The 72,089-nt window shown below is 36.1% G+C and overlaps 4 protein-coding genes across 8 annotated transcripts in view; all 4 read right to left on the bottom strand.

The window, feature by feature from the left end:
- Positions 1–25,338: 25,338 nt before the first annotated feature.
- Positions 25,339–43,557, bottom strand: LOC114082890 (killer cell lectin-like receptor 2). 5 transcript variants are annotated; one of them, XM_027923998.2, is made up of 8 exons: positions 43,458–43,557; positions 38,136–38,210; positions 35,592–35,706; positions 34,106–34,195; positions 32,971–33,195; positions 31,550–31,692; positions 29,945–30,051; positions 25,339–26,791 (listed from the first exon to the last, which is right to left on the bottom strand). In XM_027923998.2, exons 2-8 carry the CDS (start codon positions 38,148–38,150, stop codon positions 26,674–26,676), a joined length of 813 nt encoding a protein of 270 aa, XP_027779799.1. In that variant the 5' UTR covers positions 38,151–38,210; positions 43,458–43,557; the 3' UTR covers positions 25,339–26,673. The 5 variants fall into 5 exon arrangements, with proteins under 5 accessions (XP_027779799.1, XP_027779802.1, XP_027779801.1 ...); XM_027924001.2 differs by lacking the exon at positions 43,458–43,557 and adding an exon at positions 37,337–37,438 and having other exon boundaries at positions 35,592–35,763; positions 38,136–38,475; XM_027924000.2 differs by lacking the exon at positions 43,458–43,557 and adding an exon at positions 37,337–37,438 and having other exon boundaries at positions 38,136–38,475.
- A 1,348-nt stretch (positions 43,558–44,905) lies between these two features.
- Magohb (mago homolog B, exon junction complex subunit) lies at positions 44,906–53,998 on the bottom strand. The gene is made up of 5 exons (XM_027923995.2): positions 53,851–53,998; positions 51,885–51,943; positions 51,140–51,250; positions 48,391–48,473; positions 44,906–46,808 (listed from the first exon to the last, which is right to left on the bottom strand). Exons 1-5 carry the CDS (start codon positions 53,942–53,944, stop codon positions 46,709–46,711), a joined length of 447 nt encoding a protein of 148 aa, XP_027779796.1. The 5' UTR covers positions 53,945–53,998; the 3' UTR covers positions 44,906–46,708.
- Positions 53,999–57,769: 3,771 nt separating this feature from the next.
- Positions 57,770–58,232, bottom strand: LOC114082889 (small ribosomal subunit protein eS25). Its single transcript, XM_027923997.2, has one exon. The coding sequence runs from the start codon at positions 58,190–58,192 to the stop codon at positions 57,815–57,817; it is 378 nt and encodes a 125-aa protein (XP_027779798.1). The 5' UTR covers positions 58,193–58,232; the 3' UTR covers positions 57,770–57,814.
- A 3,714-nt stretch (positions 58,233–61,946) lies between these two features.
- Positions 61,947–72,089, bottom strand: part of Styk1 (serine/threonine/tyrosine kinase 1) — a 15,457-nt gene continuing 5,314 nt past the window's right edge. Inside the window, exons 5-9 of the mRNA XM_027924009.2 lie at positions 70,166–70,249; positions 67,081–67,289; positions 64,590–64,630; positions 63,864–63,960; positions 61,947–62,212 (exon numbers count right to left, since the gene is read on the bottom strand). Of these exons, the coding sequence (XP_027779810.2) occupies positions 62,008–62,212; positions 63,864–63,960; positions 64,590–64,630; positions 67,081–67,289; positions 70,166–70,249 (636 nt within the window). The 3' untranslated portion in view covers positions 61,947–62,007. The remainder of the gene's footprint in view (positions 62,213–63,863; positions 63,961–64,589; positions 64,631–67,080; positions 67,290–70,165; positions 70,250–72,089) is intronic.

Raw genomic sequence — 72,089 nt, 5'->3', positions numbered from 1 at the left:
TCACTTACAGGAGTTCCTTTGAAAGCCTTTTCTAAGTCAAGTTGGCGTTTCCCACCATCTGTGGTTTTCTATAGGCCTGAGCAATTCTGTTGTGTTAGTGATGAATATAAAAATAGTTTGATCTCATGGGGACAAAACTATAAGATATTATCATTTCAAAGAAACTCTCCTACTATGATCAGGAAAAAAAATAATTAAAGTAACAGCTTGCAATACCTTCCTGAAGGCTCTCAGAAAGAGAACAGACCAAAACTGCAGTAGCTTTGATTACCTGAGAGATTTAAGACTGTTAATTCCTCAATCACAAATCACAATGGTTTCCTGTTTTGTTTGTTTTGTTTTGTTTTGTTTTGCTTTGTTTTGTGTTTGTTTTTAGTCTTAAACCATCTTGCTTTTTAGCACAGTACACTCTATACTGTGATGCCATAAGGTAAGAACAAAACTTAGAGCTACTGTGATAATAAATCCAAAATTGTTCTGATGTCCCCATTCTACTTTTCCTATAAGTCTGTTCCTCCCTGTCAGACAATCTGCTTGTAATTTAATTCAGTGTGAGTCTTCTCTTCTGCATGATAAGGGACACATTAAAACTGATAACAGCTATGGATAGGTTGCTAATGTGTCCAACTAGAAAAATGCATTCTCTTCTTCCAAACTCCACTGAATGGATGTCTTTAAAAAAGTCATCCCTAGTAACATTCTGTACCTCAGTATGGTCAACTCCAAGAGAACATCTTACTAGTAAAATTACTGATGTCTTCACCACTTTGCATTTCAATTATTTATAGTTATATCTGCCTTCTTTGAACTCCCTCAGGGCAATGTCTGAGAATCACTTAACTTTATAATGTCAGTACCAAGTATAATGCCTCTCTCATAGCAATAGCTAAATACTGTTGAATAAAGGAATAAAGGAGTAAATGAAATGTTCTATTCAAGGAGACGATTATGGACAAGGAAAACTAAAAGAAGCAATTAATTCTGTTTTAAGGTATTGATGAAAGCATTATTAGATTTCCTTGAATGATTTTGTTCCTAAACTAAAATACAAAGTGTTTATCTTTTGAAAGTTTTTAACTTATAAAGAAAAAAATCTCATACCATAGATTACTTGTTTGCCCCCAGAAAATAAAAACATCTCTATCTAGTTTACTTTAAACTAAGAACAAAGGCTAAATTGAAAAAATAACACAAAATATTCAACTAAATAATATTATTTCTATTGAAAGGAAAAGGTAAACATACTTGCTTCACTTTTCTCATTGTGTAATTTGTTTTATTCAGTTGCAAAAGAAAGAAATATTGAATAGTCCAGAATTATTCTCTAACCATAACTTTCAAAATTTAACTTGGTTCTACTGAAAATATTCTAACCAAAGGGATTCAGTTCTCTCCCCTAAAGTTCTAGTGTTCTGAGTTTACTCTATTGCTCCTTGACTTCAAATCAATACCCACCAGATACAATTAAGGATTCATTCACTCTCCAGAATCAGTAGCCTAGGACTCCTTTGTCCTTACCTGAAAGATCCACAAACAATTTGTTCAGAAACAGAGTTGAGATTGGCTTGCTTTTCCTGATCAATGTTGAACAGGAAGAAAGTATATGATACCCAGAACAGCAGCAATATTCTCCAGTATCTAAAATATTTAAGGAGATACTGATGTTTCGCAGGTATTCTGAGAGTTGCTAGTCTGGTCAGAATTCTTACAAATATTTACTTATTATTTTAAGGACATTTTTCCTCTATTTTCCTAGAGAATGGAGCCAAACAAGTACTTCTGAACTAAATATATTTGATTGATAGATGGTGGGAAAGTTGCTATAAATAAGTAGATAAAGAAAAGAAGGAGATTCTGCTCTCTAGGTTCTGTGGTATGTAAAACAGAGAGAAAAGTGAAAAAAAGGTAAGAAGAAAAGAGAAAGAGGGAAGTGAGAAATAACTGTAGTATGGAAGTATGTATAAACGTGGATGTATAACCAATGTGATCTTGCAATCTGTACACATGGTAAAAATAAGAATTCATAACCCACTTGAATAAAATGTATGAAATATGATATGTCAAGATCATTGTAATCTTTTGAGCAACCAATAAAAAATAAAAATAAAAATTAATCTGAAAAAAAAACCTGTAAATGAGTTAGCTCAGAATCTCTGCAATCACTTTACATGTAGTTTCCACATAAAGATCTTATCTTTTCTCAATTTTGCATGAGGACAGGAAATCCCAGCCCCACCCATAACTCAAAGGAGATCAGAGTGTCATGGCAACACCTCCCACTCTGTGGCAGACAAGAGTTAAAGGAGAAAATGCAAAAGAGAAAACTCTGCTTCAGAAACATTACAAATTCGAACTATGGGGAGTGTTGGGAAAACATATAACGGCAGCAGCACCCCAGAGAAAAACCCCAACATGGTGCCTAACGATCCTCATTCTCCTCTTTTTTACTTTCACTGGTGCGAAACGTTCCTGCCGGCACCAATGTTCAAATCCTGCTGGTGGGAAGCCTTAGCACCAATAAGAATTAACTTCTTGGGCTCTGGAACTGACATATGGAAGAGCTTGCCAATAAACGGGAGACCCGTTATCTACCTCAGCCCTGCTATCTCTCCTTAGACCTATATAAACACACAGCCTTTTGTAATAAAGCGGAACCTCTTCAGTGATCTGTGTCGTGTGGTGTCTCCCATTCGTAGTGCGGTCTGGCGTCTTCCAGTCTTACAGTGGTGCCAAAAACCCGGGAGACGGTGTACTCGACAAACCAAGCCCCGTCTCCGCCATCGCCATCACCAACGACACATTTCGCCCTGTCTGTCTTTTGGGGCACTGGCTCCCTGCACTCACCACTGATCGGGTTTAGGTAAGTTCCCCCTCCCCGGCTCACCAACTCCCTTTGGCCTGCCAGCAGGGGACGCGACCGTGATCGTCCAGCACGCTCCTGACGCCCAATAGGGAGGAGGGAATGCACCCCACTAAGACCTTCACCGGTCGCAGTGGACCCTCTGGCGACCCGCTTCCCTTTGGGGCGTGAGGCTTCTGGGTTTACACGAGAGAGGCTCCCTGGTCTCTTCTTCCTCCGCGGAAGCTGCGTCCCACGGGAGCTGCGTCCCACGGGAGCTGCATCCTGCGGGAGCTGCGTCCCGCCAGAGCCGCACCTCGCTGGAGCTGTGTTCAGCCCGGAGCTGAACTTCCGGCTCAGAGCTGCATTCTGCTGGGGCTCTGTTCCTTCCTTCCTTGACTCTCTCTCGTTCCGGTGGGAAAATTTTCCTGACATCAGGTTGCCCGCGGCCTTGACCTTATAGGGTCACACAGACTGCATTTTGTTGGTGATGACCGAGCTGTGCCCTCTGTGCCTATTCGCAGTGGACTGGTCACTTCGGGGACGCCCACGTGACCCTCCATCAGCTCTACGCTTCCAGGAAGCCCCTACGGCCTGGGTTAATTCTTTTTCTCCCTTTGCTGTCCCTTCCTCCACTCTTTAACCATGGGTGCCTCCTCGTCTATATCCGAAAACTCACCACTCAAGTGTCTCCTTAAGAATTTGGCTACTCTCTCTCTTTCCCCAGATCTCAAGCCCAAAATTCTTATCAGATTCTGTACCCAAGATTGGCCCGCATATCCGTTAGATAATGAGAATCATTGGCCTCCAGAAGGCTCGTTAGATCCAAACCTTCTTCAGGATCTTCTTAACTACTGCCTGCGCCTAAAAAAATGGAGAGAAGTCCCATATGTTGAAGGTTTTAGCCTTCTCGCCCAACACCCTGCCCTCTGCACTTCCTGCTCTCCCTCTCAGGTCCTCCTTGCTTGTAAACCCCTCCCTTCCCCTACTTCTTCCCCTGACTGTGCAGATTCTTCCTCATTTGACCCAGCAGATGAACCTCCACCTTATCCCCCAGCCCCATCCGCCCCTCCTCTCCCACTACACCCTCCGCTTCTTCCGCCTGATTCCACCGATCCTCAGCCTTCTGTTTCATCCCCCTCCCCACCCGCTCTCTTCCGCCGGTTCCATCTCCTCCTCCGCTGAGACATCCCCTTCCCCTCCCTCTACTTCCTGTCCGCCGCCGACTGCCTCTTTCAGTCCTCCTGTCACCAGGTCTAAGGGACCCCCTCCTACTCCCATGACAATTGCACCGCTTCCTGAGGTAGCTGGTCCTGAGGGTGTTATAGAGTACATGTGCCTTTCTCCATGTTGGACATTACTCAGAGAGGAAGTTAGGCTCATTCATCACTTATCCCACCACTTACATTCGGGAGTTCCAGTGGGTCCTGCAGGCATACAGCCTTACCCATCACGACATCTACATGCTCCTGGCCAATACACTTCTCCCTGAGGAAAGGCAACGGGTCTGGGAGCTAGCCCAAGCCCATGCTGATGAAAATCATAGGACCAATCCCAACCACCCCACAGGCTTTCATGCTGTCCCAGAGCAGGATCCTCTATGGGATTACAATACCCCTGGAGGCTTACAGTCTCATGACCTTTTTGCATCCTGCCTCTTGGCGGGCCTAAAAAAGGTCACCCACAAGGCCGTTAATTTTCAAAAGGTGCAGGAGGTCATTCAAAAGAAGGAAGAAACACCTTCAGAATTCCTGGATAGACTAACCAAGGCCCTCCAGCAGCACACAAACCTCGACCCAGAAAGCCCTGATGGCCGTCATGTCTTAATGATATATTTCCTGGCCCAAAGCTACCCTGACATTAAAGCCAAGCTTAAGAAGCTTGAACAGGGCCCTGCTACTCCTCAGACTGAAATCCTCGTGGTCGCTTTCAAGGTGTTCCATAGTAGAGAGGATGAAAGCGAACGTCGTAGGCAGAGGGCTGAAAACGCCAAATTCCAAATGTCGACCCAGGTCATTCAGAGAAAGTCATCACCACGCCATCCTAATAAGACACCCCCTGGAGCTTGCTTCAAATGTGGTAAGGAGGGACATTGGGCCAGGGATTGTCCTTCGCCAAGGATATCCTCCACCCCCTGCCCAAAATGCCACCAAAGGGGACACTGGGGGGTAGACTGCCCAACAACCTGGAGGGGAGGTTGGTCAGCCACCCCACAACCCCAGCCTCTCCTGGGTTTGGCAGAGGAGGATTGACAGAGCCCTGGGCCTTCTCTCCCGACTATTACCATCAAGAAGCAAGAGCCTAGGGTCACATTTCTAGTGGATTGACGCTTCATTACCTTCCTCTTAAGACACTGGTGCCACATTTTCGGTCTTGAGGGAGTATTGGGGTCCTACCACATCCTCAAAAACTATTGTCAAGGTAGGAGGTAAACAGATTTTCCCTTGAAAAACACCCCCCTTATCATGTTATATGCAGGGATCCCTTTTGTCCTTCACACACTCCTTTCTCGTTATGAGCCACTGCCCCATTCCCCTTCTGGGAAGGGACATACTCTCATTATTGAAGGTCACCATTCACATATCACCCCACACCTCCCCCACCTCCCATTTCCTCATGATGTTCCTAGGGGCAGATACACCTCCTTCATGCACTCTCCCACAACTATCTAAACCAGTTAATCCTGAGGTTTGGGATACAACTACACCCTCTATGGCTAAATGCAGTCCTATTCATATTGTCTTATGGGACCCTTCAAGATATATTAGTCAACCACAATATCCACTTACAACCACAGCCCTCCTTGGATTAGAACCCATCATCCAGGATTTATTACGGAAGGGGTATCTTAGGCCTACACACTCTCCTTTCAACACCCCCATTCTGGCAGTTAAGAAACCTAACGGTCCCACAGGCTAGTTCAAGAACTTTGCTTCGTCAACTCCTCTGTGGTCCCCATCCACCTGCTAGTGCCCAACCCCTACACCCTCCTCTCTCAGATCCCTGCTACTACCACCCACTTCTCAGTCCTAGATTTAAAAGATGCTTTCTTTTCTATTCCCTTGTCCTCAGAATCTCAGGATATCTTTGCTTTTACGTGGACTGACCCTCACACCCGCCATTCTCGTCAGCTTACCTGGACCATCCTCCTGCAGGGATTCAGGGACAGTCCCCATCTCTTTGGCCATGTTCTTGCCCAGGACCTCACATCCTTTCACCCCACCTGCCCTGACTCTACTCTCCTTCAATATGTTGATGACCTTCTTCTATGTAGTCCCTCTTGGGAACACTCTCAATCCCACACCGCCCAGCTTCTCAATTTCTTAGCGAATAAGGGATATAGGGTGTCTCCCCACAAGGCCCAGGTTTCCCAGTCTTCTGTCACCTACCTTGGTTTTCACCTTGCACTGGGAAAAAAGGAAATAACATTGGATAGGAGGCAACTCCTCTCTAATCTTCTGGTGCCTCATACGAAAGCCAAAATACTATCATTCCTAGGACTAGCAGGTTATTTTAGGGCCTGGATCCCAAATCACTCTCTTCTAGCCAAACCCCTGTATGACCTAGCAAAGAGACCCCCTGGTGAATCTCTTGCCTCCTCCCCCCGCTATCACTTTTGCAGACTTCAGCAACTCCTCTTAAAGGCACCCACGCTTCACCTTCCCGATCTTTCAAGACCATTTCATCTATATGTCCATGAAAAAGGGGGGCAAGAACTTGGGGTCTTGGGTCAAAATTATGGGTCTACATTTGCACCTGTGGCATATTTGTCCAAACAATTAGACCCTACCATCCGTGGGTGGGCCTCTTGCTTAAGAGCTCTGGCTGCTGGACAAATTTTACACAAAGAAGCCTCTAAGCTGACTTTGGGGGCCCCTTTAACTATCCACTCCCCACATCACTTGAAGGATCTCTTAGCTTATAAGGGCCTTCAAACCCTTCCTCCATCCAGAGTCCTGTCGCTCCTCACTTCATTTCTGGAAAACCCTAATATTATGTTCCTCCCCTGCTCTGCACTGAACTCTGCCTCACCACTCCCAACGACCCCCACATCTGACACACCAGCTCATAATTGCTTGGAAACCTTGGATGATTCCTCCTCTGTCATTCTTCCATTTCTAAGGGACAACTCATCAAGCCTGACCTTATCTGGTTCACTGACGGCAGTTCCTTTAGGCAGAACGGCACTCATTACTCTGGATATGCCATAGTTTCGGCCACTGAGATTATAGGGGCCAAAGCTCTGCCTTCAGAAACTACCAACCAGCAGGCCGAACTTGTAGCAGCCACTCGTGCCTGCCTTCTTGCGCAGGGCAAATCCCTCACCCTTTATACTGACTCAAAATATGTCTTCCATATTCTATTATCCCATGCTGCAATATGGAAGGAGCGAGGCCTACTTACCACTAAAGGTAATGCAATCACTAATTCGGCTCTTATAACCAATTTGATAGAGGCCTCCCACTTACCCACCCAGTTGGGAGATGTCCATTGTAGGTCCCATCAGAAGGACGGCTCTCTTATCATTGAGGGCAATGCGAAAGCTGACCAGGCGGCACGAATGGCTGCTATCACTTCCAATTATGACCTCCCTGGGGGACATATAATGGCCACTTTAGACTGTCCATCTGAAGCCCCTACTTCTTCCAGTAAGAACAAGGATCTTTTTGAGTTCCTCCATACTCTATTCCATTCCAATTCTCAGTCTTTTACCCTCTTTTTTACAGAGCTTCTTCTACCTCACCCCCTCTGACAAAGCCATTCTACAGAATATAGCCTCTAATTGTCAGGTCTGTCAGTGGACCAACCCTCATACTCCTTTAAGGCCTAAACCATTTCCCTCCCACCAAGCCTGGGGACACATTCCTGCTGCTGACTGGCAGGTAGACTTCACCAACATGCCTGCAGTATGGTGCACTAAATACCTCCTTGTCTTTGTGGACACTTTCTCTGGTTGGGTTGAGGCATTTCCCACTTCCAAAAAAAGGCTTTCACTGTAGCTTAAATCTTACTGACAGACATCATCCCCAGGTTTGGTATGCCCACTTCCCTACAATCTGACAATGGCCCTGAGCTTATTTCTAGGATCACACAAAAGGTCTCTCAAGCCCTCTCCTTCAAGTGGCATTTCCACTGTCCATATAGCCCCCAGGCTTCAGGGAAAGTGGAAAGGGTAAATCGGACTCTGAAGGAAGTCCTTACCAAATTAACAATGGAATTAAACTTAGACTGTGTCAAACTCCTTCCCTTGGCTTTGCTTCGGATCAGAGCTCTCCCTAAGAAACCATCTTTACTGTCTCCCTTTGAGATAATGCATGGAAGACCTCTTACACCCCCTGGGTTGGTCATTTCACAAGGACCTCTCACACGAGATTTGTCTTTACCTCTCTTGTTTCATCTCCGCTCAGAACTCTAGAAATATCGAGACTGGCTTCTTCCGGACCCAGACTCCTCTCCAAACACTCTTCCCTTAACACCTGGGAGTTTAGCCTATTATAACACCCCAGAGGAGAAAGGGCCTCTTGCCCCAAAATGGGAAGGCCCATATCCTGTCATTCTCTGTACCCCCACCGCCGCCAAACTTTCCTTACCAGGCAACCGTCTCACCCCCTGGATTCACATTTCTAGGTTGAAGCCATATTACTAGGAGGCCCCATCTGCTGACGAAAAGACTACCCCAGAGGAGCCTCAAGAGTCACCTCCTAGACCTCCCCTTTACTCCTGCTCTCCACATCCTAACTATCCTCTAAAGCTTCGCCTGTCTCGCATAACCGCCCATACTCCACCATGACTCCCACTCTTCTAAGTGGTATTTTCACAGTCATCACCCTTCTCCCAGGGACATCATCATCCTCCGCTTATACTTGGAGATTCAAAGTCAGAGAGACATATGTCCAAGGCAGCACTCGTTACACTCGCCTAGTTTCTTCGGTTGATTGTGCCCCTACGGGATGTAATGCATCTATCTTCCTTCCCCTCTCCTCCCAGAATTCTGAACTTTTAAAAACAACCACTAGGCCTTACCTTTGCTTCTTATATGATCAGACAGAGGATTACTGCAAATGGTGGCCCGAAACCTATGGGGGGTGCCCCTACTGGTCATGCAACGTTCATAACCCACGTGCATGCATCGGGGATTCCTGCGTTGGAAATTTCAGATTGATCTCAAGGGGCTATCAATTGGCTATCACTGACCCTAACCATCCACGCTGGACCTCTAGGGTAAATGCTTCCTTCTACTGTGACATATCCTCTCCCACCCCCTGTGGCTCCATCTCCATCTCCCGAGAGCTTCAACCCTCCCAGCCCTCAGTAGCTATAATCTCTACTGACATGAAGCATTCCGAACAGCAGTTGTTAGACTCCATACAGGATCCATATGAGCCTAATGTCGGGAGTTCACCACAGTATTCATGACTACGACTACTTACTGAAACTGTAACCTTCTTAAATCTAACCCTCCCCGCCATTACACCAACTGATTGCTACTTATCCACCTCTCTGACTCGACCTTTGCTTGCAGCGGTTCCCTTGAACTTCTCAGCTTCTGACCTCTCAAATTTCTCCACTCCATCTGCCCGCCATTCTCTCCAAACCCTTTTACCCGACGCTCCATTATGGGAGCCCGAGGAGTCTAACCATACTGTGATTCCCCGGCGCTGCCTCCTGGGCTTGGGTGTCTCTCAGTCAAAGTTTTGCCACTCTAACATCACCTTTAACTTCACCCTCTATGCACCACCTGGCTCATTCTTCTGGTGTAATGGTTCTCTCATCACTATCTTATTCACCAACACCTCTACCCCATGTATACTGGTGACGCTTGTCCCACTATTGACTCTCTATACCCCAGCTGAAGTGCAGGCCCTCTTGTCTCCCCCAGTGAGGAATAAGCAGGCTGCTTTCCTTCCAATACTGGTGGGTCTCTCACTGGTTGCATCTGCGGTGGGAGCAGGAATTTTTGGTGGAGCTCTAGGACACTCCTTATGGGCTGTACAGGACTTAAGTTCTAAACTTGAACAAGCGCTCACTTCTACGGCAGAATCTCTGGCATCTTTACAAAGGCAGGTCACATCCTTTGCTCAAGTTACTCTTCAAAATCAACGAGCTATAGACTTACTCACAGCCAAAAAAGGTGGAACCTGTCTTTTCTTGAGGGAAGAATGCTGTTACTACATCAATGAATCAGGCCTTGTGGAAACTAATGTAGTCAAGCTCACCGACTTGGCTACCTCTTTGAAAAATCCACCAAACCAAATCCCATTTGCCACCTTCTTTTTAGTCCACTTCCAATCGTGGCTGTTGCCTCTTTTAGGGCCCATATGTCTCCTTTTCCTGATGTGTCTGTTCCTGCCCTGTCTGCTTCACTTCCTACAGGGCCAATTATGGAAGATGTCTAACCAAACTTTCAACCAGCTTCTGCTTTGGTACTATCTGATGACCTATGAACCCCCAACATCTTAAAGAGAACAGCTCACTCATTGCTGAAGCTCACTACCAGGCGCGATGGAAGGCAATGGACATCGGACAGTGGGAGACAATGAGCCCGGAGAACCTCTTAATCTGCCATCCTGGATTCTTGAGCCTTTATGTCCTTTTAAGCCTCCTCATGGCCCTTGGCCTCTTCTCTGTCAGTCCCCCGACATGGAACTTCTGCCAAAAACTAACATTTGCTTTAATTTTTATCTTCATCCTGTTTTTGTTCGCTCTGATTTTCTTCAGGTGCAGGTGATGTTATGTCAAGGCAACGCTTCCAGTATTTCCTAGAGTCTCTGCTACAGGATCAGTGGCTGATACCAACTATCTCCTCCATCCAGGACTGGTTCGATGCCATCGACGACTTGTGGTTTCAGGGAACTTTCATAGACTTCACCCCTACGGAAGTAGCTGTCTATAGCCACTGGGTTTTATTTCTGGATGCCACGATATCCCCAGACCTGCCCCCCGAACATTCCTCCACTTCCCATTCTAGGCCCTACGCCGCCCCCGCACAGCCGGAAGCAGCCAGATCTGACCAACGACGCCCCAATTCCTAAGAAAACAAAAAGGGAGGAATGTTGGGAAAACACATAATGGCAGCAGCACCCCAGAGAAAAACCCCAACATGACGCCTAATGACCCTCTTTCTCCTCTTTTTCTTTCATTGGCATGAAACGTTCCCACCGGCGCCAATGTTCAAATCCTGCTTGTGGGAAGCCTTAGCACCAATAAGAATTAACTTCTTGGGCTCCGGAACTGACATATGGAAGAGCTTGCCAATAAACGGGAGACCCGTTATCTACCTCAGCCCTGCTACCTCTCCTTAGACCTATATAAACACACAGCCTTTTGTAATAAAGCGGAACCTCTTCAGTGATCTGTGTTGTGTGGTGTCTCCCATTCGTAGTGCGGTGCGGCGTCTTCCAGTCTTACAGGGAGAAAGAAAAATTATATCTTCATTAGCCAAAAAAAAATTATAAATACTAAAAATTAACTTGGTAAGTAGCACTGTTCTTAGGCTTTACTTTGCTAAATTATCCAAAAGAAAATAGCACAACTTTCTTCTCTTTCACTGAAAGAAAAAAAAGATAATGGCCAAAATATGTAAATTATATAGGATGTGTTACATTATATGTACAACTTGACCAACAAGTTTGGAAACATAAAGTTATACAATAACATTTGTATAACAGGATGGTGTTGCATGATCTATTCAAAGTATTAACCCTCATTAACAATGTGTTATGCACAATAGGAATAGCGACTGCACATGAATGCAATATTTCTATCAATTTCTGCACATGCTTTTGAATTGTCTCCAAAAATTTTCACAGTATAAACCTGCACATTCCAGAAGTAATTAATCCCTAAAAAGTAAAAGAAAAACATTACCTATACTTCCCAACTTGTATTTGTATATTCTGTATACTATCAGCCTCTCCCTAATTAGAGTATTCATTCCTCATTAAGAAGTAATTTGCTGTCATAGATTCTTGTTTTTTAATTAATACTTTTGTCTTTGCCAAGTTCCCTGATTTTAGGCTGTGACTATGTCATACTCATTTTTAATTTCCAGTGTTTACCATAGCTTCCTATACACAGCAACTGCTAAATAAATATTTCTTGAATAAAAATAAACTTTTAAGTATGTCTTTATAATTTATCTTTGAAGTGCATTTTGAATATATGACACCCACGGCTTTATTTTCTCCAACAGTTTTTTTTTTAATAATAATTACCTTGAAAGATTCCTCAAATGAAATCTCACAGCATTCCTCTGCTTATATTTTTCACCACTGTTCTTCTGGGTTGTCTGATAAAAGTCACTAATGGGTTTTGTTTCATATTACTTTACTTACAAAAGACAAACTACAAATACTAATTATGTTTGAAATTTATAAAAATTATGAAATTGTGTGAAGAAATACTTTTCAGTGCAGTTCAAATGACAAACATTTATGCAATGTAATCCAAATTACCATGATAAAAGACAAAGTTCTATAGAGCAGAAAAATGAGGTGTTTATTCCCACTGGGCTGAAATATAAGCAACTATACGAGGATGTGCCATTTAAGTTGATTCTTGAGAGAAAAACCATTTTAGCTATACAAATGGGAAAAGGAAAGCCATTTTTTTTAGCTGCTAGGAAGGAACTTTTAGGGGAACACCTATGCTTTCAGAGAACCAGGGAGAGGGGTGTCTTGCCCCTTTAAAAGGCTGTGAACTCTCCCTCAAGTTGTTCTTTTGTTTCAGATAAGGCTCTCCACAGAATACACAAGCAACTTGCCAAACATCACTGAGTCACTCTGATGAGTTTTTTTTTTCTATTGGTTCTTCTTAGTTATACATGATGGTAGAATCTATTTTGACAAAATTATACAAGCATAAGCTATATTTTATCCTAATTAGGAACCCATTCTTGTGGGTAGGCACAATGGTGGGGTTCACTTAGGTAATTTCATATGTGTACATAGGAAAAGTTATATTAGATTTATTCTACTGTCTTTCTTATCCCTATCCCCCCTCCCTTTCTTTTGTTCCCCTTTGCCTAATCTATTAAACTTCTCTTCTTTCCCTCCCCTCCCCACTTTATTGTGATTTAGCTTCCACATATCAGAAAAAAAAATTGACTTTTGGTTTTTTGGGATTGGCTTATTTCACTTACCATTTACTGGTAAATGTCATAAAGTCATTCCTCTTTATGGCTGTGTATTATTCCATTGTGTATATATACCAGAATTTCTTTAACTCTGATGAATTCATTTAGGTGATCTAACGTAAATTTTGCTCAATTTAATACTAAATTCTCTACCCAGGAGGTATTCCTGGCTGCCATTTTTGAACATGTAATGAATGAAGCAGCATGGAATGTACCTGCCTCTACATGTGACAGTCTTTCCAATACTAACATACATAGTTCCTGCAATAAAAGCCCCTTGTTTTCCTTATTTGGAGAGATACACTGCTTTGGGAATTATCCCCAGTGCTTTCCTTACTTGTATTAATAATAAACTTCACTCTTCTATCTCCTGATTATGGTGAATGACTTTGCACTCAGAAAAGGGCTGAGTTAGTCAGTTTTTCATCACTGTGGTCAAAAATACCCTACAAGAATAACTTAGAGATGAAAACATTTATTTTGGGCTCACAATTTCCGAGGTCTCAGTTCATATTAGGTTGACTCCCTTTCTTTGGTCCTAAGGTGAGGCAGAACATCCTGGTGGAAGGACACAGCAGAGGAAAGCTGCTCAGCTCATGGCTGCACGGAAGCAGTGAAAGAGGAGGAGGCCAGGGACGAGATGAACCCTTTTAGGTCACAGCTCCAGTGCCCTACTTCCTCCAGCTAGATTCCACCTACCAGAAATGCATACAGCTATTAAATGGATTAATCAACTGATCAGATGGATTAATCCACTGATAAACTCAGAACCCTTATGATCCAATCATTGCCTAAAAGCCCCACCTCTGAATATTGCTGCTTTGACAATCCTTTCTACATATGAGCTCTTGAGAGACATTCTGCATCTAAATCATAACATACATACTCTAAGTCTCCGTTTTCTCATGTATAAAATGGGGATGGTGATACTCTTTCATAGCAATGTTGTAATTATATGATGAGGAAATATATCCATATTTGTCCAGATTAGCAAGGAAAACAGAAATCTCTCTATTTCCTGTAATCAGAGGGAATTTAATTCAAGGAATTGATGAAGCAGGTGACAAAGATGCTAAGAAACAACCTAGGAATCAATAAGAAAACTCAGTTTAGGAATGTCAGGGAGACTATCACCCCTAAATTAGAAGCAAGGAAGGAAGACAGTGGTGTTTCCAGCACCAGGATTACCTGCTGGAGCTAGAGCCACACAGATTCAACCAATGCAAGGTAAGACAAGAGGATGTAGCTAGCATGTCACTGGGAGAGGCGGAGGAGAGAGAGGAAGAAAAGGATTAGGAGGAGAAAATATTGAAGTTTATATCTTCATCTTAACCAAAAGATCAAAAAACAATATTTTATATCTTCTAGACACTTGATAGCTATTCGTAACAACAGCTTTCCATGTGTATATGATAGTCACATATTACTAGCATTTTTACATTCAAAAAACTGTCTTAAGTAATAATTTTTAATCACACATGATTAAATTCAAACCCCCTGAATGATTTGACAACACAATAGTAGTGGTACAAGTAATTGCATATTTTGTGGGGTAGAGATTCGAGTTCTCATTTCCAAAGCAGGCTTACGATAGCCTGTGGCCAGCTATTCCTATACTTCCTCTCCAGATGTGGTTTGGATCCCGATGAAAGGACTGAAAGTAACAGAGACTTCTCCCTCCTGTTATATTGTAAATATACTTTTTCCTCACTGGCTACTGGTGACTATGCTTATATTGAGAGGCATTATAGGATGCAGACTAACCTTCATCACAACTTCCCCTGGATGCTTTAAGACTGCTTTCATTAGACAGCACCATCTTAGCCCAGATTTCCTTGGAGAACAATGTCTGAAGCAACTATTATGTGAAACACCTAATGAGGGAGGGGTGAGATCCAAAGAAAGCAACAGTGGGAGGGTAAAGGAAAGGGAAATGAAGGGAAAAAAAGAAAAGTGATTATGAGTGGACATTTTCAGGCTGGCCACAGTTCAAAAGAAATTTTTTACTTGTTTACTTTGAACATCTGACAAACACTGCATCTTTAGATAGTCGTGTTGCAATTCACTGGCAGCCACTTCCTTGTCTCTTGTTTTTCACAAGTGAAAGTCTGCCATATGGCAAATTGCTGCATACTTTTCTGCATTTCCAGATTGTGTTACCTGAACACTTCAGGCAGCCTCTGGAAAGTCAAAACTGTGAGAGATCTGCTCAACCTGAGCACTGGGTCTGCAATGGTTCCTGCCAAGGTAGACATACTGGAGGCCATGCTAAAGCCTGGCCTTCATACAGGTTGTAAGAACCTAGTTTTATAACCCTGGGCACAGAATGGGCGTTGCTGGAGCTACTCTGGCCAGGAAGCTGGGCAAGCATGCAAATAAGTGAGGGCTGAGCAGATCAGAGAAATCATGTAAATTAGACCTGATATACTTTCCAGTGATAAAGGGACACCTGCCTTCTAGTTTTTTGTTATCCTAAATCCATGGTGTTTGCTAAGCACCAAAAAAACCCAAATAACCCAATCAACAAATGGGCCAAGGACCTGAACAGACACTTTTTAGGAGAGGATATACAATCAATAAACAAATATATGAAAAAATGTTCATCATCTCTAGCACTTAGAGAAATGCAAATCAAAACTACTCTAAGATATCATCTCATTCCAGTCAGAATGGCAGCTATTATGAAGACAAACAACAATAAGTGTTGGCGAGGATGTGGGGGAAAAGGTGCACTCATACATTGCTGGTGGGACTGCAAATTGGTGCAGCCAATAAGGAAAGCAGTATGGAGATTTCTTGGAAATCTGGGAATGGAACCACCATTTGACCCAGGTATCCCTCTCCTTGGACTCTACCCAAAGGACTTTAAAACAGCATACAACAGGGACACAGCCACATCAATGTTTATAGCAGCACAATTCACAATAGCTAAACTGTGGAGCCAACCTAGATGCCCTTCAGTGGATGAATGGATAAAAAAAAATGTAGTATATATACACAATGAAATTTTACTCAGCAATAAAAGAGATTAAAATCATGGCATTTGCAGGTAAATGGATGTCATTGGAGAAGATAATGCTAAGTGAAGTTAGCCAATCCTAAAAAAAACAAATGCTGAATGTTGTCTCTGATATAAAGAGGCTGACTCATAGTGGGGTAGAAAGGGGGAGCATGGGAGGAATAGATGAGTTCTAGATAGGGAAGAGGGGTGGGAGGGAAATGGAGGAGGCAGGGGACTAGCAAGGATGGTGATTGTGATAGACAGCATTATCTAAAGTACATGTATGAAGACACCAATTAGGTGTCAAAATACTTTATATACAGAGATATGAAAAATTGTGGTATATATGTGTAATAAGAATTTTAATGTATTCTGCTTCATTTTTTAAAAAATCAATAAAAAATAATAAAATTTAGAATAGAAAATTAAAAAATAATAATTCAAAGGATATCACTACATACCTATCAAAAGAGATAACATAAAATAAAAACGACAACCCAAAATGATCACCAGTATTTAGAGAAAATGGGTCATTCACATGTTATTGTTGTATGGAAAATATTACAGCCTCTTTGGAAAATAGTTTGGTGCCTTCCTATAAATAAAAAACTTGTATCTTCCATAGAACCCAGAAATTGGGGTCACATATTGTATAATTTCCTTTTCATAAAAAAAACTATTGGAACAACCAAAATGTCCTTCTATAGGTGAATGGTTAATCAAATGAACTTTTGGACATTTATTTCAAGGAAGTGAAATGTAATATATGCACACTAAATTTGTTATACCTGTTTAAAGCAGCTTTATTTGTAATCACAAAGAGAAAAAAATGAAAAAAAAAAACTACTGGAAACAGCATACTACAGGGACACAGCCATATCAATGTTTATAGCAGCACAATTCACATAGCAAAATTGTGGAACCAACCCAGATCCCTTTCAGTAGATGAATGGATAGGGAAACTTTGGTATATATACACAATGGAACTTTACTCAGCATTAATAGAGAATCAAATCATGGCATTTGCAGGTAAATGGGTGGAGTTGGAGAATATAATGTTAAGTGAAGTGAGCCAATCCCAAAAAACCAAAGGCTGAATGTTTTCTTTGATATAAGGATGCAGACTCCTAATGGCGATGGAGGTGGGGGCATGGGAGGAATGGAGGAACTTTAAATAGGGCAAAGGGGAGGAGAGGGAGGGGAGGGGAGAGGAGGGAGGGGAAGGGAGGGGGCAAGGGGGTGGGAATTGACGATGCAATGAATTAGACATCATTACCCTAAGTACATGTATGAAGACACAAATGGTGTGAAAGTAATTTGTGTACAATCAGTGACTTGAAAAATTGTGCTCTATATGTGTAATATGAAATGAATTGCATTCTGACATGGTGTATAACAAATTAGAATAAATAAATAATTTAATTAAAAAAGAAAAGTGGAATTTAAGGCCAAATGATAAAAATTATTGTATTTATTGAAAAATTTTAAATTAAAAATCAATTGTAATTCAAATTATAAAAGTAATACAAACCTGGTATAAAAAAATTAAAATGTATAAAATAGAAAAAAAAAACTATTGGAACAACCAAAATGTCCTTCTATAGGTGAATGGTTAATGAAACTGTGTGGTGTATCCATTTCAAGGAATACTACTCAGCAGTAAAAAGGATCAAAATGTTGATACCTCCAGGGAATTATGGTGAGGTCACATATTGTATATTTCCTTTGCATAACAGTCTTGATGAAATTATAGAAGCAGAGCCTGAGTGAGGAATCATTGGACTTAGGGCCTGTCATTGATCATTATGTATTCTTGGGCTATTCTCTGCATTCCCTTGTTGCATGACCATAACCAGCTTCAGCAACCAAGCCACTATTCCAGTTTTTCTCTTTCACATTTTTAAGCCAATTATGTTGTTTCGATCTTTCCTGCTTCATGCTGAGATGAGATTATCATCGTGTCCTATCTTTTTATCCAAATAAGAAAATCAAACACTGAATTACAAATTTATAAATATCTCTATTAATTATAGATACTAAAAAGAAACTATTCCCTATTATTATAGACTGAGTGCTAATATTACTCCCAAATTTATTATGAAATATAATTCCCCATGTGATACTATTGGAGATGGAGACTTTGGGAGGTAATCAGCTCATGAGGGCAAATCCCTTGTGAATGGAATTTGTATTCTAGAAACTCTATAGAGATTTTCCTCACTCCTTCCTCCACGAAAGAACTCATCAAGAACAGCCAAATATAAATCAGACTCTCAACCAAACACTGAATTTGTTGGCGCTTTGACCTTGGATTATCCTCTAGACTGTGAAAAACAAATTCCTGCATTTTAAAAATGACCAGTTTATGATATTTTGTTATAATAGCCCAAACAGTCAAAAACAATTCCATACCAAGAAATTATTTCCATGCCCAGGACCATACCATGAATATAATTCATTTGTTCATTCATCAAATATTTATTTAGTATCTACTAAGAGATAGACCCTTTATGGCACTGTGGATATAACTAAGGAAAACAAAGATAATTTTTAAGTTTAATAGTGTATGAGACAGAATAAAACCTTAAAATACTTGAAGCCCAAATAAACACAAGACAAGTACAGAAGTCACAGACACATTTGAATACTTCAAAGCAATTTTTTTTAAAAAATTGATAATTAGACCAAAAAATCATCTGGGCAATAGAAGATCTACACTAAGCTACCAATCAAGACAAACTGACATTTGTAGAACACTTCATTCCAGGATTGGAGATATAGCTCACTTGGTAGAGTGCTTGTCTCTCGTGCACAAGGCCCTGGGTTTGATCCCCAGCATCACAAAAAAAATAAATAAATAAAACCACTTCATTCCAAAATAACAAAATGTACACTGCTTCCAGTACATATGGAATATTCATCATGATAGGCCATGTACTAAGACATACATTTACAAATTTTAAAGTATTGAAACCATAGAGTATATTCTGACCACACAAAAAAATTAAGTTAGAAATCAGTTCCATAATATATCTGGAAAATCCCTAAACATACTTTTAAGATATGGATCAAATAAAAATATGTAACAAAGTTTGTGGAATGCAGGATAATAGTTCTTGGAGAAAATATATAGCTTTAAAATAGTTTTGTATGAAAAAGGGGGAGATAAAATGTAAGCCAGAAAAATGAAAGCAGTTAATAAAAGTAACAAAAAGAAGAAAACTGAAGTAATAAAGACAAAAGATAATACAGAAAGTGAACAAATAATAGAAAAAAATAATGAAACAAAAAGCTGTTCATCAATAAAATTTATACAAATAGCTAGACTGATAAAGAAAAAAATACAACTACATCAATATGAGAAAAGAAAAAAATGTAACAGGCAGTATACTGTCCTATAGACAGTCAATGCATATATACTGAAGGAATATTACTGTTATGAGTTGACACACAAAAAAAGAGATATTTGACTCCAAACATCCATACCTATGAATGCAACTTTCTTTGAAAATATGGTCTTTGCAGATGTAATCAAGTAAAGATGAACCCATTAGGGTAGGCCCTAATCCAGTATGATAGCCTTTATAAGAAGAAGAAACCACATGTGAACACAGAGAAACAGGGAGAATTCCACATGGTGACAGAGGAAGAAATTGATACAGCTTCAAGACAACACCACCAGTGACTGATGGTCAACACCAGAATCTAGGAAGTGGCAAGGAAAGATTCTCCCAAGTGTCAGAATAATTGTACCCAACTGACACCATAATTGTGGACATTGGACCTGCAGAACAGTGACAGAATAAGTATTGTTTTAAACTACCAAGTTTGTGATCTTTGTTTGAGCAACCCAGAAAACTAACATAATTATTTGAAAAACAATATGACAATAAATTTGACAATTTAGACAAAAAATTTTCAAAAGACAAAACTTACCATAATTGACAGAAATACAATGTCCAGTATTTTATCTATTAAATACTGGTATTTAATCTATTAAATACTGGTATTTCTAATTAAATATCTTCTCCCAAGGGAAACTTCGGGCCCAGATTATTTCATTGGTAAGTTTGATCAAACATTTAAGAAAACACAAATTTTGTCTAACTTTTTTTCAAAAGAACAGGCTATTCAAAAATATTCCAAATGAATATATAAGGCTAGTGTTTCACCCATATCATAAATAAAAAAATGCTTTAAAAATCTCTTATGAGAATGAACAAAAAGTAATCCTTTCAAAAATATTACCCAAGCCAGGTACATGCCTATGATCCCAGCAACTCAAAAAGCTGAGGCAGGATGATTGCACACTAGAGGCCAGCTTTAGCAAGTAAGCAAGGCTCTCAGCAACATATATATTTTATATATACATATATATAAATATATATATTTAGAGATATATGTATGTATATATATAAATTCTAAGCAAGTCTAGCAATATGAAAAAAGGTTAGATTTTATTACAACCAAGTGGGATTTATCAAAGTACAAGTTTTATTTAACATTCAAAAATTAAAAATTTATCAATGCAAATCATCAGATCGTGACTATATTTGTCAGTTTTTGCTGCTGTAACAAATTCCTGAGCCTGGATAATTTATAAAAGATTATTTACCTCAAAGATTTGGAGGTTGGAAGTCCAAGATTAGGCAGCTTTGTCTGTTGGGCCTCTAGTGAAGGCCCCTTGGCTATCTAATGTGGTAGATGACAACATGGTAGAAGCATGTGCAAAAGGGAGAGAACACATGATGAGACAGTAAGCCAGAGCATACAGAAGACAGTCTTGTTCTCTCTAACAAACCATTCTCTGGATAAAAATTCACTCTTCAGACTGGTATTAATCCCTTCCAAGGACACCATCCCCAATGACACAATAAACGAAGAATATATCACTAGGCTCTTCCTCTTAAAGCTTTTACCACCCAAACGCTGCCACCCTTAGGACCAATAACTTGCCAGCATACGAACTTTTGGGGGACAAACTACTGCCAAACCATTGCAGTGACTTAAAGAGAAAAGCTATGTAATTGTTCCAGTAAATGCAGAAAACAAAAAAAGAGTATTAAAAATTCAACTCCCGTGTTACAGTGTCTCACTAAATGAATAAGTGTTTAAATAAAACAGATTTCATATGTGAATTTTTAGGGTTTTATCTTATTTTTTATTTTATTTATTGTGGAAGAGGAAAGGGGAGTAAACCAAGGGGCGCTTAACAACCACTTAGCCAAATCCCCAATCTGTTTTGTTTTTTGTATTTGTTTTGTTTTCTGACAGATTCAATGTTGCTCTTAGGGCCTCACTAAGTTGCTGAGGCTGGCTTTGAACTTTTCAATCCTCCTGCCTCAGCCTCCCCTCTATTTATTTTGACACCTTAATTTTGTTGTAATTTACATTAAATAAATTATGTATTTTAAAAATATAAAAAAGTTCAACTCCCATTCATAAGAAAACTATAAAACAAGAATGGAAGGCAATTTCCTCAACCTATTCAAGGAGGATCTCTGACCAAAAAACTACAGTTGACTTAACACATAATAATCAAAGACTAAATGTTTTTCTCTGTAATACTGGGAACAAGACAAGGAAGACTATTATCATCAGTTCTCTAACATTGTGCTGGATGTCCTCACTAGTAAGATAAAACGACAGAAAGAGAAGAAGGAAAGTAAAAAGAAAAATATTCTATGTTCTCAGGTGACAAGATTTGAACATAGAAAAGAAAAAGTCTGGGGCTGGGGATGTGACTCAAGCGGTAGCGCGCTCGCCTGGTATGCGTGTTGCCCGGGTTCGGTCCTCAGCACCACATACAAACAAAGATGTTGTGTCCGCCAAAAACTAAAAAATAAATATTAAAAATTAAAAAAAAAGAAAAAGTCTGAAGGAATACATAAACATGCACATAAACTACTGTAATAAGTAAATGTAGCAAGATGATAGGATATGAGGTAAATTTATAACAAAAAAATTATTTCTACAAACTAATAACATAATTTGAAAAAATAAATACCATTTAAAGTAGCATAAAAACACAAATTTAACAAAATACATGTAAGATCTGTATTTCAAAATGTAGCACATTGTTGAGAGAGAGCAAGAAAACCTAACTAAATGAAGAGATAAATCACAGCCATGAGGTAGAGGAAGAAGAGGAAAGTTTGGTCCAGAAGGACCTGTGTGAGGGAATCATAGGAATCTCTGTGCATGGTAAAGGGAAGAATCACCACTGTTTGAAACATGGGTTTATTTTTTTTTCCAGGTCTGAGTAAAGAACAAGGTGCATATTAATGGAATACAAGTTTTGGAGAACATCAGTAAAGGAATTTTCAGTTCCTTCCTTGTACAACTTAGCTATTCAACTTAGCATATAATCATTTTCATTTTCCTAATAAAGCTGTTTTTCTTTAAAAAAATCATGGTCATGAATTTTAACATTTAATATTGTTAAGATATCAGATCTATCTAATAAATCTATATTTGATGCAATCACAATCAAAATCCTATCCTTTTTGAGAAAGTCCAAAAACCTGAAATAGGTGATACACTTTTGCAAAAGAATAAATTTGGAGGTTTAGTGCACTTGATTCCAAATGTTAATATAAAGGTGTGGTAACTGAGGCATTATTGCGCTACTGTGGGAATAGGAATATGGATTTCTAAAATGGAATATAAAATCCAGAAACTGACCCACATGGATGGGTCAATTAATTTTCTACAAAGACATTCAAGTATCTCCATGTAGGAAAGTCTTTTCAACAGTGCAACAACTAGATATCCATATGAAATAACTGTGAATCTCAACTCTTATCTCTCATATACAAATATTAATTTGAAATGAGGATAGGTTAACAATATAAGTTAATATTTTAAAAGAATATGTTAAACCTATACAACTTCTGGAAACAATTATAGGACAAAATTTCTTTTTTTATTTTTTATTTTTATTATTGGTTGTTCAAAACATTACAAAGCTCTTGACATATATTTCATACATTTGATTCAAGTGAATTATGAACTCCCATTTTTACCCCGTATACATATTGCAGAATCACATCGGTTACACATCCATGTTTTTACATACTGCCATACTAGTGTCTGTTGTATTCTGCTGCCATTCCTATCCTCTACTATCCCCCCTCCCCTCCCCTGCCCTCCCCTCCCATCTTCTCTCTCTACCCCATCTACTGTAATTCATTTCTCTCTCTTGTTTTTTTCCCCTTTCCCCTCACTTCCTCTTATATGTAATTTTGTATAACAATGAGGGTCTCCTTCCTTTACCATGCAATTTCCCTTCTCTCTCCCTTTCCCTCCCCCCTCTCGACCCTGTTTAATGGTGATCTTCTTCTCATGCTCTTCCTCCCTATTCTGTTCTTAGTTGCTCTCCTTATATCAAAGATGACATTTGGCATTTGTTTTTTAGGGATTGGCTAGCTTCACTTAGCATAATCTGTTCTAGTGCCATCCATTTCCCTGCAAATTCCATGATTTTGTCATTTTTTAGTGCAGAGTAATACTCCATTGTGTATAAATGCCACATTTTTTTATCCATTCATCTATTGAAGGGCATCTAGGTTGGTTCCATAGTCTAGCTATTGTGAATTGTGCTGCTATGAACATCGATGTAGCAGTATCCCTATAGTACGCTCTTTTAAGGTCTTCAGGGAATAGTCCGAGAAGGGCAATAGCTGGGTCAAATGGTGGCTCCATTCCCAGCTTTCCCAGGAATCTCCCTACTGCTTTCCAAATTGGCCGCACCAATTTGCAGTCCCACCAGCAATGTACAAGTGTACCCTTTTCCCCACATCCTTGCCAGCACTTGTTGTTGTTTGACTTCATAATGGCTGCCAATCTTACTGGAGTGAGATGGTATCTTAGGGTGGTTTTGATTTGCATTTCTCTGACTGCTAGAGATGGTGAGCATTTTTTCATGCACTTGTTGATTGATTGTATGATAGGACAAAATTTCTGTGATTTTTATGTAGAAAGATTTTCAAATATAAAAAAGCATGAAAAATGATAAATTAGGCTGCATTAAAAATTTTAAACTTCTCTTTCTTGAAAGATACCCTTAGGAAAATGAAGAAGTAAGGTACAGAAAATATTCATATTATATGTTTTAGTTGGCTTTTTTACTGCTGCAACTGAAAGACCCAACCAGAACAACTGTAGAGGAGGAAAAGTTTATTTGAGGGCTCACAATTTTAGAGGTCTCAGTCCATAGAAGTCCAGCACCATTCAGGGGTGCAGGTGAGGCTGAATATCATCAGGAAGAGTGTGATGGAGAGAAGCAGCTCATATGATGATCAGAAAGCAGAGAGAGAGATCTTCACTTGCCAGAGACAAATATATACCCCCAAAGCCATGCCCCCAATTCCCACTTCTCCAGCCACACCCTACCAGCCTTCAGTTACCACTCACTTAGTCCTTATCATGGAATTAATTCACTGATTGGGTTAAGACTCTCACAACCTAATCATTTCTCCTCTGAACTTTCTTTCATTGTCTAACACATGAGCTTTTGGGAGACACCTCATATCCAAATCATAACAACATACATCTAAGAAAAGACTTATTTGGATAATCTGAATAAATTATATAACAAACTCCATAATTCACAGAGGCAAACCCAATTTTTAAAAAGTAAACAAAACACAAAGAGATACTTTACACAAGAAAATACACATTTTTAACAAACAAAAAAGATGCTCAATATCATCAGTCATTTGAGAAATACAAATTAAAACATTACAGTGAAACATCACTACACACTCCCCATAATAGCTAAAATTAAGAAGACTAACAATATTGTACCATCAATGATGAAGAGAAACAGGAACACTCATTTGTTGCTCCTGGGAAAATAAAATCATATAACCACAGAAAATAACCTAGAAGTTCCTTATAAAATTAAACATGTCCAATAATCAGAGCCCCCCCAGATATTTCTAGAAACAAAATAAAAACACATGTCCAATGGAAGGAGACCCTCATTGTTATACAAAATTACATATATGAGGAAGTGAGGGGAAAGGGGAAAAAAAACAAGAGAGAGAAATGAATTACAGTAGATGGGGTAGAGAGAGAAGATGGGAGGGGAGGGCAGGGGAGGGGAGGGGGGATAGTAGAGGATAGGAAGGGCAGCAGAATACAACAGACACTAGTATGGCAGTATATAAAAACATGGATGTGTAACCGATGTGATTCTGCAATCTATATACAGGGTAAAAATGGGAGTTCATAATTCACTTGAATCAAATGTATGAAATATGATATGTCAAGAGCTTTGTAATGTTTTGAACAACTAATAAAAAAAGAAATTAGAAATGATCAAAAAAAAAAAAAGAAAAACACATGTCCACACAGAGATTTGCACACAAATGTACATAGCATAGCAGCTTTATTCATAGAAGCCAAAAAGTGGAACTACATCAAATGTTTATCAATGAATGAATAAAAAAATGTGGTTTATCAGTACAATAGACAAACAAAAAGAATGAACTACTAATACATGAAAAAGTATAGATTGTTTCAAACACAGGCTGAGCAAAAAGTCAATTACAAAGAGTACATGAGTCATAAAATGCTGGAATGGCAAAATTAATGTACAGTAGAAGAAAGCATATCACCACTTGCATGGGGCCAGGTGGATGGTGACAGACAGAAACTTTTTATAGGTGATGGATATGTCCTACATCTTGGATGGATAGTGTATTAGAGGTACATATTTGTTAAAACCTATATTCTTCTTAACTTACAGTGGGTGCATTTTTTGATATGCACAGTACAAATAAAAAAGTTGATTTTAAAATGTCAAGGTCAAGAAAAAAAAAGACTAAAGAACAGTTCTAGACTAAGTACACTAAATGACAGCACAATTAAATACACTGCATGATCCTGAACATGGAGGAAAAAAACTTATAAATGACATTACTGGGACAACTGATAAAATATGAACATGGATTATAGATTAGATCATAGTACTGTATCAATACTAAATCTCCTGATTTTGATCATTGTAGTATTACTATATAAGACAAGTTTTTGTGCTTAAAAAATATTTGAACAAAAGAAGAAGATGGCATTTATTATCAAATGGATCAGCAAGGAGACAGACAGAAAGGTGGATGGGGGGTAGAATATAAACCATAAAGCAAAATATAAACAACTGCAACTGATAATCTGGGTGAATGTTATGTGGGAATTCCTTGAACTATCCTTGCAATTATTCAGTATGTTAAAAATTATATTTTATGACAAAATAAAAAATATTTTAAAGATGAGGTAAGCTTTAGATGTGAACAAAACACAACTATATTCTAGTTCTTAAATGTATCATGAAAGCCAGAAGACATTGAAATGATTGATCCTATTTATCAGGGTTCTTTAATTGGTTCTAAGGATGTCTCAGGAAAAAGAAAGAAAGAATAAATCCTCAGTGCCATTACAGAAAAGGGAAACTGCTCTCCACAGACAGGCTCTTCTTCCTCTCTTTTCTACAAAGAAACATGGCATCTGATTTCCTAGTCATGTAATGAAAAAAACATTTTCTTCCTCTTGCAGCTCATCTCTCTCTGCTTCCATAGCAGAAGTCAAAAACATTTATTTGTAAGTAATCACAAATTATGACAGTAAACAAACAAAAACTACAATATTCCATGTTTAACTTTTATTCTCATCACACATTAAAGCAGATGAAATACTTTACAGTCTTTTTTCACAAATACAATTGTAGCTATTATTGCATTCAATAGCGACTTCTCTTGTTGCAGATAAAAAAACACAATGTCCTCTTGCAGGAGACATCATTATGGGAAGATGACTACAGAAGAGAAAAGAGGGGGGCAACTCCTTAATTCTGAAGTTTATAGAATCATGTCTCTTTATCACACTCATAATCCCCCATGTTATTTTACACTGGCAATTTTTGGATCATTAGACAACATTTAATTTACAATATTACCATGGGATTACAATATACCAAGCATGGTTTCTTTTTTTAGATTTTTTTTTTATTTGTAGATGGACACAATACCTTTATTTCATTTGGTTTTTTTTTTTTTTTTGTTGTTGTTGTTGTTTTGTTTTGTTTTTTATGTGGTGCCGGGGATTGAACCCAGTGCCTCACACATGCTAGGCAAGCGCTCTACCACTGAGCCACAACCCCGGCACAAACATGCTTTCTTATGTCAATCTTTTCAATAAAGTGAAAGACTAAAAAGAATTTCTATAACACATAACCAGGTCTCATATGTCTATATTTTAAAGGAAAATTAGAATATAGTTAGAGATAAGATTTCTTGATTGAAGTTTTTGTTTGTTTTGTTTCTTTTCCTCCTCCACCCCATATCTAGCAGTTATTGCTAAAACATGATAATTCATTAACTGTCCTGTCTATAGCAGGACATAAGTTTCAGCAAAATGGTGTACTAAGTACCAGAACTACCTTCCAGTGGAAAATAATTCTAAATGTTGAATAAAAAAAATTGAAAACTTTTTGCATAAATTCATGCACTGGTAAGAAGCAAATTTCTATAGAGGCTGAGGCTTAAGTAAAGGTGGAACTGAAAAGGATAAGTGAAGCACTGAGGAAAGATTGTCCCTTAATAGATACAGTAGGCTGAATGATAAATTCTACATCATGGGTATTCTAAATAATGAATGCCACACAAGCCACTGAGTGCTGAGAACTCAAAGGGATATATCTTCAGTAAAAGTCCCTAGGAACTATCTTGAACCTTAGATTTAAGCAGAAGGAAAAAAAAGAATAACCTCACCTAAGAATTCAAAATCACAAAGCATCCCTCATGTAATACATATTTGATACATTATTTAAAATATTCAAATCTGCTATAGGATAAGAAACAAATAAGAAAGATAAATGAAACCAAGTAACTTGTGAGACACAGGTAGAACACGTAAGATGTTTTGAAGAGATAGGTAAATTAGTAACCTATGAGAAATGTTAGGTATAGATACAGTAAGTAAATCATGTGTGATGAACATAAACAAAAAAGAAGACAAAGCAGACACTAACTATGCACAAAATATACATGAAGCATATCCTCAACATTCACAAGGTCATTCCATCTCCCATTGGTGACACCCATTCTAGCCCCTGCCCAATTAACACAAATTAAATTCATAAAACTGCTCATAAGGTTAATTGGAGAGGTGAAGTTGTAGCCAGGCTTATATGATACTGTGACTCCCCAGTAGAGAAAATATGTGTGCTGATCACAATAGTTTTTCTCTTTGTAGCCCTCATAACTCAAACCTCAAATCTGGCCCTATAACCCACACTATCATCAGGGAAGGATTCTGCTGCAGAGAGCATCAGGGCATAAAAAGATTGCTTGACACAGGTTTCAGATGGCCCTCTCCCCATCTTGTGCCTTACTGTATCTATGACAGCCTACCTATATCTTTCCCTTTGCATTGTGCTACAGGTTCTAGGTGGATTTGATTTACCATCTGATCTGAGCATCTTAAATTGGCCTGTGAGACTTTCTGTTTTATGACCTCCAAAGTAGTTTATCTAACAATGTCCTTGGAAAATACAAGTATGTCAAGGTGATTTCAGGTCATTTTTTGCAGGTTTACAACTCAGAGCTCCCAATACTTGCCCACCCCAAGTGAAAAGTGGACCAGATTCAGTGCTGCTAAACATCCAACTAAAGCAATTTTTTTCTTGGGGAAGCCACCATCTTCATCTCAGACCTCAAATGGTTTCCACTGCAGCTTAAAGAGGGAAAAAAAAATTCCACAAAGAAAATTGTATCATGGCCAGACATGGTGGTGAATGCCTATAATCCCAGTGACTCAGGAAGCTGAGGCAGGAGGATCAAAAGCTCAAGGCCAACTTTAGCGACTTAGTGAGGCCCTAAGCAACTTCCTTGTCTCAAAATAAAAAATATAAAGGGTTGGGGATATGCCTCAATGGTAAAGTGCCTCTGGGTTCAATCCTAAGAAGAAGAAGAAGGAGAAGAAAGAAGAAGGAGAAGGAGAAGGAGAAGAAGAAGAAGAAGAAGAAAGAAGAGGAGGAGGAGGAGGAGGAGGAAAGAAAATTACATCATGAAAAAAGCCAGCAGAAATAACAGAAAAATACTAGAATTATCAGATATCAAATGTGAAATATGTTTCACTGTTTTAAGAAATAAAAGGCAGCTTGAAAATATGAGTGTCTAGCAAGATTATTTGAAAACACAAAAGAGAATTCCTAGAAATAAAAATACAATACTTAATATTTCTAAATAATGAACAATTTTATGGCAGATTAGAACTAAATGTAAACCTAATTGTTTACATACTGCTGCAATTCAAAATGGAAGGTATGTATATGCATATGAATGATTGTATCTATATGCAAATTCTTATATTTATGTCAATAAATAACATAAACAAACATACTAATTATATAAAGAAGTTTCATATGAATGTTTGGGATATTCAGAATATTCATTATAGCTAAGTCAGATGGTACAATCACGTCACCTTAAAATTTATGATTCATGATTCATGATTTTGAACCAGGTGTAGTGGTGCACACCTATAATCTCTCAAGCACACTGTAATCCTAGCTTCTGAGAAGAGGATCACAAGTTCAAGGCAAACCTGGGCAACTTAGTAAGACCCTGTCTCAAAATAAATTTTGTGATGGAGGTCAGGGGTTACGGATGGAATTCTGTGGTAGAGTGCCGCTATCAAAAAAGTTATGATTGCTTCATTTTCTGCATCTCATAACACATACTTCTGAGATCATACTACTATTATTATTAATAACTCTGTATGACACCTCTCTTCCTTTTTTAACTATACTTTCTAAAACACTTTATAACCCATTCTTCTTATTTTCACCAGTGACTTCCATTTGAAAATGTGTTAAATTGTGTGAAATGAGAGAATATTCATTCCAGACATAATCCTTCCAACTCCCACACTAATGGTAGAGTTTGAATGTATTCCAGAAACTCACATTCCAGAAGATGTGTCACTGTCAACCCATTTCCATTTCCTTTCACATTCATCATATGATAATCCAATCCAGTAATTATTTTTACAAGCCTGTTGTTTAAGGAAGGCCTATACAGGAAACAAAAAACATTATGTCACAAAATTCTCATCTATTAGATAAACAAAGAGAATGACAGGTCATAAGGCCAGGTGTTCCTGTGACCAGTACTCTGCTAATTCTCCTCTACCTCTCTTTCTTCAATCCTTGCATTTTCATTTTCCAAAGTAATTTTCCACTAGTAGATTATTTATTTTAAAAGTATAACTTTTGTAAATTATTAAAAACATGCAAAATGTAAAAATCTATTTAGCAATAATAAATATTTAAATTGTTAAATCATTTTTGACACTTTACAAAACTATTCAAATTCCTACTCCAAAAGAATAATGAAGAATATGAAAAAAGGATCACCACACAACCTTAAGTAAAAGGAATCTTTAAAACAAATTTACTAAAGTAAAAAGTATTACGTGAAAAGGGTGCACATTACAGCTTCAGTATCCTAAGAGAAAGTCTTTCTGTAGTTCAGCACTGAAAGAAGTAAAAGGGAAAAATATTTGGAAGAATCTACTATCTAAAATGAAATATATCAGAGTGATATAGCACTTAATGTTAGATTAAATGACTAAGTGGATTTTAAAATATACGTTTAACTATATTTTACCATATCAAACAAAATTATTTCATGACTTGATATCAGGAATTCTTTTATACTGAGATTTTAAATGATATACACCTTTATATATTCTTATATAAGAACATTAACCAAGTAAATATTGCCTATGTATGCAATGAAAATCATCATGAGACTAATTGGTAAAACTGTTATCACTTTTATGGTCCTTAAACTCATCTAAACTCATTTCCATTTTGGGGGGCTGGAGTTGTGGCTCAGCGGTAGAGTGCTTGCCTACCACATGAGAGGCACTGGGTTCAATCCTCAGCACCCATAAAAATAAATAAATAAAGATATTGTGTCCAACTAAACAATAAATATTTTTTAAAAATCATCTCGTTTTCAAGGCAGCCAGAGAGGTTAAGTCATTTACCTGAAGTCACTCAGCTAGTAAGTGGTAGAGATAAATTTGATTCCAGGCAGTTCTAAGTTTTTATTTATTAAACACTTTACCAACCAAGCTATATCCCCAGCCCAAAGTTGCCATTTTATAGGGATAAATAACTGTTGGTTCAGGCTGTAATTTATCAAAGGGTTAAATATTATTCAGGGAAGGGAATATTTTTCTGTTACTCTTACAGACTCCTTTGAAAGGAAAATGACTGCAAAGAACCAAACTGCATCCTTAATAATAATGGCTATCATAATAGATTATATAGATAGAATACTTACAGATTATACAGATAGATAGCAGGTTTATATACTTCTTAGCAGGTAGGAATCTCCCAGGAAACTTTCAATTATATAATTTTTGCCCGCATAACAGACAGAACACAAATAGGTGAAGGCCCTTCCTTCTGAACTCCTGCCTGTCCTCAGTATCTTAGATCCAAGGGTAAGTGACAGCATCCAAGAGAAAGAAAAAAAAAGTGGATGTGAGTTCACAATACCTGTTCATCTTCATCATTTATCTTCAAAAGGGATAATCCATTGTCTTGGCAAGTTTTCTTACATCCCTCCCATTTTTCTTGTTTCTTGGTAAAATGATAACATTTTACTCCATAACAGAACCAGTGGCCTTCACAGATCAAACCTACAACACGTAATGTGAAACTTTAAATTTATTATCTGGTAGTCTGTCAACTACAGAAATACATTTATCAGTCCTCTATATCTAAATAATATCTCATTGCTATCAGTAATGACAATATGAGGATCACCAAAATTCTGGAGTACCAAGAGATATCCACACTCATGTCAATGCAGTACTATTCACAACGGCCAAGATGAAAACAACCTAAAATAATATGTTACATATGAAAAGATATTGTTCAACCTCTAAAAAGAAGTAAATTCTTTCTATGTGACAACATGACGATCCTTGAGGATGTTATGCTGAGTGAAATCAGCCAATCACAGAAGAAAAATAATATTTCATGATTCTACTTATACCATATATCTAACAGATAAGAATGCTGGATTCTGGAATGACATCTAAATATGAGAAACATTTTTTGTAACTTTTTCTTTTTCTCTTATTTATGTCATAATGTACGGAATTTGTAAATAGTATTCATCCTTTAATAAGAGATAGTAAATCCCACAATACCAAAGTGAGATTACACATGAAAAAGGTCTTTATAAACTCTAAATCCTAATATTTAGTACTTGTTGATTAATCAACTCAATTCAAGATAATCAGGTCATTATGCAAGGTAACAGTTTACTGCATGAAATTTAACATTTGTATCTCTTTGGTGTTTTGATGGCATTATCACAGAATTGCACAAACATCAACCATATGGCAAATCTTGCCGATATACTGCAGGTAATAAGTATTTACACTGGTCATAAATCTATCTACCAAATATCTGAAGCCATAGCAGAATGAAAATACATATATACACAAAAATTATTTTTAAAATAGCATCCAAATAAAAGTCCTTGAGCCCATTTTTGCCTAAATATACTTTTAATGACAGCCTCCATATCCAATGTTAGCAACAGAGTAGGAGTCTGATTTTCCTACAGGAACAAAGTGCTCTGAATTTTCAGGGTAACTGACATATTTTCACCTTCTGAAAGGAGTAGGAATGTAAGAACAGCAATTGAATTGGGGACACTATATAGGGTCTTAATAATCCAAGTATGGCTTCTGGGGGCCCCAACCCTATGCTTGAAATAAGCATACCCAAATACCTACATCATATCTAAGAGGGACAAATCAAATTTTTTTCCAGTAGGCCCAGAGATCACTAGTATATAATATAACCCAGTTTATTAGACTTCAAAGCTTCTGAAGGAAAAGAAATTGTGCAATTATTTTAAAATATTATTTAAATAATAATTTAAATAAAGATTTCCTCCATACCTTTATTTTGCAAAAATTCTGAATAGATCTCAATTTTCTTATGACATTTGTTCTCATGATTTGATTCCAAATGAAGGGTTTTATTTTTGAGACTATCATATTCTAAAGACTTATTTATCCAAACTTGTTCCTTTAAGTAGTAGTCATTTTTCATAATGTCGTACACTTTGCTGAAGTTTCTTAGAATTTCCTGCTGGTGATGTTTTTCTTGAACACACTGAAAAACTAAAATTAACAGCATAGATGTAATACAAAAAAGTATTCATAATGAATAAACATTGAAATTTAAGCCAAAAGAAAAAGCTTCATTTTGACAACCAACTCATATTAGTAATTTGACATTTAGAAAGTAACACCTCAGTGAACTGATCATAGAAATGGAATCATCAAATTTCTCAGTATTAGCAACTTTAATGTAAAATAAGAAATAAGCTATGAGAATAAAATTTTGATGATAACACCTTACCTTTCAGTTTAGTTCATTTTTAATAAATAAGTAGCAAAGTAAAAATCAATCAGTCAATATTTAATACATCTTTTGAGTATGAAAATCTGAACTAAGAAACATGAGGAGGTGGCATAACTATTACTGAAGCAGATGGAATGCCCATAGGACCAAGAAAATAATATTGGGATATGTAATTTTATCTAAGAATAATATATCAATGATTTTCTCTAAAGATAAGACAGAATTTTTTAAAAAAAGATAAAGTTTAAATTCAAGATCATTTAACATCTACATACAGATTTTTTAATAAGCTATTTCCTAATTATATTATTAGAAGAAAAGCTATAATTTCTTTTGAACAGTTACTTCTCAAAAATGTTTACCTCAGGTTCATGATAACCTGAATACCATGGCAGAATTTCACTCAATCCTCTACCAGAAGAAATATGACCATGTATCAGATTAAGTGTATAGCTCACCACAGCCTCAGAGTCCATGGAATAGGTAAGTAATATTAAAATGACACTGCAATATGTCCAGGAAAAAAAGCCTCACTCAAAGTTCAGAGCCACCTAAGTCTTTCCCTGACTACAGACAGGAACTAATGGATGAAGCATGTTAAAGTCTGTACAATTAGTGTCTAAAGTTCAGTACTCAGATTAAGAAAAATGGATTTCAGTTACTCACTCTTGATCACCAACACTATGACTGTCGTCAACAAAAGTAAACAGAAAATTCCAAGAGTCACTGCAATAAAGTTCCAGGGCACAGAAAACTCTTTAAATGAAAAAAGAAGAAAATAAGCAACACAGAAAAAGCTATGGCCCACCACTACTAACCTTAATGTGGGAGACCATATGAAAAAAGGAACTAAAAATTTTTTCAAAAACATATTATACAAGTTGATTTAAATTGTAATCTAGGAGTTACAATTTTCAAGTTTTAGGTTTCTAGTTGACATGCCAATTGTATAAATCCTGCATGTAGGAACAGTTCTATAGGATTTCAAAAGCACATCCCTTACAAAAACACCAAAGGCAATAGACACAATTCATATAGAAGACCCCAAGTTGATGTGTACTCCGAGTCCTTGTGATCGTAAACAATCATGTAAAGGAGAGAAAGATAAGTCAGTAGTTTTTTTTAATTTTTTTTAATATTTATTTTTTAGTTTTCGGGGGACACAACATCTTTGTTTGTTTGTATGTGGTGCTGAGGATCGAACCCAGGCCGCATGCATACCAGGCGAGCACGCTACCGCTTGAGCCACATCCCCAGCCCCAAGTCAGTAGTTTTGATAAATTAATAGCCAAAAGTGAATACTCTGAAGCTCAAATGGGATAGAGGGCCATACTTAAAGGAATTTCTAGAAATCAACTTTCTGTTTTCTTTCATCAATTATCTTTTTCTCTAGGCAATACTATATTTACTCTTATGCTTTTGAAGTCCTTGGTATCTGAAGCCTGTATCTCTGATAATCACTAAATCAAAGAAGTTTTCAACTTAGAGTTTAATTTTGACAATATTTGAAAGGAGAATAGAAATAGAGAATCGAAAAATTAGAACTCCTCCCTGATTTGAAAATTTTTGCTGCTTCATTACCATTAAAGTTTGGTAAGTATTTAAGATACTTAAAATATCTTTTGTCTGAGTGAAAATATCACTCTTAACATAAACTTTTCATTTCTTTTTTTTTTTAAAGAGAGAGAGAGAGAGAGAGAATTTTTAATATTTATTTTTTAGTTTTTGGCGGACACAACACCTTTGTTTGTATGTGATGCTGAGGATGGAACCCGAGCCGCATGCATGCCAGGCGAGTGCGCTACCGCTTGAGCCACATCCCCAGCCCAACTTTTCATTTCTCTAAGAATTTTATTTCTCTAGAAAATTCAATGTTTCTTCAGACTTCAGTATGTCCTTTACCTTTAAAGCCCTCATAAATTTTTTTGGTCCAATTTGAATCAAAACATCCTATTAGTTTCTCAAATTCAAAAATATTTACTTATTTTCCCATTGTCACAAAATTTTTTAAAGACTTCATTCTACAACTCTACCCTATTTATGGTTCATATTACCAGCTGACAACCAGAAGTGCAAACAGAATTTTTATTCAAATTGCAAAATTTGGGCAATTCACAATAAACATATTAATTTAGATGCTTAAAATATATACCTTTGTCAACAGCTTTTCTAGGACTCTGAGTAGAATCACTCCTTGATCTACCCGGTGATTCTGAAGGAGACTGAAGAAATCTCAGGGTTGAATAAGTCACCTCCTGATTGCTCATCTTTAGAATTAGAAGAGAAGTATGTTTCACATTAAAAACCTTGCCATGTGATGACTTCTATATAAAGAAGAAATGAAAATGTGAGCCTATATAAACAAACCAGGATTTGATGCTGAGAGGTATGTGTACATGTATCTGTGGGTGTGTGTTTATTAACTTCTTTAAGTGCATAAAGCTTGTAGACTGAACCTTATTTATGAAAGAAATGAAACGTCTTTCAAATTTCTGATTAAAGATACTTTACACAAGAAGAAATACAATAGATCAACAAACATATGAAAAATTGTTCAATATCTCTGGCAATTAGAGAAATGCAAATCAAAACTACTCTCAGATTTTATCTCATTCCTGTCAGAATGGCAATTATCAAAAATACAAGCAATAATAAGTGTTGGCAAGGATGTGGGGGAAAAGGTACACTCATACATTGTTGGTGGGACTGCAAATTAATGCAATCACTATGGAAAGCAGTATGAAGATTTCTCAGAAAACTTGGAATGGATCCACCATTTGACCCAGCTATCCCACTCTTCCCGTTTATACCCAAAGGACTTAAAATCAGCATACCACAGTGACGCAGCCACATTTACAGCAGCTCAATTCACAATAGCTAAACTACGGAACAAACCTAGATGTCCTTCAACAGATGAATGGATAAAGAAAATGTGTTACATATACACAATGGAATATTAGTTAAAGAGGAATGAAATTATGGCATTTGCAGGTAAATGGATGGAACTACAGAATATCATGCTAAGTGAAATAAGCCAATACCAAAAAAACAAAAGCCGAATGTTTTCTCTGATAAGTGGATGTTGATCCATAGTGGGGTGGGGGGATAGGGAAGAATGAAGGAACTTTGGTTTGTGTAGAAGAAAGTGAGGGGAGGGGTGAGGTGGTGGGGATGGAAAGGACAGTAGAAAGAGACATTATTACCCTATTACATAAGTATATAGGGTATATATGTCCTATATACCCTATATACATAGTGTAATAATCTATGTATGATTACATTACTGGAGTGACTCTGAACCATGTACAGCCAGAAGAATGAGAAGTTGTGCTCCATTGGTGTACTATGTGTCAAAATGCATTCTACTGTAAAATAAATAAATTTAAAATAAAAATTCTGTTTAAGTCATTTATGCACCTAGTTAATCACTGTCAGGGTTATTAAAAATATAAAGAGAAAAATCCATGAATAGATTATGCTCCTATTGGCCCAGCCAATTTTGTTTAAAATGTTCAATATACATATGCAAATGTTAGGCCAAATTGTTTCTACCTCAAACCACCAAAACACTTATAAATTGTCAATTCAAATAAAACTGTCAATTCAAAGTATTCTGAAAGCACTTTTAAACTGTCAATTCAAAGCATTCTGAAAAAATACTTTTGCTTTTTAAAAACTTTTCCATGTTCTTGTAAGAAGACAAGAATGGTATGAATATACCTTGTATACAATCAGAAATATGAAAATTTGTCCTCTATGTGTAATATGAAATGTAATATATTCTGCAGCCATATGTAACAAATTAGAATAAAAATAAAATTTATCTAGCTTTACGACCTGCTTAATATACATAAAAAAACTTACACATGATGTGGCATACATATAAAAAATACTTACATTGCATGACTATACCAGTGTTTCTCCACGTATATTGCAGACACTATCAGCAAAATAATTATTCAAGGATTAATATTGCAAACTGTTTTAGATTCCAGGGCCCTGTACAAAATGTAATAAATAAAAATCTCTTGGGTTGAAGCCCAAACACCTGCATTTTCAATCCCAAATAATTTCATGTACATGAAGATTTTCTGAATAATTTTCTAGTGTGTGACGATGACAGAAAAGTCTATGTAAAAATAAAATTTGTCAATAGGCATTCATTAGTTAACATAAGTAAAAGATTCAATCTAGTAATGGATATCAATATAGAAATAAGTAGTAAATATTTAAAATTTACTTTGCATCTTAATCAGTTCAATAAGATTACATCCAAGAAATAGCAAATACAAAAAATTGCACATGTAACTGTATTCTTTTCTAAGTTTTTTAATGTACAAATTTTTCTAAATTGAATTATTCGTGTTTCTTCTAGTTTCCTAAGAAAAAGATCTTTCTTTAAATTCTTCAAGATGGATAATATTTAAATCATTAGACCCAAATTAAAATAAAAAAACTTCCCAAATCCCTCTTCCTTTATTTTGATAGCAAAGAGCAAAACCCATAGCATATTGAGAAAGAGAAAATGGTAAACTTCAATTTTCATATCTTTCAGAGTTAATGCAATTCTAATGCAATCAACAAATACTTGCCTACCAATCTCAATCTCATGTCCAGCCATGTGTAATTAAATACCGTATCTCTAGAATAAGTGGGATAAAATACAAAGCTCTGAGGAAATAAAGGCAGATGTTACCTGTATTTGTGCCATGTAGTGATGCAGCTGGAGGCAACTGAACTAAAAATGAGGAATAGGTAGGCCTTTTCAGTCCTGGATCCCTCAGAGACAGTAAGACAAAAAGCAGAAATGAATTACTTCTAAATGACACTCCAACTCAAAAAGTTTCACCCCTCCTCTTGACCAAAGTGATAAAAGGAAATTATATGGTAAAAGCTGATGTTAACGGAAAAGAAAGATGGTCATGAGTTATATATTCCTCCACTTGAATTAACCAACAACTTGGTTCTCTGCAAAATATGCAAAACATTCAAAATCAGTATTTGGGGACTGAAAAGACAGAGGAATACATCTTTGGGGAAAACAAGAAAATATATTTTAAAAAATCCAACTACTAGTAAAAAGATATGACTTAAAAATCTACATATAAATATATACATATTTGTGATCAATGTTATATCTAAATTCTTTAGCTCTTAATTTAAACATTAGTCTTTCTGTTAAAAACTTTCTCTTGTTATTATTTTTCTTACTACTTGGGAAGTTTTTTTTTCTTTTTTCATTTATATTTATTGTAGATAAACACATTTTAGAAATTACTTCAAAACATCTACATTCCCATCATAAAAAATTTTGGTGTGTATTCTTATAACTTTTATCCATGTTATATTCACTATTAAATTTGATATCTTTCCACACACAGCATTTTTTATCAATTTCTAATAAACAATAACTATTTCCTCATTTAGAAATATTTATATAAAACATGATTTTTAAAACCATATATAATTATTATCAACATGGATATAAAAATTATTTCAGTAATACATTACTATTGGATATTTAGGTTACCTCCAATTTTTTTTGTTTGTTTGTTTTGGGGTTTTTTTTTTTGCTGGTATCAAAAAAAATATTTTGAGGTCAAAGAGTATTACTATCATTTATATATATATATATATATATATACAACACACACACACACATATATATATATATATATAATACCATATTATCATGAATCTTATTCTTACTTGAAAAAATTTATCTCTACAAATTTTCAGCAACACCTCCCATTTTCACATATGCAGAACACTTAAAAACAATCCATTAAGGCTGGCAATGTAGCTGTCATAGAGCACTTGCCTAACAACCATAGAGCCCTAAGTTCAATCCCCAGAAACTTGAAAAGAGAACCAAAAAAAAAAAAAGGAGAGAGAAAAGAAATTCATTTCTATAACTATTATTAAGAGCCAGATGAAGTTCATTTCCATTTGATCCGGCTTTTAAAATCTTCTGACTTTGGTTCTATGAAACCAATTTAAATTGTTTTTCACTGTCACTCAGCTTTGCTTCTGACACCTCCATTTCCCCTTTTCCTTTCTCCTTGTATGTGTGTTTACCTAAACTATATGCCATAAACCTAAAAAAAAAAAAAAATTAAAAAAAGTAAATAAATTGTTTTTCAAATCAAATGATGGTTGCTAATAGAGTGTGGGGATGTGGAGTGAGGGAGAGAATAGAAGGCAAAATGGATTATGCGGAGACAAACCCCATCCATACTTTGTTTAGTTCTAACCAAATCCCTTGCTTATTCTTTTCTTCCTTCACCAACCTCTAGTCAGCACTGAACCATTATTCTTCAGAGGGTCTCCATATTCTTCACTTTGGTCATTCCTCCCACCTTTCCTCCAAACTACTTCAGACAGTATACTACGTGTTCTAACCCCTTGGATATAGTCTAAGTTGTGCTACCTGTCTTTTGTGTGTGTATGTTTTTTTGTTTGTTTCCACCTGCCCTACTTGTGTCCCGAGACAATCCTTGGTCTCTGAATTACTACTGAAGTCTGCCACTTGTCATCATGCCCCAGAAGTCAGATAAAATATCTACCAGAGACTCATTTAATTCAACAATGTAAGCAGAGTTTTAAGGTAAACCAGAAAATTGCTGCTTGGCATTTTCTTCTCCCTCGCTAATCCTTGGTTTTCTCAACCAGATAAAGAAGATCCCTAGCCTTCTATCTCGAAGTCAAAAAAGTAAAGAAGGAAAACTCTGCTGAGAAAAGGTAGAGAGTGAGGGTAAAGGAAGTTATAGGGGTAACTGAGAAAGTGGCAGAGACACTGTGCATAGCCATATTGAAACCTCCCAACACTGGCAGTTGTATATTATTATCCCCGCTTTACAAATAAACTATTATTAAAAGGTTACTTGACCTAAGAACACATTATTGCCAATTCTTTTTTTTATAAAGACATTGACTTTTTTTTTAAGGGGAGAGAGAGAGAGAGAGAAAAAGAGAGAGAGAGAAAGAGAATTTTTTAATATTTATTTTTCAGTTTTCGGTGGACACAACATCTTTATTTTATGTGGTGCTGAGAATTGAACCCAGTGCCCCACGCATGCCAGGCGAGCACGTTACTGCTTGAGACACATCCCCAGCCCAATTGTCAATTCTTGACCTATGTTTAAAATAAGTCTTGACAATATAGGACATGGATAGACTATGAATTCAGAATGGACTGCAACAAAGCATGAATTTAGGAATCAGGAAAATGTGTTTGAATACCAGTTCTAGCTCTCTTGTGTTCTCTAGTTCTCTTAGTTCAAGTCTCTTAGCTCTCTAGGCCTCAGATTCAACACAGTAAAATGGTAGTAATATTTGCCCTCCAAGGTTGCTGTCAGAATTAAGGCATATAAATGCTTGACTATAACCTAGTATATATAGAGGAGGTGCTCACTGAATTCTAAATATTATTATTACTTGGATTCCAAGATTCAAATTCTTCCTAGTCATAAAAATTTGAATAAATCACTGAATCTTCAAAACTCAGTTTGTTCATGTTTTATATGAGTTTTGCCATTTCATAGCCTTGGAAGAATAAAATGAAATTAGTACTGCAGATGGGATTTCTTGGACTTCAAAAAAAGATGGGATTTTTTGTTTGGTTTGTTGGTTTCCTCTCCTAATTTCTATAAAGTGGAAATACCAGCACTGCAACCCAGAAATGCTAATAGACTGCTGTGGTTCGAATATGGTTTGTCCCCACGAAAACTCATGTTGAAACTTGGACCCCAGTACACTAGTATTGGGATGTAGAAAGCAGTGGGAGGTGTTTGGGTTATGGGATGGAGCCTCATGAATAATTCATGCCTCTCTGGCAAAGACTAGTTACTGTCACAGCAGGTTGTTTGAAAACAAGTTCACTCCTGGTGTTCTGTCTTCCGTGCACTCCAATTGTCCTCACTTTCTGCCATGAGTTGAAACATCATGAGGCCCTTACCAGATGAGACCACCTGATCTTAAATTTCCCAGCCTCCAAAACCGTGAGCCAGAATAAAATTCTTACCCACTCTCAGGTGTTCTGCTATAGTAACATAAAATAAACCAATGCACACTCTTTATCCAACCACATCAAACTTGGAATGCAAGTATTTGGAAGAACAAAGTTAGGACAGCACATAATTTAGGAACTGTAAAACATACAGCAGTATGTCACTACTGCTTTAGAAAAACCATTCTATGGCTTCAGATCAAGAAAATTATATTATATTGCCCCATAAAGATATTGGCAACATTAAGGTTTTTTGCCCATTTTAATTTACATCCACATAGCCAGTGATGGGTGGAGAGTCCTCAGGATGGAGGCTAAAGAAGTCAGAGCACTTTTTCTTATACTTCTTACATATTGCCTCTTCTAATATTAAGTCCACAAAGGTGAGTACCATATCTGTCTTATTCACTATTGTAACAGCAGCACAAATAAGAGGCATGATGCCTACCAGTGTGCTTGATCAGCAAAAAGATAAATGTTGAGTAAATGACCATAAAATCTAGATTTTTTTCAGTTTTAGAACAGAATGATACAAGTGATTAGAAAGCTACATTGTGTAACTGCTCCTCTAAACTTTTTCTTACTAAGCTCTAAATTTCTGAAAAAGGCAATTTTTTTTTTTTAATGAGAAGACAATTAACTTTAGAAGTAACTTCAGAGAGAACTGATTAAAACTCCTAACATGAGTCTTTGATCAAAGCAGCACAAAACTGGAAGTACTAAACTGTATTATAACAAAATTAATAAAACAAAGATGAAAAATTGGCTCTAGAACTTTGTCTTTTAAATTCACTTTTGCATAAAACATATACATATAAACATAAATATGTATTCATTTATTTTCTGGCTGCTTTGCTGCAAAAGCTTTTGGTTTTTTGTTTTTGTTTTTGTTTTTGTTTTTGTTTTAATTTAGGAAAACACATATTTTACTCATTCCTTTCTGGTGATACAGTTAGCTAGAAGCTTTGCACACAGCTTATGATCACACCTTCAGACCTTCCGGTCACACCCTCAAACCTCAATGGTTTTTATCATTTCACAGCTCTATGTAGTTCTTCCTGTCCCAGGCTGAGGTGAAAGATGTCTACCAGCTCACAGGGAATGATGGTCTGAACTACCTTATTTTTTAGAGGAATAACCACTCCTGACCAAGCTTCCCATTTTGTATACTCATCCTCATGACTAATATTTATACCACTGAAAAATACTAAGTTTCTGAGCTCTTAGAGTAAAAGAACAAGGGCCTCTATTTTGAGATTTCCTGTTACTCTAACCACCTGTCCTTTTTCTATTAAAAAAAAAAAAAGAATTCACTGTTCTAGATTTAAATACTCCATATTATCCTAACAGGACCACGGGACCTCAATCAGTAAAAGTAACCAAATAAAGACACCTTCAGAACTAAGGAATAATAATAAAAGAATGGCAAATAAGGATTTCAGATAGCTACTTGGGCCCTGTGCCACTAATGAATAAAGTCAGTGCACAGACTGACAGAGAAAATAGTTAAGTACCAATCCATAATTAAGATTTTTGATTATTAAATCAGTGTTCAGTAAACTATATCACACAATTCAGAGAAATGAGACAAGGCAGATATTAAAGACACTGAGCAGTTCTTCAACTTTACTGTTCTTCACTTGGGGAGTTTTCCAAGGCAAACTCTGAGCTCACCTTCAAATCCTTTTACTTTTGGCATTTTACTATTTGGGGGGATTCTTTTATTCTAGCTCTTTATTCATTAAAGCTAGGAATCCAATTATTAAATAATCATTAGGTATCAGTGGTTGGATTTACAACACACACACCACGTTCACAAGTCTCACCCATTTTAAACCAAGATAACGTAGTCAAACAATAGGATATCTAAAATGATCTCAGCTAACATTTGTATTCATATTAAAAATGTCCACCTGAATAAACCTACTTTGATCTGTTAGCCAGCTTTGCATAGCTGTGAGCAAAATACCTGACAAGAACAACTTAGGACTTAAGATTATTTCAGCTCACCATTTCAGAGATCTCAGTCCACAGTCAACTCCATTGCTCTGAGCCCTACGTGAGGCAGAACATCATGATGGAAGGGCATGGCAAAGAAAAGTTGCTCAGCTGTGACAGCCAGGAAGCAGAGAAATCAAGAGGAAGAGGCCAGCTACAGAGATGACAAACCTTTCCAGGGCATGCCCCCAGTGACTTCCTTCCTCCATAAAGGTCTTACCTACCAGTAGTCCATGGATTAATCCACTGATGAGGTCAGAGCCCTCATGATCCAATCATTTTCCTAAAACCATACCTCTGAACATTGCTGCATTGGGGACTATGCAGATTGTGACATGAGACTTTGAAGGGACATTCCAGATTTAAACCCTAACATTATTCATAAAATGCCTGTCTTGCACTCTGTTAGAAGCAGAGGCATAGAACATGGAAAGGCAATAAATAAATACGAGCATAATAAAGCGTGGCAGATCATAAATATTCCCATATTCTCTTGTTTTGTATATGCTGCTTTGGTTGAGCAAAGTTAAAGAGCTCTACTCAAGACTATACATGAGAAATTAGAATCACAGTTACACCACATCCAAAAGACACATCCTTATCTTATGTTCAAATTTGAGATTCTGTGGTATTGAGTATGTACATATGCAAAGATTTGTGGTAATGAAAAAGGTTTCCACAGCAACAAAAATGAATATCACCTGCCTTAAGAGTAAATTACAAAGGCAAATAATCTGAAGGCAATAAGACTACCAGGTGCTGGCTACTCTAAGGCCTTGAATGCCAAACCATCAATTGGGAAAAAGTTTGATAATTTTGAGAAGTATCTGTATTAAGGGAGGAGGTAAGGGGGAACATGTGTTGGCTGACCTAAGTGCAGAATGTAAATCTAATTTCAAATAAAACTAGTGATATACAAAATTTAACTTTTAAATGAGCATTGTCTTATCAGCAGCTTACAATCAAGTAAAAGCCAGTTCAAACACACAAGGTATAAGAAAACCATAGATAAAAATACAAGCTATTAATCCTAGTCACCTATTTTCTGATTTTGATCTGAGTATGAGAAATCTTCATGGAGAGTGGGGATAGAGCAAAATAAGTAAATAAATACTAGAGAGAAGTTAGAGAATGGTTCAGAGTTCATATGTTAACTTTTTAATCTAAGGAATATTTCTCCCTAACCATGCTCAATCTTGAGTGGATTGGCTTATTCAACAAAAGCCTCAGACTGCCAATTTGAGAAATAACCAATAACTGTGAGTACCCTAGAAGTTCAGAGCATTTGTTCCTTTCTCCTTGTGTGGACATGTAAGTAAAAGAGAGTTATAACATGTTCTACACTGTACATTCATTAAGGCCTACAATTTGAACAGGAATATTTATTTCCATACAGTAAAACTGAAGATGATGAGTCTTATCTTGCACAATGTAGATAAACTGGCTTTCCACAACAAACCTGAAGAGCCATGCATTTTACTTTATTTGTAGAATATATTTTGACATATTAGACATGGAGTATCACTTCCCATTCTTGTGATTGTACATGATGTAGAGTTACAACATAGGAAAGTTATGTCCAATTCATTCAAGCCATGCAATTTTGAGCAATGAAATCAGCTGGTGCGCCACTGCCAAAAGTGTAGCCACTAAACATGTGTTTACTTACTACTTCATCAAAATTAAACACATACCCCCCACACAAACACACACACAGACCCAGCCACTTGATACCACAATTATAAAATTTATAAAACACCAGATTATAAAATCTATAAGATTTATTATAATCTAGAATGATATGTCAGTGTTTACAACATTCTAACTATTTTGTATATTTGAAATTTATTATAATAAAATGTAAAAACAAATTCATTAAATCACTCTATAAATTTAGTTATACTAGGCACATCTCAAGTAATCAGTAGCCACATGTGGCCAGTGGCTACCGTATGGATTGCACATAAACAGAACATTCCCATTACTGCAAAGTTTCTTAGAATTGCTGTGCTCCAAGCAAGTTAGAAGCCTGGCAAGCCTTCAGAAGCTCTGCCACTCTAAAGTCAATATTACCAGTCCCTGGAGCAAGTGAATAAAAACAACTATCTTGACAGCACAAATTTTAGATTGGGGTTCAGAGGGAGGAGGAACAGAACACCAGAGACCTAGTTACTAAAGGAAATAATGAAAGATGAAGTCTAACAGAAAGAGGTTGAAGGGAAGTGGGAAGCATGATTGGAACCTGTGTTCATTAGGAGTTAAATAAGTATATATAGATAAACACAAATTTAATACAATTTGTAAAGCAAAAAATTCATTTAGTTCTTAGACACAAACATATAAATAAGAAATAAGGGCATACTCATATGCAGGTGCTAATACACAATGAGGCAAGGAAGGGAAGAATAGAAGTTCACTGGGTTAGACGAAGGGGGATGAAGTGACAGGAGTGGGGATGGAAATAGAAAAGACAGTAGAATGAATTGGACATAACTTTCCGATATTCATATATGAATACACGACCGGTGTAAATTCACATCATGTATAACCACAAGAATGGGAACTTATGCCCCATGTGTGATATGTCAAAATATACTCTACTGTCATGTATATTTAAAAGGAACAAATTTGAAAAATGAGAAAAACAAATAAGGACATAATCAAAGATGAGTCTGACTACACTTTTTTTTTTTTAACTTTAGAAAATCATTGTTTACACCAAAAAGGTTTAAATGTGAATTATCTTGAGGGATTTGTGATGAATGTATAAAATCCAGAAATTTCTGTAAAAAGTTCTATAAGCACCAAAAAATTAAATCCCACCAGGTATGGAAGAAATAAGAGATCTATAATTGCCTTTAATAGATGGAAATTTGGCCACATATTTCTACCCTAAGAATTTCTGCCATAAGATATATCAACTAGAACAATTTCTTATTATCTTTAAAGTGAATCAGAGATATAGTCTCCTGAAAACAAACAGAACAAAATAAAACCACTATCCAGGCTTTGATGTTTTATTAAAACAAAATTTCAACAAAAGTGACTTTTACTTACAGAATTTAATGTGTATGGGATGTCTAACCCACTTGGTCCCAAGTGAGAAAAATCATTAAGCCTATTCATTTATTTTCAATATTCAGTTTATGTACAAGAAAAACGTTTTGTTTCACATTCATAAAAATCCCAGTATTAGAAATGGCAAATAAACCCTCCCTTACCTATCCCTTAGTTAAATATACAAAGAGATTCAAAAACACAATTTAAATTGGTTTAATCTTGAAGTGTAATCCAATGAGACTGAAAACTAAACATTTCAAGTCCTGTACCAAATAGTAAAATACTCGAAGGCCTTCAGGATCCCTAAAATATAAAAAATGAAAGTTACTTTTTAGTCCTAATGAAACATAATTTTATAAATTCCTTAAACAATATAAAAAATCTGTAATAATTCAGTTAATGGAAGGGAGAAAGGAAGAATCTTGCTGACAACTAAAATGACAAACTGAATGACAACTAAGAGGAACAAACAATTCTATTTTTTCTGTAAGGAAACATGTAAAGTTTTTTTATTAGTATCATTTATATATATATTAAATGCATATATATATGTATTTAATATTTATTTTTCAGTTTTCGGTGGACACAACATCTTTATTTTATTTTTATGTGGTGCTGAGGATCGAACCCAGCGCCCCACGCACGCCAGGCGAGCACGTTACCACTTGAGCCACATCCCCAGCCCTCATTTTTATATTTAAAGTGTTACCTCCTTATGGAAAGTAATAGCTATGCATCACAAAAACATGCAAAGCAAAAAAACATAATACTTATAATACTATAATGCTACCACTCTCATGCAATAATGATAAATATTTTGGTGTTTCTATGTATTTTTTTCCCATAACTCTAATCATTCTCTGTCCTTTTTTTTTTTGGTATTGTTTCACAGCATTAAAAAATAAAACACTTCACTTATAATTTTCATTAATTTAAACATTTTCTCCTTGATAAACATTCAGATTATCCCAATTATAAATGTTTCAATGAGCATCTTTATGTGTAATATAGCTTTTCCAGTATTTGAGAATACTTCCCAAAATAGACACTCAGAAATGAAATTACTAGAGCAAAGATGAATGAAAAATATTAATAGTTTCTGCAGCATATTACCAAAATGCAATGCCACATCCTCACCAACTACGGGAAAATATATTTTAAAAGTATCTGGTCATTCTTTGTGAGCACAGCTGTTTGTGTCCAGTGGTTATTATGCATTCATTCTTTTTCCTTTCCTCAAATAAATTTTTATGTAAAGCACATATTATGTGTCAAGCCCTATAATAACTGAAGATACAAGATTCTCATGGAGCTTACACTCAAATCAGTAAAGCAGACAAACAAGTTATTAAGGTAAGGGGGAAAACAGTAAAAGCACTTTGGGAACATTTTGAGGGAAAGAGGCAAGAAGAAATGGCCTAGATCAGCCAAAGGCAGGAGACACAAAACTTAGGAAGGATAGGTAGCTAAAAGCATTCTTAAGCTATACTGGAAAATATATTTTCAAGTATTAAACCCATGAAACAGAGTAATAATATATGAGTTAACGAGGCTGATATAATCCAATAAGGATTTTCCCTTAAGTTTTGTAACACATTATATGCAGATTTTTCTATAAATAGTTAATAAAATCTGGGCATTACTATATAATGTTGGATTAAGATAATATTTGACACTGAAATACCTTAACTTCTTTGATAGATAAGATACCAAGTCTTTAATGACATAAAAATCAGAATTATCTCTGCATAATAAATTGACAGGATACTACTGAAATAATCTTGGCTCGCAAATGGACTATAGTTGTAAAATGAGCCTTTTAATAATTTATTAGATAAATTTAATAATTTATGTTAATTTAGCCAAAATGTTTTAATATACTCACTTTGACTGATTTACATCAATAAGAGAACCTATTTTTGATGTGGTAAAAGAAATGTGTTCATCTCCAATTACAATTTCAAGTTCCTAAAAAAAAAAGAGAGAGAACTATAATTAATATAAAATCTATCCCAGAGATATCTAAATTCTTGCTACAAAAAGATCCCATTTTTAGCTACAAGTTTTCTAGCACTCAACAGAACAGAGGGGAAAAAAAAGAAAATCTATCAGGCATCACTGTCCTTAAAACTAACAGCCTCACTGACTAGTCACTGACTGACTAGTTACAAGCACTATCTCCAATTTTAGAACAAACCAAGAATTGCTTATAGAAGATACCATAAAATAAATCAACACAGAAATGTTTATTATAATGCCAGTAAACACTAGAGATATAACTGGGCATATTTAGTAAAAATAATTATATAGTCTTAAATACATTTTTATTTTTCTCATTTATTTTTTCTCTTTTTTTTAATTAGTGCATTATAGTTGCATGTAATGGTGGGATTTGCTACTACATATTCACAGATACAACATAACAATATAATTTGGCCAATTGTCATTTGCCGCAGTCTGGCTGGGCTGTGGCCCTCAACAGTCATTCCCTAGGTTTCCTTTCCCTTTCTTCTTCCATCCCGTTGGTCCCTTTCCTCTACTCTACTGATCTCCCTTCTATTTTCATGAGACACAAACCCCAACACACCTTTCTTTTCTCTTTTCCTTTCTAGTTTTTAAAAATGAGAAAACATGCAAACTTTGACCTTCTGAGTTTCTTATTTCGCTTAACATAATGGTCTCAAGTTCTATCCGTTGTCCTGCAACATACTTTCTTTTTTCTTTATGACTAAATACGGCTTCTTTGTGTATACATACCACATTTTCTCTCCATTCATCCACTGACAGACACCTAAACTAGTTCCATAATTTGGCTATTGTGAATTGTGCTACTATAAACAGGCATGCATGTATCTCTGTAGTATGCCAACCTTTATTCTTTAGGATAAATACTGAGGAGTGGTATAGCTGGGTCATATGGTGGTTTCATTCCTAGTCTTAGCTTTCATACTGTTTGTCATACTGGTTATACTAATTTAGAGTCCCAGCAACAGTGTAAAAGTTTCTTTTTCTCTATACCCTCTCCAGCAATTTATTATTGCATAAGCCCATTTTTAACATAATAAATATAAATATATTTTCCCTTTCTATAAGGTTCTACAAATAAAATATATGACATTAATAATAGCTACCACTTTGGTACCTAATATGTTTCAGGCCCTGCTGCTTGAACTTTACATTTTTTGTAATCCCTAAAATAATCTTATAAGTAGGTCTTATTAGCCTTATTTTATAAATATATAATTTATATATATAAAATTCATAAAACATACAAAAGATTTATAACCACTAATAAGTGATACTACTAACTATAAGACTTAAAGACTAATACTCTTTTCTGAATTCACCAATTAAAATTAAGAACTTGTAAAACAAATACAATATAATATAGTTAGTGGTTCCTAGTGTGTATAAATTTTTCTCTATATTGTTTATCAGCAAATCTAAAACTCATAATTTAGGGGCTTCTCTTTAACTAGTTTTTAAGTTAAATTAACAAACAGATGTCACTAAAGAAATTCTAGTTATATATGTAATTAGAAAACCTAATTATGCAGAATTTATGGCACATTCCAAATGGAGAATGAAGATTTATCACAAAATTTTTGACCCAAGGATCCAACAGGTAGTTCCTGGAGTATGTCTACTCCTCCCCACTAACCAAAACCCATGAATACATGCTCAAGTGGGTAGATGAAAAACTAGGTTCTCTCCCTGAATCTAAAAGATAAAAAATGTTAGTTGCTAATGTTGCTGTTTTGTAGTACACATGTATAAATGCATAAAACAAACTAAAGTCTAAATTTACTCTTTAAAAGTAAACTATTACCTTTACTTTAAAAGTGATAAAATGGATAAAATAAACTGTTGACTATTACCTTTACTTTCCTAAACAATGCTCCTTTAAATAGAAGAGTTAAGTTACTGTCATCATGTTAGATTTCTCCACACTGTTCCTCTAGTCAAAGAAGGTGACATAAAGTACAACACAGGAATACACAAAAGTGAAATAGAATGTTTCTTCCTTTCATGGGTAGTATCCAATTTTCCAAAAGTTGAAAAGACTTAATCCAGAAAGCAAATCCTTTTCCAGAGTGAAATAACACCTTTAAGAGTTCTTCAGATGCCCTTGACACACATCAATTATTCTGAAGGGAATATGAGAGCAAATACAATGGTCCGTTTGAACAAAGAAACCTATCAAATCTTTTTCTGGAGCATAAAGGTGCAAATAACAACTCTTAAAGTTATAAATCTGAAGAAAGTGAATTTTATATAGTCGTGAGAATCCTAAGTCTCAAATTACACAAATACAACTTGTACTTATTTCTAATAAGTAAATAACATATAGTAGAAACCATTAATAACAGAATGAAAGCATCATAACTGTGGTTGGAGTGGCTATGGAAAATACTATTCAGAAAGTTATCTAAATTTAGAACTATGTGCTGACTCCTTTACCACAAGGAAATAACAGAGAAAATGAAGCTAAGTGAAATAAAAGTAGACTATTTACCAGATGCCTACTTAAGTGGAAAACCAAAGAATCAACAAGTAACCATTATAAAAATAAGAGAAAACAATCATTAACAAAACTTAACATTTATGTATGTAAAGAATCACTAAATACAAACCTGTCGTCCAACCCTGTCAGGGGGAGGCCACAGGGCATCATCTTCTTTTGTAATTTCACTGTCATCAATAATTCTCTTCAGTTCTTCCATTACACTCTTATGTACATATGCCTGAAAATAAATTATAATAAAATTTCACAATGTCCAACTATATCTTTCCATAATTCAACAGGAAATTAAAGAGTTACAAATTCTGAATTTTCAATTAGAACACCACAGAAAAATTTAATTGTGATTCCAAAAGAACAGGATGACAATCATTTACTCTTCTCAAGAATATTATTTTTTTCTTTACTCTCTTGTCCTTTCCTTTAATATTTACTTCTTCCCATCACAGGCCCCTTTAAAATCCTATATTCTTCCTTTGTAACACAGGGTCAAGTACCTCTGAATGGTTAATGGTGACAACACAATATCTAAGGAATAAAAAGACAAATCCAAGTCCACATCACTGTTAGTACTCTGAACTCTTTTCAGACTATGATTACATCATGATTATTTATTTTAAATAATGAACAGAGTAAAAAGACAAACTGTAAAATGACTTAAATGATAGATTCAAATATCTCACTATTCAGATTACTTTTGTTTACAATCATATCTAATTGAAATGGAAATTTTTCAAACTATAAATTGGCTTTTTCCTTAAAACATAGTCTTAGATTAACTTTTGTAAATTCAACAAAGAGGAAAATGGACCAAAAGTTAAAAAAAAAAAAAAAAACAAGACATTTGAAAATCTTACCTCTTTCCTGATCATGACATCATTTTTGTAATTGCTATTGTTGGCATATCTAAGCTTTCCTGTGGGGAATAGGAAAAAATTCAATGTATAATAGCAAATAATACTAAAAAATAGAAAATAAAAAAATGACACTGTGATTTTGAAGGGAAAGACCATTTTATACTATCAATTTTACTACTATTTCCTCCTTCATAGTGTAAGATCCATGCTAGTCATAATAATAAATACTTACGGGTAGCCAAATTTTAAAATATTCTGTGCCTTTAATATATAATAGGTCACTTTTAAGGCCTATTTAAAGCCATATCATAAACTAGAAAGAGAATCTGAAAAAAGAACATTTCCTTTAAAGTTTAATGTATCTGTTTTGGTTCTAAGTACTTTGCCTAGAAAATTTAATGCATAAAACAATTCTAAAAAGTTGGTTTTATTCTCTCACCTATTCACAGTTGAGCAAAGTAAGTTGGCCAGGGTCACGCAAGATTATGATCTAAATCTACTTTCCTTAATGCTTTCTCTTATCCACTAAAATGTTCTCTTTTAATTATTTTCCTTCAAATTAATGTGTACATATTTATAGTAATTATTTTAGAATATGAGTAGGGGCTGGGCATGCTAGCTCTCTCCTATAATCCCAGAGGCTTAGGAGGCTGAGAAAGGAGGATCCAAGTTCAAAGCCACCTCAGCAACATGGACCTTATCTTAAAATAAAAAATAAAGAGGGCTATGGCTCAGTGGTTAAGCACCCCCAAGGTTCAATTCCTGGTAAAAAAAAAAAAACAGAATTGTAAATAAGATGCACATAAACTATGTGCTGTTCCTCAATAAAACTGATCAGTTTATCAGCTGGTTTATATTTAACTGTAATCCATCACAACTTTTTTACTCTCTACTGCACACAATCCCACATGGCTACTCAGTTGCCCAAGCACAGCTATGATGTGATCCTGACCTCCACAATGACAGGTTAACCTAAAGAGATGTACTATTTGGGAACTGCAATTTTCATGACTCATTATCATAACTAATGTTAAGTAAGTGAAGCGATGTGGTGGCAAACTAAATGAATGAGAATCACTGTTTTAACATGAAATTTCCCTGATAATATTAGGGTGATTAACTTATGTGCCTAGCTAAAAGTGATGTGGACAAGCTATATGGTGTCAATAAAAATCCACGCAGCTGAACTGTCCTACTGCAGGTAGACAGAGTTCAATATACAGTAACATTCTTTAAATATCAAAGACAGTACTGTTGTACACTACAGGCTAATGCTACTCTCCCAGTCGGATTTTTTTCCTCCCCACAGAAGCCAAGAAAATCTCTTATTCCAAAATTCATCTCACGTTGTCTATCTAAGCTTTTTCTCACTCCCTCCGGTAGACCTAACTTCTCCCCATCCCACCCCTCTCTACATTTTTGGTATTCTTAATGCATATGCATGGTGAAAAACTGTATTTGAGTACTTAAAACACGTCCATTTGTTTATATGATGGGCTCCTCTATAAAGACCTTAATACACACCTCCTGAATGAATAAGTAGTCCCATTTTATGCAACCTTGGAACAACACTTGAGGCCGGTTTTCTTAACAGTGTTAAAACTTTTAAGTTGATAACGATATGGCTTTTGAAGTCCCTTTTAGTGCGCGGACTGTAGGATTAGAACTAATGTAGGTTCAACTTTTCAATACGTGGCATCGTCCGCTTTTCTGAATTAATTTACAGCAATTAATTCTCTTTTATTCACAAAACAACTTAGGCCTTCTATAGCCTTAAGCGACACACACACACACACACACACACACACACACACACACACACACACTTTATTTTTTTTCTTCGCCAGGAGTAGTGGCCATTGTATCCCATTCATGCCCGAGGTTCGCTCACTCTACCCGCCCCGCCTCCTCGTCCGCCTCTCATCCAGATTCCCCTTTCCCACGATTGACCCGGTCCACTGCTCACCGTCCGGCCGAAACTCGAACTCTAGAAACTCATGTCCAAACTTGCCCTTGTGCCCCACGTAGTAGCGCAGGTAGAAATCACTAGCCATAGACATTTTGGTCTCCCGGAAGCCCGCCGAAAGCTTGGCCAACGTGCCGCCTGGCGCTTGTCAGTGACGTCAGTCACACAGATAAGTGCGTCACTGCAGCCGCGTCTCTTCCGCCTCCGGAACTCCGGGAGAAAAGCTTGAAAGAAACCCCTAGCGTGAGAGGCTCTCGAGTGCTGGAGGGAGCTTAGCAGCTGCTAGACCTTCGGTTTACCAAGATCGAAACGCGTTCTTTTCTAAACGAAGTAGAGTACATTACATTAACAAAGAACAGAAGTGTTAAAATGTAATAGCTTTTTTTATGGACTTAGAAGCAAGGTTTATGGAATCGATTTTACTTTTCGGTCCTCCTAATTCTTAAGGCTTCCTCCGTTATGGGTGTGGCTTCTGTGATCTTAAAATAAGCTTTCCAAGAGCCTTTTACTTTTTGGGTCTCACGACCTTTGTGGCATCCTGTGAAGTGAGTGTGACTTTATTTTCCTATAATTGGTGAGATGAGTGAAAATACATTCCAGAAGTAAAGTGACAGAACCAGTCTTTAATAGAACTTTTGAGATATTTAATTCTTTCAATAAGGTTTAATTTGTGGTGGCCCGTGAAATTTTGGCAGTTTGATCTAAGGTCAAATAATGGTTTTGTCCACATTTCTTGCCAGGTATAGTTAAATTGGGGGAAGTGAAAGAATGCTCCAGTGTGGGTTGGTTTTGAGGAATAGGAAAAGACAGTGAATATTTACACTTAATCTTCTCTTCAAATATTATTGATCATCCCTCTGTTACCAATACAGAGAGTAATCCTATCTGATGTCTGACAATCTTCAGTGGAATTTAGTAGAAATTTGGTTGTCAGAAGATGTAGAATTCAATCCCAACACTGTCACTACCTAACCTTGTACAATTCACTAATATCTCTAAGCTTGTTTGATCATCAACCAAATGAATAGCAAACAGCTTTGCCAAGCTCATAGAACTGTTGAGATCAAATGAGATACTTGACAAAGTAAGCTTTGAACTTTGTATAGTTTTAGCAAGTATTCTTTATGTACCAGAAATGAACACTAGTAATAAAAAGGTAGAGGCAATTACACCTGCAAGAAAGCAAACATGTAAAGCAAACAGTACAAAGGAGCAATTGTTGTTATGAAGAATGTATAAAACATGCTGGTATATTACAACAGAAAGAAGGTGCCTTTTATTATAGAGTTTGAAGTTTATAAAATAGGAAGTTATCAAAAGAAGGCTTATGTAGGGAAGTGTTATTTGAATCGGGCCTTGATAAGTTGTGTTTATGTTCAGTCATCTGGAAAAGTATTTCAGGCCTGGCCTAAGCAAAGGCATAGTATTATAAAAGTACATGTTTAGAGAAAGCCAAGAAATGAAATGTAGTTAGGGAACTAACTAGAAAGGTAGGTTGGGCAGGTTATGTGAGTGTATTAATATAAGAAAGTGTTCAGTCCTTAAAACATAAGAAAAATAAAGCATATGCCTTACTAGTAGGGTGACCGTTTGCCCAGGACTGAGGAATGTCCTGGGATTTCGGGGTTTTGTTTTTCAAAACTGGAAGATCCCAGAAAACATGGTATGAATTGGACAGCATTTACCATAAAAATAATTCACAGAAATTTGAGCACAAAATTCCACAGTATCTTTGAAAATATCAGTTATAATCCATTTGGTTGAATTCTGTGAAAAGCCTCATTTAGTATCTTAGATTTTCTAATGTATTTCCTTCAGGTTTTGGCATGTATACCCAGGTTCATCTTCATGTCTGCCTAAATAGATCTATAAACACCAGAATTTGAGGCTATGAAATAGAGGTTATAGGATGCACAAAGTTTTTTAAAAAAATATTTATTTTTTAGTTGTAGTTGAACTCAATATCTTTATTTATTTTTTATGTGGTGCTGAGGAGCAATCCCAGGGCCTCACATGTGCTAGGTGAGTGCCCTACCGCTGAGCCACAACCCCAGCCCATAGGATGCACAAAGTTTTAAGATCTTTGTAAGTGGACCAGTTACTGTCTTTATCCCCTAAAAAGTTTAGACCAGTTCTTTATAATCCTGCCTGTTTTTAAAATGAAATATGAAACTATATTAACTCTTCATATTTTAAGCCTAAAATGTACTAAAATAGATACCTCTTGTGATAAATATTACATAGCAATAAAGCATTTGTTTTTTGTGATCTGAGAGGGCATACAACAGTGATATAGAAATATTCTGTATAGTTACTGAGCACTTAAAATGTAGCTAGTGTGAGTAAGGAACTGAATTATTAACTTTGATAAATTTACATTAGCACGTTTAAATAACCACATATGGCTAGTGGCTACCATGTTACAGTTAGCACAGTTACATAAGAAGCTCTTCATACACTTTTAGTTGGCCTAGAAATAGTTAAAATATTTTGTGAGCTTTTTTCAATCAAAATTGCTATTGGCTCCAAATTAGAGTACAGGTATTCTTATCACCACAGTTTATAAAACTAAATAAATAAATGTTTAAGCTGCTTATTTGAAAGCAAAATCCTATTTCTGGGCTGGGGTTGTGGCCCAGCAGTAGAGTGCTCACCTAGCATGTGCAAGGCCTTGGGTTCAATCCTCAGCACCACATAAAAATGAATAAGTAAAACAAAGGTATTATGTCCAACTACAACTAAAAAATAAATATTTTTTTTAAAAATCCTGTTTCTCAGGGAAGAAGAGCATGAGGAAAAGATTAACATTAAACAGAGACGAGTGGGGGGAGAGAAAGGGAGAGAGAAGGGAAACTATGGAAATGGAAGGAGACCCTCATTGCTACACAAAATTACATATAAGAGTTTGTGAGGGGAAAGGGGAAAAAAAAAAACAAGGGAGAGAATTAAACAACAGCAGATGGGGTAGAGAGGGAAGATGAGAGGGAAGGGGAGGGGGGATACTAGGGGATAGGAAAGGTAGCAGAATACAACAGTCATTAATATGGTATTATGTAAAAATGTGGATGTGTAACCGATGTGATTCTGCAACTTGTATTTGGGGTAAAAAATGGGAGTTCATAACCCACTTGAATCAAATGTATGGAAGATGATATGTCATGAGCTTTGTAATGTTTTGAACAACCAATAAAAAAAAAATCCTGTTTCTGCCTTTGCTAACACAAATGGTAGTCAACTTCAAAGCACCTTGTGAAATAGTTTTGAAGTAGATAAGAAAGAAACATTCCCAACTCCAACTGAAATTGAGACTTAATGGTTTACTCAAATATACAGTATTTGTTGATAAAATAATGATTTTCCACTAGAATTTTTAAGTTTATTTCTTCCAGCTTTGTGGTAATGCATCAAGTGAGGGGGTTATGATCAGAGATGTTTGTTTCTTACACTTGTTAATTTAATCTTTAAAATGTTCTGTTGATTTTTCCTACATCTAAAATTGTCTTTTTCTATGATCTCTTTATGCCTCCTCTGACCTGCCTCTTTTTTTTCCTTTTTTGCTTCTCTATTTAAAATGATCAAACCAGTCCAACTACCAATTTTCAGAAGCATATTCTAATAGTATTGAGATAAACACTAGAGATAATAGTCTCATGTTTGTGTGTGTGTGTGTGTGTGTGTGTGTGTGTGTTTTCAGTGCTTTTGATTCGCTTTAAGTATTTACAGGAGTTGTCTAGAGCTATCTCAGTTAATAGATAAGAGTACTAAATCAAGAATAAGAGGGCTACGATTACAGTTAAGTAGTAGAGCACTTGCCTAGCTTGCTTCAGACCCTGAGTTCCATCCCCAGCATCATCAAAAAAGAATAAGGGTAGGATGTGCCCTAAAAGAATATATGAGAGTGTTTTTGTTTTGTTTTGTTTTAATAAAGTTTTATTTTTTCAAATGTACAGTTGATTGGACCTGTTCATGCATCTTCACCAGCAGCTGGGGCATCTCCACCCTTGGTATTTCTGGTATAAATTACTTGAGCTCTATGCTTTGAAACCAGTTTGATAAGTCCTTTACTGAGGAGCTCCTGAAGGGCTGCCCTGGCCAGGGAACCTCGAATCTTCAGTCTCTCAGAGACCACAGCTGGGGTAATAAGCTTATAGTTGGGAACTTCCTTACAGAGTTTGTCATAAGTAGCTTTGTCAAACAAGACTAGATTGTTGAGCTTGTCCCGAACTTTGCCTTTGGACCACTTCTTCTTTTTGGCTTTGCCCCCAGATTTGTTCACTGGGTCCTTGTCTTTCTTAGCCGACTTTCCGGCGTCTTTCTTCTTCTTGTCATCCTTGGGCGGCATCACTAAGCTTGGAAAGCAGCAACAGCCGATGAGAGTGTTTTTAAAAGAGAGGCTGCAGTGAGGTATTTTGTATCAGTCCTTAATTCCATCCACTCACCTTTCTCTTCTCTTTTCTATAACAGACTTCCATATGAATTTTAGCCATATCTGTCTTTACACCATTTAATGGTATTATTTTTAAATAAGAGAATCATCATCATGTAGAAATGCCAAACTTTATATTTCATTGTTTATCAGATATGTTCATGTTAAAAACTAGATGCTTTTTCTAGATTATCATGACATGATGATATGTATTTAATTCCATAATTAAAACTAGCAATTTTTGGTAACGTATAACAATATTATATGCTTAAACAAGATAACCTCTAACTCATGCCCAACACAAATAAAAACCATTAAATTAAGAATACTAGGCTATCTTATGAGCCTTCCATTATATTTGCTACTTGTTTTTATTTAAATAAGTATGGTAAAGCAAAAAAGAAATCTTTTCAAAATTATAACAAGATTAAGAAAATTCAGTTAACTTACTTTTTATCTTAAGATGGTTGAAAACATCACTATTCATCAATTTTAATAGGATGCCTGAATGTTGCATAAAAGCCACTACTGTTCTGCATGAGCGTGATACATTTCCATTAGACAATTTATCTAGGTGTATGTTTGCTCAGTTCCTAACTACTGGAATTTTTTTAATCATAAAGCATAGGTTGGAAAAATAAGGCTGGAGGAGGGGGCAATCTAAACAATAAAAATCTATATATGGATTCAACTTGATTATTTGGTAAATATTTTAATTCCATGATTACTTTGGCTGACAGATCAAAGATACCAAAAATATAATCTCAGAAATATAATATTTGTTTTGAAAAACAAAACCAAACAACTGAAAGAAATTCCCAGTTTTCTTGGAGCCAAAATCACTCTAGCCAGTTTTCCAGGTCTGTATAAAAAAAAAAATTAATTTAGAGGTCAACATTTAAAATACCAATTGTTGGGCTGAAATTGTGGCTCAGTGGTAGAGTGCTCGCCTAGCATGCATGAGGCACTGAGTTTGATCCTCAGCACCACATAAAAATAAAATAAAGATGTTGTGTCCACCTAAAACTAAAAATAAATATTTTAAAGAAATACCAATTGTCTGCTTCTTTCCCTTCAACCGAAACAAATACCAAAACATGTCATAAGAAAAAGCAATATCTTTTATTATATGCTATTTTCCCTTTAACACACAAGCTGTAACCCCATGTATATCCTTGCAGTTCCTTAAATAAACGAAATTTATTTGTTGCCTCAGAATTTTCATACATATAATTCTACTCATGAAAAGTTCTTCTCTTTTTTCTGGCTTTCCTACCCAAACCTGAGGTCTCAGTTTAAATGTCATTTCTTCAAAGGAGATCTTTACTTTATACTCCCTTCTCTTGTCCCATACTTTTTCTTCATAGCACCTAATTTGTAATTAGCAGATACCCACTTAACTAAATATATAATGTCTCTTACTTGTAAACTGTAACCAAAAGCTGTTTTTTTCATCTAACACCTAGCCCACTGTCTGTTACAGCGAGGATTAATATTTTTAATAATAGAATAAATACTTTTGTCAATTTGATTTAAATGAACAACTAAAAGTCAAAAACAGTATTCCACATGGTTTTAACATTGTGTGTGAAGCCACTCTACCTCCTTTCTCCCTACTGCCATTTACACCTATTTAAATCCTCTCTACTCACTATGGTATTCCAACAGGGGCAATAGTCATTCTTCATTTAGATGATGCATTCCAACTCCATCAGGATTCCATTTTCTACAATATTTTCAACTACCAATTATCTTTCCTACAGCAATCTTAGATTTCCTTTCTAGGGTACTCAGATTTTAAAGTCACAGATCACCAAGTTCAACAGAATAGCATTGTGATATTTTCAATATTCTGAAATACTAGAGAATTACTATCATCATCCAAAAGCTCAAATAAAAGTGATGACTTCTTGATTAGAAGTTTGTTGGACTAGACAAGGGGAATTAAGGGAAGGGAGGAAGGATGAGAATAAGGAAAGACAATATAATGAATTGGACATATATTTCCTATCCGCATATATGAATATACAACCAAAGTAACTCCACATCATGGGCAACCACAATAATGGGATCCTAACTGGAATAAGTTATATTCATTCTGTATATGTATAACATTTCAAAATATACTCTACAGTCATGTAAAAATTTTTAAGATAAAAGTGATGACTTCTTGTTTTTTTTTTTTTTTTTTTTAGAGAGAGAGAGAATTTTTTAATATTTATTTTTCAGTTCTCGGTGGACACAACTTTTTTTTTTTTAATGTGGTGCTGAGGATCAAACCCAGTGCCCCGCGCATGCCAGGCGAGCGCGTTACCGCTTGAGCCACATCCCCAGCCCAACTTCTTGTTTTTAACCATGTGGTGTACATGGTACACGTATATCATGCCATTATCTTTAAGCATGTCCTGCTCTGAAGTATCACAGATTGAGGTTCTCTTCTTGGCCACAGTAGATTTTAGGTTAAAAAAAATATGAAAGTTCCTAGGTTAGGAAAGGCAAAATAAAGGAAACTATATTTATTAAGCGCATACATATACCAGATACTGTACAAATACTTATTAATCCTCATCACAATGCAGTGAGATAGTCTTCCCATTTTACATGCAAAAAAAATCTTTTTCTGACATTGTAGGTTGTCGCTTAAATTTTCCTGTTAACATGAATTTCCAGTTATTTGCTTCTATCTTCCCTATTTTAGAAAATTTGGTAGCTATATATCAGAAAAGCCTACTTCCACTCAATAAATATTAATTTAATGAAATAAGTTTCACAGTAAATCAATGGATCTTGAAAATTAAAAGTTAGCCATCCTGTATCAGATCACATTCTTGACTAGCCCTTTTTAATGACCATCTGAGCTACTAAGACTTCTTGCTTGGTTTCTACCTTTGTTATCACACACACACACACACACACACACACACACAACATTACCATCATTCATCTCACTTTGATTTTCTAGGTTTACTGTCCTTAGTCTTGTGGAGAATGGAAAATAAACCTGATGAACAATAATTGTTGGATGTTCTTAATCACAGAACAATTCCTCCAGCTTCTGATCAAAAGTAGTACCCAAACAGGGTTCACTTGACTCAGAATTAGATAAAAGGGTACTATTTTTCTTATATCTATACTCAAGGAGAACTCAGAATCTTTCCTTCAAAGTTCTTCAACCCTTCATGTAAGGACCAGGAGTGGGAAATTTTATGTCCCCTCAAGCTTCCCTTTGAAGGAGATTTTGGTCCACAGCTATACTCTTGAGCAAATAAAAATCTTAAATCTCCTCATCACCTCCTTTATTAGATTTCTATTTCTTCATTTCATTCCTAGTTTCTTTGAACCTTGTAATAGTAGATAAAAATATTGTTAAGGAGTAAGCAAGCCTAGGATGAGAAGGACTAGCCTATTTGTGCTATACCCCAACAAACACTGAAGTTTTTTTTGTTTTTTTAAGTTGCAGATTTTTCAAGCCTCCTTTGCATTGACACATTCTCCACTTCTACCCAGGGTTTTTAGGACTGAGATAGAAAAAAATGAGACTGACAGTATTTCTCAGTTCAAGGGTATGTGGTGTGAAGAGCATCAACCAGCATCACTTCACATTTCTAGCAATATATGTAGGGAAATAACTAGGATCTATGTCCTTTATCTCCCTTTCCCACTAGAGTGTTCTTGGAGGAATTGGTTTCAAGAAAATAGAATCACATATAAATGTATCCAGCTGGAAGCCTTCAAAGGATGCTGTAGCTGTAGGAAAGGCTTTCTATACTGATACCAGCCACAGATGCATATAGTTCAGGCACCACCAACTCTGGTACTTGCAGAACAGTCTTGTCATCAGCAGTTCTAGCAGCACCTTCTAGGCGAAAGCGCAGCTCTCTGGGTGAGGGACGATTGTCCTCACTCCAACGCCAACAGGACTTCATAATATTGTACCTGAGAAGGAGACAAGAGAAACAGGCAAATGTATAAGAAACATGTCTCGCCAGGCATGGTGGCACACGCCAGGCAATGTGGCACACTCCCGCAGCTTGGGAGGTTGAGGCAGGAGGGTCATGAGTTCAAAGCCAGCTTCAGCAAAATCGAGGTGCTAAGCAACTCAGTGAGACCCTGTCACTAAATAAAATACAAAATAGGGCTGGGGCTGGGGCTCAGTGGTCGAGTGCCCCTGAGTTCAATCCCTAGTACCAAAAATAAAAAAAGAAAGAAACATGTCTCCTCTCTCAACATATCTTAACACACACACATACACCCCAAAAAACAAAGAAACCCTGCTATTCTTTGCCCTGTCTCATTCCCAGAGACCGATAATTATTTTAATTTTTTTAATGTCAAGTATCTTAATGTCCTCTTCTCATTGGGACTTCTTTTGTTTCTTTCCATGTTTTTTTCATTGGTGCCTGGAACTTCTTTTATAATAGAAAAGACTAAAGATTTTTCAAACTACAGAGTATGATGGGACAGTTTTTTTCATTGTTCATTGTATATTGTAAATAGTGCACACTAAATGAATGGCTAGAACAAAACAGTTTTTTTTTACTCTGTAACATGGGGTGGAAGTTTTAATTATTGTACTATATTGCTGCATACTTTATGTTGATCTTTATGTTATTTCAGATATTCATCAAAATGTTATGTTTAAGGTAAGATACTTTGTCAGTTAAATGTTTCCGCTAGTATGAAGGACAACCCTTTACACACAGAAACCTACAGGAAATATTTGGCAGCAGTTTCATTATAGATGCCCAGCTAGCATTACTATACTGTGCATATGTGTATATAGTTAAGACATTTAAACTTTATAATCTGCTTCATAGAGTAATTATTTAGAGCTTAAAAATTTTACAAATAATAATCTACTAGAAATGTTCACTAACATGTTATGTCTGCCATCTTCTTAAACATAGTTTAACTTTTTCTTATGTTCCATAATAGTCCCCTTTTGAACTTCATTAATAAAAATATTCTGCATGTAATTTTAAATTTTCTTATTTTATGCCTTCAGAGTGGTTTGCCAGTGGTTCCTTTCTGCTGAGAATATTGGATCTTCCTTCTGCCTTTGTAATTTCTACTATCTTCCCTTTTTCAGGTTAGTTCTATCATACTGAGAGCTGAGAAAACAGCAGTAGTTTTTAAAAGTTAAATATGAATAAGAGCCAGTAAACTCTGAATGAATAAATCTAGTACAATTGATTTTATGAGAGCTATCTTTGAACTGAGGCTGGAAGACGATTGGCATTTACACAAAGCAATAATGTACTTACATTTCATTTAATCTATTTCCTGCCTATTTTAGGAGATCCCTACAGAATTAAACAAATTTTATCAAATTAGATTCCTAATATAGTTCTGGTTTTGCCTCAATATTTTGTGTATGATAATGTGAGTGTATACACACACATACATGATATGTATGCATACATGATATATTAGCAAATGTGTTTTACCTCGTGGGTTTTGTCTAAGTCCATGCATTAGCACCTAAAGACAACTGAGGATCATCTGAGCCACTTTGAAAAGAGAGTGATTGATAGGAAGCAAAAAATATTTATAATTAGAGAAAAGCAGACCTTCAAAATTCACTTACATAGTATGTGTGCAGCTACTGGGTCTCTTCATGATTTTTCTTCTCTGAAGATACTGTAGAATGCTGGTAGGAGGGACTTCAGGATATGGTGGTGCCCCTGTCAATATGGAAAGAATGAGAGTAGCAAGAGAACTTTAGTGTCATAAAATATGAACTTCAAATAACATTACTCTTCATCTACTTGGGCTAATTGTTAGCAAAAGATAAATCCATAGGGAAAATACTAGATACAAGAGAGTTGTCCCCTGCTATTCTAGTAAGGATGTAGCATAGTGAATTTGGGGAAAAGAGAATCTTGAGTCTTTAGGAAAGTAATAAAATAATGCAAAGTAAGAAATAAGACCTTTCCTCCACTCTTCATAACATGGAAAGGTGCTGTAGTTTCTTAGTTGAATCGATTAATAAGTCTGAAGAAAACATGTTTACACAAGATCAGTGTGGGAATTATCCTTTGGATAAGAAAAAATCTCTTGGAATTAACATTGCTGGATTGAAAGAAAGAAAGAGAGCAAAAGAAAGTTAAGAGAAGGGAAGGGAGGGAAGGAGTAGAGTAAGAGGGAATCATCACTTTATAAGACTTCTCAGGAATCAGGCTTGGAAGTCATATCAACCCATTTAATCTTCAGGCCTGTTCTAAAACACTTTCTCAAAAAAAAAAAAATCAACCCCCAAATAAACATACTTGCATATTTGCATCCAGCCACACACTTTGGAGATCATGCTTACCTAGAGTCACCATCTCATAAAGCAGGATCCCAAAGGACCAGCTGTAAAAGAAATAAAACCCTCTACTTAACTTCTATTTTTTCTTTCCTAGAGAGCTCACTTAAATATAGAAACCTTCAGTAACAGTACCATAAAGAAGGTAATAAAGAAGAATGAAGGGGTATCTGATAAAATAAGCAAAGTAATAATGCATTCCTGGCTAGGTGCAGTGGCTCATACCTATAATCCCAGATGAAGGATGATTGCAAGCTCAAGGCCATCCTGGGCAATTTAATGAGACCTTGTCTCAAATAAAAATAAAAAACAAAAAGGCTAGGGATGTAGCTCAGTTGTAGAGTGCCCTGGGTGCCACAGACAAAGGAAAAAAGAGAGAGAAACATTTCTGTACAATTCCCTTAGATTCTAATTTCTTTGAAGATTGGATGTATATTTCTTCTATATTTAACATGAATAGATGTTTACTATTATTTGTGTGTGTGTGCACGCGCACAATCACATAAATCCACTCACCCATAGGGAAATTTCTTTTGCATCTTTTTTCATTCTTTCCACCCCTTTCTGCTAAGGTTTTAGTCTTGTTCTTAGCACAAGCCAAACAAAGTTATCATATATCCTCTATTTTCTCAGTAAATCTAATTGCCCAAAACTAGGAAAAATATTAACAGAGCAAGCTTTATATGTTGTTGGAATGAGTATTTGCTTAAGCAATATGATTTGAAAGATGTATATAATACTATAGTAAAAATCATTAAATGAGTAATTTTTATGACTAATTTTTAATCATAAAATAGATACATTACAACATGTATCTATTGAAAAACAGATATTAGTAAAACATTGATGGAAGTTTTTAACCAAAATCATATTAACTAATGTACTAAATTTCCTCTACCACTCATGACACTCATAGCTATTAGGATACTCTACATTCCATCTCTGAGCTTCTTCAAGCACTTGAGTTATATGGTTACCAAAAATAGTCAATTGTGATTCTTTACAAGCCTGTTTACACCAATTGTACATGTAACTGTAATTGTGTATTATTATATAAGCAAATAAATACTATAAAAGATGATTGAATATAAATATTATCTCTGTGAAAAGTAAGTTGAATGCCTTGAAAACAATCTATAAAAGTATACTACTAAAAAGAAAGCGTTATGATGAGATGAGGGTCATACAAAGTTGTGGTGAATAAGAAGCACTAACCTCCCACTATTTGATCCTGTCCCTGCCCTATCTTTGACAAGGGGGACTCCAGCTCTGGTACATGTGACCTCCTGGCATTTCCTGGAATTTGCCTGTCTTATCCAAATCTCTAATGAATGACTTGTACAAGAATCTGTCTGTGCCTTATGAAAATCTCTCCGTAAACCAGGTGCATTGGTGCACACCTATAATCCCAGCAACTCAGGAGACTGAGGCAGGAAGATGAAGTTCAAAGCCAGCCTCAGCAACAGTGAGGTACTAAGCAATTTAGTAAGACCCTGTCTCCAAATAAAGTACAAAATAGGGTGGAGGATGTGGCTCAGTGGTTGAGTGCCCCTGAGTTCAATCCCTGGTAACCTCCCCCAAACAAAGAAGGAGAAAAATGTAAAATTGTGTGGGTGAGAACAGTAGAAAATTAAAATAATAATAACAAGTATGCAGTCAAATTGTTACGCAAATGTTTTTAAGTTTCTCACTGCACTTAGAACCATCCCAAATTGGAACCCAAAGTTAGTCATTAGAGGTGCTATTTAGACAAGAAACAGGACATATGACTTCATTTAGAAGCCCCGTTCTCCCATAATGCAGCTTTTCCCCTTCTTCAAAAGATTTATAAATAAATTGTAATGCTGTCATATGTAACAAATTAGAATAAAAAGAATTTTTTTAAATTGATAAAGAAATACACATGTATATGTTTTAAGTTAAAATTAAGAATTGTGGGGCTGGGGATGTGGCTCAAGTGGTAGCGCACTCGCCTGGCATGCGTGCCACCCGGGTTCGATCCTCAGCACCACATACAAACAAAGATGTGTCTGCCGAAAACTAAAAAATAGATATTAAAAAAAAAATCTCTCTCTCTCTCTCTCTCTCTCTCAAAAAAAAAAAAAAAAAAAAAAAGAATTGTGGTCTGAGTATTTTTACTTTAGGGATTCTTTACTTAACTAGTCTTCTGATTAAGTGGGCTCACACCCTTCAGGTTTAAAGCAAAACTACTAGATTAAGTCCTCAGATACTGGTGTGAGTAATCTTTGCAATTTTTTTCTTTCCTAATGTAAGCTTCTAATCCAATACAGAAAGAATGCTTGAAAAAGCATTCAAAGGGGATTGCAAGCAGAGACCAAACATGTACTCTGTATCATAACATTTCTTCTTGAGAGTATTTCTGACTTCTGAGTATAGATCTCATTTGTAGACATACTTGACAATACACCCAATAATAATCAGGGAGAACACTCAGGTCATGAAGAGAATATATCCAAAGGGTAGGAACAAACCGTACATGTCTCCTCTGATGCCAGCAGGTCTCAGGAGAAGCCGTTCTGGGGCAAGCCACTTGAGAGGGATGGTCCGAGCAGAAGAGATGGCTCCAAGGGCATGAACTTCATAAGCCAAGCCCAATCCACAGAGTTTAGCAGTCAGATCACTTTGGATCAGGATATTCCTGGCTGCCACATCCCCATGGAACAGATGCTTATCCTGCAGAAATTCCTGACAGCATAGGTCAAAGATAATCAGCTATCTGAAGGTCACTGCTCAGCTTGCAGATAAGAGACATACTAGGAAGCCTCAAAAAGATAAGGGCACTTCCCACTCTAAACAAGTCTCATTATAATGACATCACTTCCAAAGCATGCTAATAGATCAGATATTTTACCTTATGTTTAAGATGACCAAACTGAGCAAATAATCCAAACGACATTAATGCTGGATTTATTTACTTATTTAGATTTTTTTTTAAAAGAGAGAGTGACAGAGAGAGAATTTTTTAATATTTATTTATTTATTTATTTTAGTTCTTGGCGGACACAACATCTTTGTTTGTATGTGGTGCTGAGGATCGAACCCAGGCCGCACGCATGCCAGGTGAGCGCTCTACCGCTTGAGCCACATCCCCAGCCCACTTATTTAGTTTTATACTGCTGAGAATCAAACCCAGAGCCTCATGCATGCAAGGCAAGTGCTGCTACACCCTCATCCCTAATAAAGGATTTTGAAAGTATTAATTCCAAATTCCATCTGCAATAAAATGACTCCCTTTCTGTTAAAATATTTCAACATCTTATATGTATTCTTTATTCTTTATTCAGCAATTGCTCCTTTGCGCTGATGTTTGCATTACATGTTTGCTTTTTTTTTTTAGAATACAGGTGCAAATACCTTTTTATTACTACTGTCCAACTGTTTCTGGCACATAAGAAATGCTTGTTAAAACCCATGTCACGATATGTCAAGAAATTTGTAATGTTTTGAACAACCCACAATAAAAAATTAAAAAATAAAAAAAAAACCCATGTCATATCAAATTCAAAACTTACTTTATATACTTTATCTCCTTTGACCTTCCAAACAGTTTTGTGAGCTTAGCCAACCTGATTGCTATTTATCTATTTGGTTGATGATCAAACAGGCTTAGAGATAGTGACTTGTCCAAGGTTAGGTAGTGATAGTGTTGGGATTTAGTACCACATCATCTGACTACCACTTTCTAGTAAGTCCCACTGAAGATTAGTTGTCATCTACCAGATATGAACTCAGTTAGATATTAGAAAGGGAATAGATTTCATAGCAAAATTGAGTATCATATTATTGAATTTATGTAAAATTTTATTGTCTCCCTAAAATAACTGGATTAACTGATTTAGGGGAGTATCTTTTGGATAAATTTAAATGACTACACAAAACTACAGAGTAACTAAGTGATAGTAACTAGAGTAAGGTATTCTAATTCACAGAAAATACAACAAAAACTCTACTAATAATTCTATTTTTTATTTAATGACCCATTTTAGTTTTTATTCTACTAATAGTTCTTGAGTCAAGTTCCAAATTAGAATTGTCAGAAAGCTTTTTTAAAACATAAGATTTTCACCCTGAATTCACTAAACCATAATTTAGGACAAGAAATCTGATAACCTATATTGTAAAGAAGTATCAAAATTATTCTAGTGCAGACTTTAAATCATGTGACTAATGGCCTAGATTTGCTGGGATCTTTTCTCCTCCGGTACAAATCTACTCAAAGTCGATGGAGAAATCAAGAAATTGTACATGGCTAAAAAGATAGAGGTTCCAAATTATTATTGCTAAACAAGGATAGTATAAAAATTTTAAAGAGTGAGCTGTAATTTCCAATTGTTGATGAAGAAGCAAAAAGTGATGACTATTTCTCTCTCATGAGGTTTTAGAACAAAAAAAATTATATGGTCATGAGAAGAATTAAGGAACGTGTTGACTTTGGGTTTGTTAAAAGTAACAACAAATAGTATGATATTGCCTGTTATAGGTAATACAGGGCCCTGATGAATGCATTGGCTTCATCAATTAGCCTCATAAGGCACCTCAACAATTAAGGATCACAAGCAAGGTAGACTGTAGTCTGACATCCTAACTTTACCAAGGGATCATACCAGCTAAGTGCTCCATACGCTGAAGATAATATTAAATATATGGTGTGTACCCATCCTGTCCATTGGGAGCTTCAGATACAACTCTTGCTCTTTTCTCACCTTCCCAACTTCTTTATTTCCTTCACTTCCTCCTAATTCTGCTTAGATCCCTGGTATATTTCACACATTAGGGTGGCAAGATATATCAAAGAGTTAAAAATGGTAGCTTCACAGAACCTGTAGCAAATGCTAATTTTAAACACAATTATCTGAGTGATTTCATAGCGTAATCTAAATTTCCTGAATGATTCACATAAAGATAAATATTTCTCTTAAACTCAGAGTTCTAAAACCTTTTTATTTAGGTTGTTTTAAAATAAAAGAGTGATTCTACTGTCTCCCCTTCACATTTTTCCTCTTTCACTTGTTTCTTATTCTTTTTTAAGTATGTGCACTCCCTATCACATTTATTATCAAATCAAGTTTCCAACAAAACATGTTCCAAACCAGTTTGTCTTGTTTTCCAGATATAAATTTGTACACTTCTGGCTCTGTAGCCTTTCATCCATTCAGTTTCTCTTCCCATATCTTCTCCCAACTTGCTCCCCAAATTTCCCCTTTCATATTAGTTCTTAAAAGTATACATAGATAAATAAGAGTATAAAGCAAATGGGCATATAGCTCTTGGCACTGTCTTTTGAATGTTAAGATTGAGTGAACTTTTAAAATCTTCCCTGTTCCTTCCAGAAATCCTAAGCTGACTACCTCCTCCCTGGAAATACCAATCCTGTAGTAGATTATCTAAATGATTTCACAAAGAAGGAACTAAAATTAATTATCAGTGTACGACTATCTGCCCCTGATGTCTAATTTAAAATATATGCCCCATTTGGGAATCTGAACATGGGAACAATGACACCAAATACTAGGCTAATGAGAAAAATCCCCACCCTTGGTTTTTATTTTGCCTAGTCTTACCAGACCCAAAAGGACCTGCTTTCCAATGTGATAGACTTGCTTTTCTGTGAGATCATAGAGAAGACCATCCATGGTCATCACATCCTAAAGAGAAAGAGAAAAAACATTATATCAAAGTGGCATTAACACATTTGATTTTTTAAAAAGTACAATAGATATAATCTGAAATGCAAATATATGAAGGCTAAGGAAAACATACAAAAACAAAGGATAAAAAGTCAAAAAGAGATTGATAGGAGAAGTCTTCAGGCAGAAAAGTATCATGATTTATTGGACTGGAAGACTAATGAAGAATAGAAATGAACCCTGGGAAGAATGACAAGCATATATAAGGTTATCCACTGTCATTTTTCTGGAACAGTGTGTCTGTGTCCATGTGGTTAACAGCACATCACCTCGATGCATTCTGGCTTTTACAGAAGGCCTGTAAAGCACCAATTTCCATGGAATATAGAGTGAGCAAAATAAACATAGTTACTTCTGCCACTTATTTTGTGTATATGTGTGACTTATAATCAAATAATCCTATGTGAATTAGAAGCAAATAATCATAAAGAAATTGTTAGAGATGTTTAAGTACCATGAAAGAACTGCACAGAGGGTTAAAAGAGTATATGATGGTAGGATGAAGAGAACTGATCAGTTGGAAAGATGGAAACAGGTTCTGATGAAATCTGAAGAATAAGTGAATATTAACTGAAGAGAAGAGAAAGAAGTAGTTCTGTGTCAAAAGAAAATTATATGAGAAGGACATTAGAATTCCTTTTTCATATGTGTTCAGTTGTACAATATAATCAGTATATTATAAAGATTTATTAATATTGAATTTTCATGTCAGCAAGTGAGGAACTAGGGAAACAGTGGCCCTTCAGAAAGAGGACTATGTAGAGAACTAGGAAAATTATAAGGAAAAGAAATACCATCTAAGTCTGGAAAATTATGAACATTTTATGGGGTTTTTTGGGGGTGGGGGGGTCCCAGGGATGGAATTCAGGAGCAATCGACCACCAAGCCATAACCCCAGTCCTATTTTGTATTTTGTTAAGAGGTAGGGTCTCACTGAGTTGCTTAGCACTTTGCTCTTGCTGAGGCTGACTTTGAAGTCTCTATCCTCCTGCCCCAGCCTCCTAAGCCACTGGGATTACTTATCCCACCGTGCCCAGCATGTTTGTTTATTTTTTAATGTGAGTTTGAGGTATAAAAACATAAAAGCTGAATGCTTTCCTCCTCAATCCTGGAACACTAGAATAATGTTAAAGAAAAGACACTTAAATGGTAACAACAGAATTGAAATCATCATAACAAAAATAGTTGTCATTATAACAATTTTTACATACATAATATCATTATTGTCATCATAACAATTTTTACATACATAATGTCTCTGATTTTTTGAACAATGCTTATTCCTTTTTTATTAATTAACTAATTTATCTTATAGGTATGACAGCAGAATGCATTTTGATTAATTGTACACAAATGTAGCACAACTTTTCACTTCTTTGGTTGTACACAATGTAGTCGTACCATATGTGCAGTCATACCTAAGGTAATGATGTCCATCTCATTCTACCATCTTTCCTGCCCGCATGCACCCTCCCTCCCCTTTGCCCAATCAAAGTTCCTCTATTTTTCCCATTCCCCTACCCCCATTATGGATCAGCATCCACTTATCAGAGAGAACATTCAGTCTTTGTTTTTGGGGATTGGCTTACTTTGCTTAGCATGATATTCTCCAACTAAACTCCAGGATATATAAGCAACCCAATCAATAAATGGGATAAGGAGCTGAACAGACACTTCTCAGAGGAAGATATACATTCAATTAACAAATATATGAAAAAATGTTCAACATCTCTAGTAATTACAGAAATGCAAATCAAAACTACTCTAAGATTTCATCTCACACCAGTCAGAATGGCAG

Source organism: Marmota flaviventris, chromosome 3 (genome assembly GCF_047511675.1).
Source record: "Marmota flaviventris isolate mMarFla1 chromosome 3, mMarFla1.hap1, whole genome shotgun sequence".
Taxonomy (NCBI): Eukaryota; Metazoa; Chordata; class Mammalia; order Rodentia; family Sciuridae; genus Marmota; species Marmota flaviventris.
The sequence above is the reverse complement of the archived record's forward strand: the minus strand, read 5'-3'. Positions and strand labels throughout refer to the sequence as shown.

Coding starts and splice junctions, on each gene's coding strand:
- LOC114082889 (XM_027923997.2), bottom strand. CDS start 58,192: ATGCCGCCCAAGGATGACAAGAAGAAGAAAGACGCCGGAAAGTCGGCT.
- Magohb (XM_027923995.2), bottom strand. CDS start 53,944: ATGTCTATGGCTAGTGATTTCTACCTGCGCTACTACGTGGGGCACAAG. Junction 48,474..51,139: donor CTGACAGGGTTGGACGACAG/GTTTGTATTTAG, acceptor TTTTTTTTTTAG/GAACTTGAAATTGTAATTGG. Junction 46,809..48,390: donor ATTGATGTAAATCAGTCAAA/GTGAGTATATTA, acceptor TTTATATTTTAG/GGATCCTGAAGGCCTTCGAG.
- LOC114082890 (XM_027923998.2), bottom strand. Junction 34,196..35,591: donor TAGAAAAGCTGTTGACAAAG/GTATATATTTTA, acceptor TTTCATTTAAAG/AGTTTTCTGTGCCCTGGAAC. Junction 31,693..32,970: donor AGAATTTTTGCAAAATAAAG/GTATGGAGGAAA, acceptor TACGTGTTGTAG/GTTTGATCTGTGAAGGCCAC.